General features: G+C 40.6%; 3 protein-coding genes across 4 annotated transcripts; 1 reads left to right on the top strand and 2 right to left on the bottom strand.

Moving 5' to 3' along the window:
- The first annotated feature begins 6,991 nt into the window (after positions 1-6,991).
- Positions 6,992-11,298, top strand: ca15b (carbonic anhydrase XVb). 2 transcript variants are annotated; one of them, XM_050060725.1, is made up of 9 exons: positions 6,992-7,049; positions 7,800-7,872; positions 7,972-7,998; positions 8,096-8,266; positions 8,528-8,673; positions 8,760-8,855; positions 8,975-9,053; positions 9,153-9,316; positions 9,852-11,298. In XM_050060725.1, the coding sequence occupies exons 2-9, from the start codon at positions 7,800-7,802 to the stop codon at positions 10,029-10,031; spliced, it is 936 nt and encodes a 311-aa protein (XP_049916682.1). In that variant the 5' UTR covers positions 6,992-7,049; the 3' UTR covers positions 10,032-11,298. The 2 variants fall into 2 exon arrangements, with proteins under 2 accessions (XP_049916682.1, XP_049916681.1); XM_050060724.1 differs by lacking the exon at positions 6,992-7,049 and adding an exon at positions 7,129-7,166.
- Positions 11,299-15,966: 4,668 nt separating this feature from the next.
- mmp25b (matrix metallopeptidase 25b) lies at positions 15,967-33,511 on the bottom strand. The gene is made up of 11 exons (XM_050060556.1): positions 33,411-33,511; positions 33,182-33,273; positions 27,848-27,980; positions 27,551-27,698; positions 23,516-23,820; positions 23,146-23,325; positions 22,422-22,506; positions 22,079-22,161; positions 18,833-18,985; positions 17,679-17,972; positions 15,967-16,641 (listed from the first exon to the last, which is right to left on the bottom strand). Exons 2-11 carry the CDS (start codon positions 33,263-33,265, stop codon positions 16,394-16,396), a joined length of 1,713 nt encoding a protein of 570 aa, XP_049916513.1. The 5' UTR covers positions 33,266-33,273; positions 33,411-33,511; the 3' UTR covers positions 15,967-16,393.
- Positions 33,512-38,535: 5,024 nt separating this feature from the next.
- Positions 38,536-49,004, bottom strand: pax10 (paired box 10). Its single transcript, XM_050060890.1, has 8 exons — positions 48,791-49,004; positions 47,780-48,006; positions 47,427-47,621; positions 45,567-45,649; positions 45,306-45,462; positions 44,897-44,970; positions 42,294-42,426; positions 38,536-42,145 (listed from the first exon to the last, which is right to left on the bottom strand). Exons 2-8 carry the CDS (start codon positions 47,883-47,885, stop codon positions 42,045-42,047), a joined length of 849 nt encoding a protein of 282 aa, XP_049916847.1. The 5' UTR covers positions 47,886-48,006; positions 48,791-49,004; the 3' UTR covers positions 38,536-42,044.
- Between the last annotated feature and the right edge of the window lie 10,035 nt (positions 49,005-59,039).

Below are 59,039 nucleotides of genomic sequence, written 5' to 3'. Positions count from 1 at the left end.
GATGCCAACAGGAGGAACAAGCTAAGCTAATGGACCTTGGGCTTCTGAATCACTCAAAAGAGCATTTTGCTTCCAGAAATACATTCTTGAATTCATCACATGGGTTTTAACAGAATCAGATCTTTGTTCTCACACACCCTGCGTATGGCCTCATATTAATGTAACAGTACTTGGGTGACTCACTGGAATAGATTTTGATCTAGTTTCACTGGGTCATACATTTGTAATTAAACTGTCACAGGTTTGGTTTGCTGTTTGTATGCTACCAGGGGCATAGCCATCACTTCAGAAGTGAGGTAGACAAATTGTTCAGAGGTCTATTTCATCCTCTCACATTCAATTGCACCTCACCTTAGTGGCTAGAGAACCATTATATCGTATTATTTATTTGTTATGGCACAAACACAATGACATCCAGAAACAGCCTATAAACAGCCAATTAATCAAATAATTATCTAAAAACTGTGCCTGTACACTAAAAAGTTTCTCAGTTACTAACCCATTAATCACAATAATTAGTCGTAATTAGTTCAAAACAATAAGGTAAACAGATGTTTACAGTGTTTTCTACTTTGGAGACAAGCTGACGTCAGCTCATAACAGATTTCTTATATGATCATGTACCCCAGACACTATGTGCACTATGTACTTATTGGCGTAGTGTGCGAATTTCGACAGGGTAGTGTTGTCTCAAACCAAACACGGCCGTTCGACCTCTTCTTCTTCTTTTAATGCCTAATTTTAACTGGCCAGTGGAGCTTTACCGCCACCATTTGCCCACAATGTCAAAATGTGCAGCTGTTAGCTAGTTAGCAAACTAGCATTAGCATTCGCGTTATCGTTCGCAGCACCAAATCATTACAGACTGCTAAATTAACTCAATAAGCACTGCTGGCTTATACCCGACAACAGTATAGTGGTGCTTAGTGCAAAAAACACATGTATTTGTACAATGTAGCGACGTTCACGGTCGAGAAGTGTCCATAGTTCCACACTCAACTTCTTGACCGTTTTGAGTGCACCATCCGGGTACTCATAGTGCACTGCATTTTTCCATACTTCTCAGTGTGAACACACTTATGCACTCAAAATATTAAGTGTAAGTACAGGGGATTGGGATACTGGGATTGTTTTCCCTATGTGGTAGATTTGCATCTGCATAAATAAATAAATATTTATTACAACTAAAACATTTATTACAAGCTAAGGGTCGCCAAGTTTCCTCACACCGCTTCTCCGTTTTCTCTGCCTTCTGTTATTTCAAGAGCTTGTCGTTAGCTCTGCATCTCACACGACAGGTTTAGCAGAACGGTTCACAGATGATGATTACTGCTCTCTGACTGCATGTTATGCACATCTCTCCCACTGCTGGAGAAGCAGAGGCATACACTGCTAACCAAGTTGCAGCCCCTCTTTCTATCTCTCTCTCATTTTCCCTCCAATCCAAACCAACTCTTGCCATCTACGCACGTGAGCTGCCAGTTTCATGTGTCCCCCTAACCCTAGGGTTTGTCAGTTTCAGTGTAATTTAAATCTCATTTAGCACCACAGATGGAGCCAAGAACAATCTTTAAACTATTTTTCCTGAGATCAGAGTATCCTGTTTGGTAGGGGTGGACAGGTATGGCATTCATAATTGGCCAACTTAGGCGTGGTCCAATCTGGCTTCATCTTCACCTGCCTGTCTGGTCTGTCTGTCTGTCATTCTCTTAAACCCACTCTCCCTGCTTGACTGTATCACATGAAATACACATGAGAAAACATGCTTAGAGGAATATGTCATCTTAAATTAACGTCAGGATTTATGTCATTATTCGGTCTTAACCATCAACATGTGCTCCTTCTCTCACCCACCTTCATGTCACCTGCTCTCCCCGCCCCCCTCTACCTTTCGCTGTGCCACAATGTCCAGGAATGGATTACGAACCATTTCTGATCTGAAAGGCAATGATTACTTTCCAGAGAAACATTGACTCATTTCTCATCTTGTCACTGCCACATCTACTTTTGTTTCCGGTGACACCAACTGTGAACAGCTATAGTACAGTCTATGAATACACGAGGAATAAAAGCTGCTACTGTCTACATTAATTACATACACTGAACAAAAATATAAACGTAACACTTTTGTTTTTGCTCCCATTTTTCATGAGCTGAACTCAGAGGTCTAAAACATTTTCTATATACACAAAAGACCATTTCTCACAAATATTGTTCACAAATCTGTCTAAAATCTGTGTTAGTGAGCACTTCTCCTTTGCCGAGATAATCCATCCCACCTCACAGGTGTGGCATATGAAGATGCTGATTAGACAGCATGATTATTGCACAGGTGTGCCTTAGGCTGGCCACAATAAAAGGCCACTCTGAAGAATTTGTGAGAAATGGTCTTTTGTGTATATAGAAAATGTTTTAGATCTTTGAGTTCAGCTCATGAAAAATGGGAGCAAAAACAAAAGTGTTACGTTTATATTTTTGTTCAGTGTATGCAATTAATGTAGATAGTAGCAGCTTTTATTCCTCGTTTATTCATAGACTGTACTATAGCTGTTCACAGTTGGTGTCACCGGAAACAAAAGTAGGTGTGGCAGTGACAAGATGAGAAATGAGTCAATGTTTCTCTGGAAAGTAATCATTGCCTTTCAGATCAGAAATGGTTTGTAATCCATTCCTGGACATTGTGGCACAGCGAGAGGTAGAGGGGGGCGGGGAGAGCAGGTGACATGAAGGTGGGTGAGAGAAGGAGCACATGTTGATGGTTAAGACCGAATAATGACATAAATCCTGACGTTAATTTAAGATGACATATTCCTCTAAGCATGTTTTCTCATGTGTATTTCATGTGATACAGTCAAGCAGGGAGAGTGGGTTTAAGAGAATGACAGATTTTAGAAAGTCTGGGCAGCAGACAACACATGAAATGTGATGGAATGGGATCCAAACTACATTAGAAGGTGGTTTGAAATGCCATTCCGATCACATTTCTACAATCACATTTCTACAGCTAAGAGTCCTATGTTGGACTTGGTATGCTGTTACCACAGCAACCAATGCAGATAGGTTGGTAATGTCTTGTCACTGGCAAGTAACAGTGCAGAAGGTCTTGTTGTAAAGATCTGATTTGAGAAACAAATCTGGTCTGCCCAAGTTACATGGAAAGTCAACTGCTTGTTACTGCCTCAGGGCACCTCTTTTGGCATCGAGTGTGGCAAAGGTGTGCCAGCACCAGCACCAGCACCACCAGTTTGCCAACGGTGCATTCAGCATGTCTTTGGGAGGGCGCACCGGATTCCGATCTAGCTGCACCGGTGTCCCCTTGTGTGCACAGAGCAGCAACAAACCATCGACTTGTGGAGATAAAGACATTAAAAGAGACAAAAACAATATTATATATTATATTCTAATGTTTTTTTTTTACACAGAAATCCAATCCCCAAGGTAAAAAGCTGAAGTTATAAACTACATCACGGTCTCATGATTACAACGTCACCACCACAACAAGCCTGTAAGGCTGTGTTGGGCGCCTTTTGAAGACATGGAAAATCTTCAATGTTCAAGAGTGGTGTATTTACTTAAGTATTTTATGTCACACCACAGACCTTATTTCAGGCATCTAACCAAGAACCTACTCAAAAACCCACTGATGCTGGTTGGGTTTGTGGTGGGTGTGGCAGATCCATGTCCATTTTCTCACGTTTTCTCAAGCTGCTCTACCACATGTCGATGTCATTCACATGTTTCTCTGCCAGAGATCATTGTGGCTGTGCAATCTGGCAGGTGAATGCCCAAGATCTGCAACAGGTAGCTGTTGATTATTGTTTTTACCTGCGTCATTGTAGTCAGACTACAGATGGCTTATTGTTCTTCTTATCTTATTTATGCTAATCCATTAAATCCCTTATTTATCTTTGCTGCCTGCATTAGCAAAACTGTAATTATTATGCAGAATCAGGACATTTTCATCTTTTATTTTTACTAAAATTATCCCGTGCAAAGCTGTGATTTCAACTGAAGGTCGTCTGTGTTTACTGTAAAATATGATAATTATGGAGAGTCACACTGAAAATACTTCCTTTAAAATTTATGCAAACCAGCTTAGCTGATGATGTGAACAAAAATGAATATAACCAAATTAGCCTACTTGTGTTTCTGGTTACAGACTCACAAAACCTGAATGCTCGTCTTTTGGCTTCTCACGGTTGAACTGTCAAGTGAATAGGTTTCATAAATGAATAGTTGCCGCAGGATACCTTAACAAAAATACATAGAGGTGGAGGTCCTAGCCTGAGGCAGCATAGGGAAAAAAAGGTATGACATCTTGACATACAATTATGCAACAGTGAAACTCTTGGGAAAAAAAAAAAAAGAAGAAGAAGAAGAAGAATGCCATTCGAATGACATCAAAGATTCTCTATCTGGTCAAGAGGTGTCTCTCTGGTTTCTGCCAGCCTGACTATCCGCAGATCCATCAGCCTGTTTGTTCTTGTGTACATTTATGTAATCATTTGAAATAACTGCGTCACATGCTTTGAACACCGCAATCTCCTCCTTAAGAAATCCTTTGCTACTGAGAGAAAACAGTCATTATGCAAACATCCTCGAGAGGTTGCTTGTTGAATGAAGCATATTGAAGCATTCGCGTAAATGACAGATGCTGGTTTTTGGTGAGGACAGTCTCCTGATAGAGTCTTTGTATGGATTTTTTTCCCAATTTGGTCTTTGCAGTTTGACCCATGTTCCCAGATTACAATTTTTTTTTTTTTTATTAAATGCAAAGCTATCAGGGAACTTGTAAGTAATGTACAATATCAATGATGGTGGGTCCTGCTATATTAGTTCTCTGTGGCCCTGTCTTACAGCGGGACTCTGTCAAAATCTATTTTGAACAGCTTTATTATTTCAATTTACAAGCTCACATTCTTAACACAGTTGTGTTAAATGATGAAATAACCACAGACAAATTAAGCATTTATTCCGGAGTACTGCATGGTTGCAGTTATTAGAAACTTAAAGGTGAAAAGGTATGTACGCATTGCACAGATAGGGATAAGTGGCGTGGCAGTAGGGGCCCAACAGCAAATTTGTGTCTGGCAGTGACGCAGTAAGGGATTAGGAGGAAGACAATGTACAAACTGAAATGTATTTAGACAGCCAGAGCGACAGAGCCACGTGTAACAGTTTATGCAAGTGATGGTATTTCCTACCTTGTATAGTTGAGAACAGAGCTTTGGTAAAAGAGCACACATGGCATTCAGTAAAATCAATTTGCAACTGTTTCTGTAAGTTGAACATCTTGGTTTGACTGAACATGTGACTGAAACACATCACATATAAATAACTTCAGGTACTATGAAACTACGGGACAATACTCAGGAATTAAAGGTCCTTTTATGCCAACTCACGATCAGGCAGGGATCTTTTTTTGGTACCGGGAAGAGAGGCAGTAAACAATAGCATCACATCACCTGACTACCCTGTTTCCTAGATATTACATTTCTGTTACCAAACTGCTGTCTTATTTGATGGATGTGGCAACATGAACACTGCCTGGGTTATGTTCAAGGACGTTTCTTTCAGGAAACAAAACGTGGGAAAGATGGTGGGTGTACAAAGTGCAGGACCATGACACCATAACCCTGGGTTTGTGTCCAGACTCCTGTCTTAGGTTTATGCAACAGCAGCTTTTTGTTTAAGGTCAGGGAGATGTCATGCAGTAGCTACAGCTAAGCCTATGCTCTGTAATCTGGGGCCATGGTTACGTTACCTGACCAACACTGTCGTTGTGGTGGCGACTTATTAATGGGCAGCACCCAGATGTCAGTCAAAGCAGCCATGCCCTTTGCTAAGCTCGCCCCTTTGTGATGATCTGTTAAGCTGTTGGAGTGAGCATGGAGCCCACACGGTCACACTCCCTGAGGAACCACCACATCACTGGTGATCGAGACATAAGACAATGAATGTAAATGTAAACTTCCCTGATTTTCTGCCAGCTACGTGTCATGGTCGTGTGTGCAGGTTAACAGTGTTTGGCTTTCCCCCTGTGCTGCAAATATTAGGTTATAAGGATATTAAGGCTATACCTTCAGTAGCTAGCTTCTTAGCGAACCCTACACTTTTCAGGGTTTGATTTTGGGGTTTGGAATAGAGAAGAAACTTATATCTCCGCCCAACCTCCTGGGATAATGGGTATCATTATTACATGATCAAAAATACACAAAACCACCCTTAAAAATGAAGAAAATCTAAAGAAATTGCATGAAAGTCTACGAAGCTGTGTAGTCGTTGGACCCTTGACGGAGCTGGTCGATGCTACGCTATTGATTGGCCAGTCTACTTTCGAGGGGCAGGACTCAGCAAAGTGTCAATTCTGTATACCTTTAAGCTTTGATGACATTTAAAGTGAATTACATTGAAATTCACCCCCCTACAGTTGTCATGAACGTGGATATTAGCTACAGAGACTGAAACTATTTTTGTGCCAGGCTATAAACATGTTTATTTCAGCTTATAAATTGGATATTTTAACATGGGGGTCTGTTGGGATTGATTTAGGAGCCAATCCCTTCATTTTTCAGCCCTGGAGGCATCTTCAAAGCCTTTTATGGCTAATATCATTTCCTCCTGGTACATAAAGCAACAGTATATTTTTATCCGGGAGAAATACTTTTTTTATTGTACTACACACTTAACTGAGATGCTTATGCTTCTGAAAATGCTTGAGCTTTATTTCAGGTGTTCCTATTTTTAAATTGGCTGCAATTTCATTTTCCAATATGCATTTACCAGCAATACTTAGAGTTCCTGTTCATGAATCCAACCGGTTTCCTACATAACTCTTTGGAAAAAAAAACTCCCTCTGAACGCACAGTCCTCTGCTTATCTATCAGCCCCTATGCATTCTTCGAGGGAGGTAAAGCCCTAAGGCCCACTGAGATGTCACATAGAGGCGGTGTCAGTGCTGCAGCCTGATGGGCTGAGCTAATAAAAAGAGGGAGCATGAAACTTCACAGCTGTTTTCACACACAGAGGAGGTCCAGGTGCGTCTAAAGGTAAGACACTCCCCTGTTCTGGTCAACTGGATTCAGCTGCGGCCGGACTTGATTGTCTGAGACGGGCTCCGTGCTTTTTGGCGCAGTTTAAGGGTCCCTGTCGTCTTCTTTATGGGGGTTGGCATTTTTAAATTCTGCATTAAATTGTGATTATTTTAATGATTTATTATTACTATTATTTAAAAAAAAAAAAAGCTGATCTGATATATAAGATTTGTGCGTAATTGTAGAATTGGTTTTGCCAAATTGCCAATTTGAAACCCAACACAATAAGGCAATTATTCAGATATGTGCATGGTCATGGGTGCATTTTCTTGTCGAGGATTTAATGTTGGTGCACATTTGTTTTGGTGAGGAAAAAACTTGAGGGGTTTTATTTTGGTATCTTACATGAAGTGATGCTCTCTCTCTGTGCGCCCTCGCGTAATTGGCGAATTGATTGCATTGCGCATGTTGAGCCAATTTGAAACCCAGGTTATGTGATGCTATTTGAAACCCACAAATTGTGCATTAAATTGTTTTTATTTTAATGATTTTAAAAAAGCGGATGAGATGTTTAAAATGTGTGCGTAATTGTGGAATTGGCGGCATTTGACAATTTGAAACCCATAATCACTTACATTAGAGAATTTATTCTCTTATGAAGAAATATGCATGGTTATAGGTGCATTTTGTTGTCGATGATTTAATGTGGGTGCTCGATTGTTTTGCTGAGAAGCTTTTTTTTTTTCTTTTTTTTTGTCAATTTAGATGAACTGGTTTGTGACTGCTCTCACTCTGTGCGCCCTCGTGGTCAGCACCCACGGTGCTACAGGCACCATCGGTAGGTACCCACCCCTCATTTTTAAATCGAGTCTTTGAGTAAACGTTGCATCTCTTCGACTGTCATAAGTGACTAAATGCATTTTCCCCTCTCCTCCAGCCTGGTGTTATCACGAGCCAGCCTGCAGTGAGTAATTTCCATCCATCACTAAACGGTCACAGTACCACCTCAAAACAACTGCTCCTCTTCGGCTACTAAAAGTCTTTCTCCTTTTTTTTTCTAGATGACACTCAGTGGCCAACCATCGCTCCTCAATTTTGCAACGGCAGTCGCCAGTCTCCCATTGACATCGTCACAGCATCTGCCACAGCTAACGCCAACCTGACTGCGTTCACCTTTCACAACTACAGTAGCACGTCAGCTATGCAAAAGATCACAAACACTGGCAAGACAGGTAAGCAGAGGGTGGGGACAGACAACCTCTTTTAAGTGGTGTCAGATGCTTTGTCTGTATTTGGTTATGTGAGGAGGAAGTGTTGAGATTTGAAAGGATTTATGATTTTCTCCAGGCTTTAAAAATGCAGTCAGATTTCTTCCTGTCACAAGCCAGGATTGCAGGCTACACACAAAAAATGGATCATTTTCCCATTTCCAACCAATTGATTTAAAAAAAAAAAAAAAAAAAAATCCATTCTGTTCTTTCACCCTCTTCCAGTCAAAGTCACCCTCAGCAATGTTGGGGTGTCAGGAGGAAACCTGCCTGAGGCCTATGACAGCCTGCAGTTCCACTTGCACTGGGGTAATGGCAGCGCCGTCCCCGGCTCTGAGCACACAGTGAATGGCAAGCGCTACCCCATGGAGGTAGCATACAGTCTTCATTTCATATTCAGCTACAAGTTTTGCCATTAAATTCATATTGTAATATTTTCTTTACTTCACTTCCCCAGCTACACATTGTGAACAGCAGGTCGTCCTTTAATGGGAACACAACTCTAGCTATTGCAAATTCAACAGGACTTGCTGCTCTTGGTTTCCTAATTGAGGTGAGAACATTTTAATTACAAGTTTTCACATCCAGTTTCTGTTCTGTGCCGAAATTGTTTCGTAAGTGTTGGAAAATAAAACAACTGAGCCTAGTTAAACCAGTGTTTTCACTTTATAGGAAATGTCAGGTGACGCAACTGGCCAGCCTGCAAGCTGGCACAACTTGACCTCCTACCTGACCAGCATCAGGAACGCCGGTAGGGAGATATTGTGCTCTTTATTGTGGAGAATTTAATCTAATATTTTTGAATAAAAATGCACCGGCTACAGTTAAGAGATTGTGTTTCTGCACTCAGGTGACAGTGCTACATTGGCACCGGGATTTTCACTGAATGATCTTCTGGTCGGAGTGGACACCACCAAGTTCTACCGCTACCATGGCTCTTTGACCACCCCCACTTGCAACGAGGCTGTGATTTGGACTGTGTTCAAAGACACGATCAAAGTCAGCAGGGATATAGTGAGTGTTATTTCCTCCTGATGCGTCTTTTGTACAATGGCCAGGGCCCTATTTCAGGAAGCAGGCTCAACAAACTCTGAGCCTAATCCCGATCTCTCCGAGTTGACTGAGCCTGAGCTGGGAAGCTATGAGTTTTCGGTTCCAGAACAGCTGATCAGAATCAGCTCAATCAACTCTGGGTATCTTTTTTTTAATGATTATTTTTTGGGCTTTTGTTGCCTTTAATGGCAGGAGAGAGAGGGAACGACATGCAATAAAGGACTGCGGGCTGAACTTGAATAGAGAACATGACACGCCATGTTTCAGCGGGCGATTAGCCTCAAGCTTAGATGAATCAAACCCACCTACCTTCATGGAGTATGTTGTCATAGTAAGTGACTCAGGGTTACGCTTAACTGGCTTTATGAAACGGAAAACTCAGTTTCCTCATCTCAGGCTGAACATACTCAGAGTTTTCACTAATTCTACTTTCTGAAATAGCGCCCAGGATGGTCAACACAAATGCTCTAACAGCCTTTTAACATTCTATTTCCAGATTAACCTCTTCAACTCCACCGTACGCGTTGGCAACGCCTCATCACCTTACCAGGTCAATGTCTACAGGAACATCCAGCCAGCCCTGCCTGTGCAGACGCAGCCCTCGACCTCCGGCGCTTCCAAAACCTGCTACTCTCTGGGGCTGATGGCGCTGAGCCTTATTTTTGGCAAGAGTTAGAGCCGTGAAAGTTTGTGGTGCTGTCGTGGCGTCTCAGCCAGTGAAAGCTGTTTGCAATAAGAATACACCCTTTTTTCTTTTTTTTTTTTACCATCATTTGTCACCTTTCCTTGTATGGAGCTAGAACAGGAAGTTTTGGCATCAAGAATAAGATTTGGCATTGGTTCAAGGAAACATGGGCAATTAAGAAAATCCACTGAAAAATAGAACAAGCATTAAAGAATATTTATGTTGATGGGGGAAAAAAAATGAAATGGGGGAAAAAAACAGTGCATCAGAATATCATTTTAATGCCTGCTTTATTTTTCAGTGTCAGTTTTCAATGCTAGATTTTATTTTCACTCCCAAAACTCAGTCACTGTTCTATCTCCACACCCTTCCCCTTTTCCTATGGTTTGTCTGACTTTACCATCGTCCATACTGTTAATACATAAAGTACACCCTTATAAATGCCTCAAATTCAGCGTGTAGGGCGCAGTATGCACTTGAGATCACATTCAAGCAAAACTCAGCCTTGGCACCACAAGAACCTTGTTGCTTTCCAACGTAGCTCTATGCATTATTAATACTGTTATCAGGAAAATAATAATATATGTGATGACTGCCTTCCTCTTAGTGGTAGTTCATATCGTTTCCAGCTGTAAGCAATTATTTATCTGTAGTCAGATTTTAATCTGTTGTGTATGTTTGCACCTCTTGGTTAATACATGTTAAATGTGATGAAGAATTCAGCATGTTCTGCTGAGATGTCAGGCATAGCTCAGTCTGTTTCTAAGCTGCCAAAGCTACATTCAGGCACCTGACAAAGGGATGCACTATCTATACAAGTTTACCGGGAAGATGTAGTAATGGTACTTTACAAATCCTGCAGTGTAATCAGTGTGTGTCAGTATTTAGTTACTCTAAAATCTGCTAGCCTTTATCTGCCTAGGGTTAAAACTCAAGTCTGTGTTAATTAGATTTTAATTTGAGATTTTTCTTTTTATTTATTCCCTTTTTTTTTGTTACCTTGATTTTATTTTGTCCTCACCGGTGCAGATACTGACAGCAGATGAGATGTAGCCACATTGCCGAGCTGAACACTAAACGAGACCATGCTGCTTCCATAGTGGGTGTAATGAAGGATTGAGGAGTCGCTCAGTCGACTGAACACCGTTATTTATCACAATGATTTGTCTATGTTCCATTTTTCCCTTCAGCCTCGCACTATTTGCACATGTGACAGAACTGTGAGCTCTTGATCTTATGCATCTCTAAATTAAAATGATTTGATGTCAATCTGTTGTCATTTTGTTTTTATTTTAATAATGTGGAACATTTCCAGTGAGTATTCTTTTCAATGGCATTGTGTAACGGCATCAGATTTAATTCTTATTGTTGTTCTTGGCCTGAACTTGGTTCAGACACTTGAGACGTGGCCTTTTGGGAGAGTTCAACTTAAATTTCCCAAAACAGATGACATAAAAGGCTGCTGCTCTTATCAAAGAGGGTGTACTTTTACTTCAACGATCACACTTTGATATTAAGTCACTTTGCTTCCTCATAACTGACGTCTGTGAGGAAGCAAGTGTGGCGCTTTTGCCTTTATCAAATGACCCAAGCCACTACACAGCTTACCTAAACATTTTGTAGAACAGAGTAAATATGTCTGTCCAAACTTCCTTGAATAACTTGAATGTTGACTAGACTTTTATGTCAGCGTGAAGTCATATTTATCATTTGAAAAATCAAGGACAGAGACAGGGCAGTTGGAGGTTCTTATCCCTGCGCTCTTCCTCAGAGGTTATTTGTGACCTGATGCACTCTCAGATTCCATGAGAGATAAGTATGTCACCCCACAGACATAGGGGCATTCCTAGTGAGGCTGTACATCACTGATCTAGGATGACCCGTACTGGACTGTCACTGGAGAATGATCAGCATGCCATCTATTGTAACAAAAAAAAAAAAAAAGATCATATCATGCAGGTCTTACGGCTGCACCATGACATATGCGGGTGACAAGAATGCAGCTTCTGAGATCCAGAGATAAAGTGCAAAGACACAACACAACAAGGCAACTAATATTCAGAACTTCAACATTTTAATGATATCTTTTTAATAATCACATCAGAATGGTCCCATTTGTTGATTTCTTGCCACAGTCAAACAAAGCCAGTTCAGTGTAACCCTAAGTCAGTTACTATGGCAACACACTCCATGAAGTAAACCTGCTGGCTGGTAGGTTTGCTTCATCTAAGCTTGAGGCTAATCGCCCGCTGAGCGTGTAGCAAGGCTATTCAAGAGAAGGCTGAGACACGGGGTCAAACATGGGGGGATTGCACATGCGCAGTAAAATCTGGTCTGCACTTCCTCAAAGGCTCAGTAGATGGCGTGAGACCGCGGAATAAAGGGGATGTGCATGCATGTCATTTTCACAGCTTATTACTGGATTGTCACTGGTGGCCTGCCTTGTGGGTGAGAATGACAGAGATGCAATTCCGACAACTTCAGGCAGCCGCCGTCCAAAAGTCCAAGCAGACCACACCAAGCGCACTCCTTGATCGCCTGAGCGGATCCTGCGCTTTTTATCTAGCGCCCCTACTGTCACCCTCCAGCATTGCAGCTCAAGTTAAACTGCGCATGTGCAATCCCCCCATGTTTGACCCCGTGTCTCAGCCTTCTCTTGAATAGCCTTGGCGTGTAGCAGGAAGGAGAAACACCATGTGTCCTTTTGTGAATAGAGTCTTGGACACTGGGGTACAAATGATTCAGAGACTGTTGTGTAAAGAGATGGTGATTAGACCCGGTTTGGACATGTTATCATTCCTGGATGAGTGTGTATATGAAAGATGACGATCTGTTCCATACACATATATCAAATATAACACATTGTAGCCCATGCAGAGCAGTGCCTCACTGCAATAACTGGTCAGTAGTGGCCCGAAGAATGTGACAGAGAACTCAACGCATCAACCTGGCCTCCAATTTCCCCTGATCCCAATCTGATCGAGTATTCATGTGACGTGCTGGTACCCTAGAGGTACCCCAGATCCACTATGGGGCCTCCCTGTATCGGACCTGTCTCTGACATGTCAAGGCATGGACACAGGACCTCTGGAAGGTGTCCTGTGGTGTCTGGCACCGAGCGTTGGCTGCAGATCATTTGAGACCCGTGGGTTGTGAGGTGGGTTACCAGCATGTCCCAAGATGCTCAGTTATATTGGTGTGTGGAAGATTTGGAGGCCAGGTTGACGCCTTGAGCTCTTTGTCATGTTCCTCTGGCCGTTCCTGAGCAGTTTTTGTGGTGTGGCATTATTTGCATGTGTATTTATTGATACTCTGATTGTGAGTTCATCATTGAATAACCCAGAGAATGATCACGGTGTTATTGAACACTGGAAATAATTTAATAGGTCAAAGTGACTGAATGAAAACGACGGTCAGTGATGTTGAAGTGTTTCTTGCTGACAGACCGGCTCTCTGACTTTCATTGTACTCATAATTAAAGTTGATGAGGGAAATAACAGGTCGTGAAGAGAAACATCTTTCTAAGAAACGTGGCAGTGATACATTTGAGTTTCTCTTATCTGTCTTCACTCTGTATAAAACTCCAGTGATGTTGGGATGTATCAGATCAGTCCGATCAGCTGTGTAATCAATAACTGATATCCAATTAGGGGTGTGTGTCGGTTTTTTAAAGACTTCTGCGAAGACTTGTGCATCCCCGCTTCCCTCCCTGCTGAAAGCCTCCTCTCTCCTCGACTCCTCTGAGTGCATTTAACATATTGAGACATCCTACAAGATGGCGAGTCTCAATCGATTTCCGGGTCAAGTGATCGAGGATATAGGAGTCGAGGAGGGATATTGGGATGAACCCAGAGTGTCCCAGCTCAGGCTCAGTCAACTCAGAGATCGGGATTAGGCTCAGAGTTTACTGCATTACATCTGCAGAGTTCAGCTCCACCTCAATGGATCACAGTGACAGCGAATTTAAATAATCAAATACAAGAATAAAATCATTTTTCAAGACAAGATATTTAATGTTCAAACTGATAAACTTTATTGTTTTTCTGTAAATAAACAATCATTCTGAATTTGATGCCTGCAACACATTTAAAAAAAAAAGTTGTGACAGCAGCGTGTGTGACATCACCTTTCATTTTAACAACACTCAGTAAGCGTTTGGGACCTGAGGACGATAAATGTTGAAGTTTTTAAAGTGAAATTCTTTCCCGTTTGTGCTTGATATACGGCTTCACTTGCTCAACAGTCCACAGTCTCTGCTGTCGTATTTGTGCTTCATATTGCACCACACATTTTCAGTGGGAGACAGGTGTGCACTGCAGGCAGGCCAGTCTGGTACCCACATTCTTTACTGCGAAGCCACGCTGTCGTAATACGTGCAGAATGTCCTGTCTTGCTGGAATAAACAGGGACGTCGCTGAAAAAGACGTCATCTGGATGCTCTAAAACCTGTATGTACTTTCAGTATGCATGATGCCTTCACAGATATGCAGGTGACCCATGATGCCATAGGCACGAGCATACCTCCATACCATCACGGATGCTGACTGTGAACTTTGAGCTGGTTACAACATAGATATCTCTTTTCCCCTTTAGCCCAGAGAACATGATGTCCATGGTTTCCAAAAAACTATTTGAAATGTGACATCAAACTCAGAATAAGTGTATATTTTACAAAAAGTTTGAACATGAAATATCTCGTTTTTGTACTTTATTCAATTTGATATACGTTGAAAAGGATTTGCAAAGCATTGCCTTCTGTTTCTATGTACATTTTACACAGCATCCCAACGTTTTTGGGATTGCATGATAGTTAAATCATTGTAAAATAACTACAATATGAAAAAGCAGTCCCATTCCCATCCCAGAAACCTGTTCGCCCCTTGCCAGTGGTGCCCCAAGAAATCTGTCATAGGGGTGGCCAGATAGGACAATTAAAAACGATGGGGTGGTGCACGAAAACCAAAAGCCATAACTAAAATTTGGGAATTATTAATGCTGTTGAAGTATATAGTCAAAACTATGTTAATAAGGAGCAATAAGGAATCCCATACTGATAACTGTGTGATGTGCATAGACTAATACAGTTAACACTCTGAATTCCTCAACAATCCTGTTTTGATTTGTTATGTAATTGTGTACACATGTTAGGTGATTAATTGCTTTTCAAATAGGCTGGTTGTCCCTTTGTCCTCAAATATAAAGCTTTTGTTTGAAGGAGTACACTGATTGCAAGGAACAAAACATTTCCTGGGAACAAGCCTCCTCAAGTTTAAGGGAGACTCTTGGGTAGCCACAGAACCAATCTTCATTCAGATATCCTGAAATGAGAATTCAAGGGAGCCTTTTGAAAATGGCCATGTCCGTTGTGCCCTCGCCAAAATGTTGCCTGTTTTGAGAGCATAATTTAGCCCCGTCCCCTAAAAGCTATGTCAACATGGCTGGTACCAGTGTTTCACACGATGCCACCTTTGTGCTAGCTTAAAAAATGAGCACGCCACAGCCTCTTAAATACAGTTATTATCAGCCTCCAGTTATTTTCAATAGGTGGGGCCACTTTGTTTGCCCCAACTGCTTGAGTACCAGTTGGTAAACTCTGCTGTGAACTTTTGCCAAGTAAACAATTGGTTGCTTTCAACCTCCCTGAGTCCACATCTCTGTTTGCAGAACTGTTGCGTTAATACTGTCAGTGAGCATAATAATATAAGCGTAATGTCAACAAAAAGGTAATTTCTCCTCTTGATCATTCCAAAGTCTGTGAGCAAAAATCATTCACATGTACAAAATCAAACTCGAAAACACAAAAATGGGGCGACGACAAACCGCATTGCAATCTGCACATTCAATTTGCCCGATTTCTGTTTGCACTGTGTAAATGCATGTGCACAAATCTGCTCTGAATTTCAAAAAATGTTGCACTTCAGTATGGTTGAGTTGACTGTTTACTGTCCAAACAAAAGGTGGTTGCGTAAGACCTCATTATGAGGGAGTAGCCCGTGTGCTGCATTTCAGTGTCAGATTTCCAGGCATTCTCTAATACAGGCTCCACATGATCCATTACTCTCTAAACAGGAAGGGGTTGAAATTATATGGCAGGATGACAGACACAAAATAAACTGTTTTCACAGGTCAGCAATATGCTCTGATAAGGCAAGGTATTTACAGTAACATGGGCCTTATGCTAAAGTAAAAGGCAGATATTAACATTTTTATGACAGTAGTATGTAATTTGAAACCAGCTTGTGGGTTGTAATGTACTGTGAGTGTGTGGTGATTTGAGGAGCCTCTTTAACCCTCCATTAGAATAAGGGAAGTGGTAAAAAGCAGCCTGCAGCCACTGCTGGATACTCAGGTGTCTATTTTCTAATAAATTCCTGAATGACCAATAAAACAGAGATCAGGAGGAGCCAGTTGCTCCTTACAAACGAAGCTGATCCCTTCAAGTCACAGTTGCACCTCCCTGGGTGTTGAGGAGCGGAGGTTGCAGGCGGAGCTGGACATCTGAGCCAGTCTACGGCGATGGATTTCGGAGTGACGACTTCTTGGTTCAGGCCTCCGTTCTTCAGCACCCAGTAATGGTTGTCCTTGAAGAAGTAGGCATCTCCTAAAGAGAAGCAGCAGCAGTGTGACTCTCATTCATTTTCCCCTTATCACACAATGTATAAAACAGCCTGGTAACCCGAAGAGCTCACTGCCTTTGTTGCAACATTTGTTGATATATTTCTGCCACCCAGAGATGTGTGAAGCTAAAAGTCACGCTGTCTGTGTATACAAACAGGAAGCCACATGTAAAAACACATTGCTACATACCGCTGCCAGTGAAACAAAAAATCTACAGGGTCACTTATTTATCTTGGCGTCTCATACCATCCATACCAAAATGTCATCACCCTTAAACAACCATCTCTATGGTTTTGTTTATATAGCCAGCATGTATGTCAGAAACGCATCACATATTTATGCCTCTGAACTCAGGCTGTGTACAGGTACTTTTGAAGTGCTGGGAAGTATTGAACCCTGTCAAGTCAAACAATACCTTTATGTAGTCCTTTTTGTATCCAGATCTAGAAAACAAAAGACTACTGGTGCTGTTTCGCTTCAGGCCAATTATTGGGTTCTTCAATTTAATGCCACATATGATTGGCCCAGTACCCCAGCAGCTACAACCCATATGCTCTGTAGCGTGGTGAAGTCAAGCATGGTGTGCAGTTCAGCTGTGGCATCTAGTGGCATCTTAAGCAACTGACTGCTTCCATTCACACGATGGGTAACTACGGAAGCCAAGAACTTTTTTAATGTCTTACTCCGACAGCTTGTCGGGTCATCGGCTTAGCGAAAGGTCAATTGTAGCAACCGGTTTAAGCTGAAAATGTCAGATCAAGGAGTATCCATATCATTGATCACATCAAATGGTGATGGTTATGGAAGTCATGACTCAGTGGTTCCTTTTCTTGAGATAAACAAATAAATCAACTTATTGTCTTGAAACAGCATAGAAAATTTAAGTGGTAGGACGGCCACTCTCGGCTTCCATAGACAAGGTATGAAAAGAAGTATTCTATTGGTATCGGTATCACAGTAAGGGTGCTGGTATCATTTTTTCTAAAACAATAGCCAACCCTACTCTGAACACAAGGGTACCTTCTCCCCAGCTGATGATGTCATCCATGTCGGAGGGCACTCCTCCCCAGAGGCTGTTGTCTCGCGGGTAGCCCTGATCCGGCTGTCTGATCACCTGTTCACCCTTACGGCTTTCGTCAAACCTCCAAAACTCCCCGCCGCTGAACAGGTAGGTCTTGCCGTTGTGGGCCCAGACGAAGGCTGCGTCCACCCTGTCCACCAGCGCCCCGCTCTTTGTCCTCATGCCCCATTCAGAGAGGGGCCGAGGGTAGCCGCTCATGGCCACCGTGTCCTTGAAGACCCAGTACTGAGGTCCTGGACAGATGGGGGGGAAGTGAGAGAATTAAGAATTCATTCGTCCAAACTGGAGCCAAAAAGAAGTTTGCAATGTTTAGAAATGTCTGTAAAAGGATCATGTACAGTGGATGGGTCACTGGATCAACATGATTAATGAATACCAGGTTTTTATTTGTTCGATTTGTTAATCAGGCAACCTAACTTTAGAAAAAACCTCTGACTACATACATAACTTTATTTCCTGCCCTAAGCTGACTTCCTCAAAACCACCTGTCATGATCCTGGGTTTTGGCTTCACATTCTGTTATCTTGTGGACTTTGTCTCTGAGTTTTTCTGTTTGTGTTCCTTGTTCCGTGTTGTTTTACTTCCTGTCTTCGTGTGTTTTCCCGCCTGTTTTCTGCCACACCTGTCTCATTAATCCTTGCCTGTTCTCCAGCTGTGTCTCGTCCTTGTGATTAGTCTTCTGTGTATATATACCTGTGTGTTTCCCTTTGTCCTTGGTCAGTCCGTCTGCATACCTTCTGAGATCGTCATCCTGCTTTCGGCCTACATCCATCCCTGGTCATTGTGTCTTTTCCTGGTTGTTTTTTTAGTTTGGATTTTTGTTTCTGCTCCCTGTTGGATTTTGAGTCACCTGCCTTTTTGGAAATCCTTGAACAGCTACATTAAAGCTCGCCTTTGGTTGCATACCTGCCTGTTGAACCTGCATTTGTGTCCTCCTCTGAACTGAAAACCTTAACACCACCACCTTAAAAATAACATCTAAGATGTGTGGGAAAAACAAACCACATTCACACCTTCAACCCTGACTCAAATGTGACATTTCCAAAATTAGATTCAGCAAAGCCACACGTGGGTGAAAGAATATGTTTCTCACCAATAAAGAAGATGATGCTGCTGTCGCTCTTCCTCTCGTACACGGCGTCGATCTTGTTTGTTCCTGGTGGGAGGCCGATCCAGAAGTTTTTAATCTGAGCCGGATTGAGTGAAATCAACTCCCCGTCTCTCTTAGTTCTCCAGAAGTGTGCACCTGTACGAGAAAAAAGAGATGATGTGTCACTGTATATTCTGACATATGGATTCTGATATCTTTTTGTTACATGAACAATGTAGATGTGGTGATTTGGCCCTCTTTTTTATTTATTGGTGCAGTCATTTTGTGTCTCTTCAAAGTCATCATGTGTCTTTTTGTGTTTGTTTTGCCCCTTTTTGTACTTATTTTGTGTCTTGTGGCTGTTTTGTGTCTCTTTGGGGTGATTTTTGTGTCTTTTCTGGTTGTTTTGTGTCTCTTTGTAGTCATTTTGTGTTTCCCTTTGGTTGTTTTGCCCCTTTTTGTAGTTATCTTGTGTCCTTTGTAGTTTTGCTTGTGTCTCTTTGGGGTCATTTTGTGTCCTCTCTGGTCGTTTGGTTTCCTTTTGGAGTCATTATGCATCTCTTTGTATTTGTTTTGCCTCCTTTTGTAGTTGCTTGTGTCATTCCAATTGTTTTGTATGTCTTTGGGGTAACTTTGTGTCTTTTTGAGGTTGTTTTGTGTCTTTTCTGGTTGTTTCGTGTATCTTTGTTTGTTTTGCCCCTTTTGTAGTGTTGTTTGTGTCTCTTTGACATAGGCTGTGTCTCTGAGGTCATTTTGTGTCTTCTCTGGTTGTTTTGATGTCTCTTTGCAGTCATTGTCTCTTTGTGTTTATTTTGCCTATTTTTTGTGGTTATTTTGTGTCTCATTGAGATAATTTGGTATTTTTTAAGGGTAATTTTGTGTCTTCTCAGGTGGCTTTATGTCTCTTTGTAGTCAATTTGTGTTTCTCTTTGATTGATTTACCCTTTTTTGTAGTTATTTTGTGTCCTCTCTGGTCCTTCTGTGTCTCTGTAATCATTATGTGTCCCGTTGTGTTTGTTTTGCCCCTTAAGTGGTTATTTTGTGTCTCTTTATAGTCAATGGCCATCTCTTTGAGGTGATTTTGTGTCTTTTCTAGTCATGTTATGTCTCTTTGTGTTGCCCCTTTTGTAGTTTTGTTTGTGTCTCTTTGTAGTAATTTTGTTTCTCTTTTAGGTAAATTTGTGTCTTCTCTGGTTGTTTGGTGTCTCTTTGGAGTCATTATGCATCTCTTTGTGTTTGTTTTGCCTCTTTTGTAGTTTTTGTTTGTGTCACTCTAATTGTTTTGAGTCACTGAGGTCATTTTGTGTCCCTTTGGGATAATTCTGTTTCTTTTTGAGGTAATTTGTGTGTCTTTTCTGGTTGCTTTGTGTCTCTTAGTGGTCATTTTGTGTTTCTCTTTGGTTATTTTGCCCCTGTTAGTTATTTGGTGTCCTTAGTCAGTTTGTCTCTTTGAGGTAATTTTATGTCTCTTAAGCCCTATTCGGACGGGATTAGTTTTATATAGGGACGTGGGGTAAAGTAATAATTACCAGAGATTTTAGTCCCGTCCGAATGTACCATGTCAGTAATCATTACCGCACGATGTCAGTAAAGATTACCGCGACTTTCACCTTCTGTAAAAGGGTCCCGGACAATTACCTCAGGTAATACTAATCCTGTGCGAATAGACCAGCAGTAAATATGTGTGTTAGGGCTGTCAAAAAAAAAATCGAAGTTAGAAATATATACGAATATATATATATATTTTTTTATAAGTTCGAACCTAAATTTGATAATTCGAATATCATTAATAATTAATTAATACTATCAGTAATGTTGTATATCACGGCGAATCCCATTCGGGACGCAGCGGGAGGGAGAGGCGCCGACGGAGGAGCCCGCTGCGCCAACACCACCCACTGCGCTGTCCGCAATGTGTGACATACAGGGAGAGTGTTGCACCTGCTGCCCCCCTGCTAACCCTTTTTGAAGAAGAGATGAAACGTTACCAGAATGAGACACCACTACGAGCCGGCCAGGATCCACTCTTGTGATGGAAAACTACGAACTGAAGTATCCAAACATTGCTCAGACAGCGAGGCAGAAGTCGGTCATACCTGGCACTATAGTGAGGTCAGAACGGGTGTTTTCATCAGAGTGTCACGTTCATATTGCGCCAGCAATAAGCATCTTATTTTTTGTGTTTTTGTTTTGTAAAATAAATAAATAATAATAATAAATTCTAATATTATTCGAACTCTACTAAATTAATTCGAAAATATTCGAACTCAATTTCATGGTGCTTTTGACAGTCCTATCATACACACATGACGGCAGGAGGGGACGGCGGTGCGTGAATGGATTTACCCCTCCCACTTGTGGTAGTTTTACTGATATTTCTTATCCCGTGTGAATCGGCCATTAATATTACTGACGTCCTGTGGTAAAGTGACATTACCCCACGTGCCCATGTAAAACTAATCCCGTCCGAATAGTGCTTTAGAAATAATTGTGTCTTTTAAGGTCATTTTGTGTCACTTTGTGTTTGTTTTGCCTGTTTTTGTATTTTTTTTGTAAAAATTGTAAGCGTTTTATGTCACTTTGAGGTCATTTTGTTTCTTTTCTGGTAGTTTTGTGTTTCTTTGTGCTTGATTTTTCCCCTTTTTATAGTTGTATTGTGTCTCTTTGAGGTCAGTTTTGTCTTTTCTAGTTGTTTTGTGTCTCTTTCTAGGCATTATGTGTCTCTTTGATGTAATTTTGTGTCTCTTTGGGGTAATTTTGTGTCTTCTGGCCATTTTTATGTCTCTTTGCAGACATTAGGTATCTCTTTGTGTTTGTTTTGACCATTATGTGGTTATTTTGTGTCTCCTTATAATCATTTTGTGTCACTTTGGAGTAATTTTGTAAGTCTTTGAGATCACTTTGTGTCTTTTGGAGGTAATGTTGTATCTCTTCGAGGTAATGTAACTCTTTGAGGTTGTTTTGTGTGTTTTTTCTGGTCATTTTGTGTCTCTTTGTGTTTGTTTTGCCACTTTTGTAGTTTTGTTTGTGTCTCTTTGCAGTTGCTTTGCATCTTTTTGTGGTCTTTGTGTATCTTTTCATGATTGGTATGTGTTCATTTAAATTACATTTTACAGATGAGGGTTTGGGGGGGCCCTGGCCCTGTGCCCGGTAGGCCTGTTCAGTAATCCATATATATAAATGTAGACATACTTTTGGGAGATTTTGTGATATTGTTTGTGTTGTGCATTTGTGATGTTTTCTTCTTACCTTTGAAAAAGAAGACCTCTCCCCTGATGTTTGCCACTGCGTCAAAGCCCCCTTTGCAGCGCTCGTGGGATGAGGGGTCAGAGCTGGGACAGAACAAGTCACATTATATTTTACAGGATGCAGTTTGACAAAAAATTCACTAGAGGGTGCAACAAGACCAAACACTGTCACAGTGAGGATCGATCAGAAGGCTTTTATCTGCATCCACTGATCTAAAATTACTCATCATCACTCATGAGTAAACTGACTGCATGGAGAGGATATTCATAGTTTGTAAATGTTAAGTGCTTATTGTCTGGATGGATGTACAGTGGTTTTCATTGTCTAATCTGGCTCTACTCACGGCTGTGTTGGTCTAGGTGGAGGTGGGCTGGGCAGGCGTGGGACGTCAGGATCAACACCTCCTGGTGGTCCGCCGTCCTTCACACCTATAACAGAATGGTGACAGCAGCCAATGTTAAAGCGGTGAAAGCTGATGACAGCATTGAAAAAAATGTGCATGCAACCCACGTTCTTCTCAGTAGCCAGGGGAGTTTTACACACAGGACGCGAATGCTTTTTGTGAAACACAAGGAAGGAAATGGTTGAAATCCCCTCTGTGTACGTGCACCTTTACATGCACCATTACCTCGCTAATAAATGATTTCATCAGAGGTAACGCCAAAGTATAGTATCATCGCCGCAGCATGATTATAAACAACTAGGTAAATTTAGGTCAATCATGGTACCAAGAGCTGGGTCAATCTAGCACCCAGTCACCTGTGTATGGGTTCAACAAGGTCAGCTATAACTTTTGCCTCCTTCCTCTTTCATGTGTTCCTTGTGGGTTTACTTCTGTGTCAGTTTCATTAGCTGAAATAAAACCCTGACCTAAAGCAGTTAGAGGACTGCAACATCTTGTACAACTGGGAAAATATACTGTAAGCCTTTCCAAGCAATACACAGGGACTTACTGATCCCTCAGGGTTCATCTTTAAACTGTGATGATGATTTCATATCAGAAAAACACCACACATGCTGTAAGTGTGATTCAGTGAATATCATAGACTGATACTCTGGTTACTGACCATAAAGCTGCTGGATGGCCAGCTTGTCGTCCAGATCCAGCTGATAGTTGGCAATGTCTCCCACAGGACCCTGGTAATACGGTCTCATGATGGACGGATCAGTGGAGGAATGGGACAGACCCAGCGCGTGGCCAAACTCGTGCACTGCGACTGTGAACAAGTCTGTGCTGCTGCTGTGACCTGAGGAGGTGTGAGGAAAGTGTTACTGGAGCACATAAACAACTGTGATTTGATGTTACCGTCTAAGTAGTCTTTTGCTCCTTTTTTCAATTACTGAGGATCATTTTTTCATTACGGTTTGTGTGTCAGTAGACAGACACATCCTCCAGCCATCACAAATCTATCCATCATCAATCAGTAAGTAGCCTACCTCCGTAGCTCCAGATCTCGTGATCATCAAAGTGTGTGTCACCCGCCACTTCTTCCCTGCCGGGGAAGAAGGCGTGGGCCAGGGTGCCACCCTGCCCGTCAAAAGGGTACCCATCGTCATGAAGCAAGCGGGCAAAAGTCACTCTGATGTCCCCTCCAGCTTCCGCCCCCCTGCTGTCAATCCTTTGCCGACGGAAAGTCAAGGGGGCCGCGTCACTCCAGGCTTTGAAGGCGTGAGTCAGGATGTTGTCCACCAGATCGTTCGACATGCCGGGTGAGGTGGAGGGCGATGGGTAGCTGTGGACACTGCAGACAAGGAGAGATTCTGTATTAACTGTTATGTTTAAATCCTCTAAATCTGTTCACTGTGTATTGTGTGTACTCTTTGATACCCTTTTAGTGTTTTGTTTTAAATTCTATATATCATTTTAATAAAAACTACATTTTCCACAGTTCATGAGTTAAAATTTTCAGGGCCAGAATCTGGGGTTGGCTTTTACTGTCCCTTTCACTGGTGAACGTGCTTATATACAGTAACCTACAATCCTACATATTATACTTTTAAAAAGATGTTTTGTTTTTCAAGAATCTCACTATTCTGTCTGCTTAATTCAAAGTTTATGTCTGGCAATGATCTGCATTTTTCTTATTGTCAGCTAATGATCAACAAGCATGGTTGGTTAGCAATGGATTACATGTTTATTATTTATAGATTCCTTTATTCCACTGAACTCCTTGGCATGTTTTCTGATTTTTATTTATTACTCATCTACATGTTACTGTATGTTACGTTACTGTATGCGTGCAAGGCGAGCTATTCAAACAAATTACCCCTGGTGGGATTAATATAGTTGTCTGAATCTGAATCTGACTCTGAAAATCGGGATTACATGATAAGATTACAAAAAATTAAGTTACTATAATCAACCCAGATACATTTTTAAAAAAAAAAGTGTAATTAGATTCAATTTAAAATGGCAAGGGTTACTTGATAATCTTAAAAACTAGTCCATACCCACTGAGTACAGCATACCATACCATGACTTAGTCATACCAAAAATAAGAAAAAACAAACAAACATTGGGCCACAGGGGGAGCCATAGCGATCGGTCGCATTTTAGCCATTTTTAAGCATTTTTCTGTTGTTATAGCGCCACCCAGTTGCCAATTAGAGTTAAATTTCTCCAGTCACTTTGAGGCGTCCTGTTCTACATATCTACTAAGTTTAGTAAAAATCGACATGGCGGTTAGGCCTAGATAAGAAATTAGCTCTCTAGCGCCTCCATTTTGTTTGATGGGGTCAATAATGGAGGGGTCCCCTCAGATTATGTGTGGTCATATGCCTACAAAGTTGCGTGGTGATGGGTGAAACCCTTGAGATGTTATACACCTTTATGTGATGAGCCACGCCCTCCGCAATATTCATTGCCTTATAGAAGCTCAGTTTTAGTAAGTTTTCCAACTTTTGCCAAGAGGGAACTTTAGATATTGGTCCCTAGATTATGTTCACCCAGTTTCATGCAGATCGCTCAAACTTCCTAGGAAGAGATCCATTTGAAGTGTTTTTCAAAAAATTCAAAATGGCGGAAAATCTATATAAGCGGAAGTTATGGGTTCTTGAGGCAAATGTGTTCCTCATGAGGAGAGGCATCTCTGTGCAAAGTTTCATGTCTCTACGACATACGGGGCATGAGATATGCCCATTCAAAGTTTGACATTTCAATCGGTTGCTATAGCGCCCCCCTTTGGCCAATTGATGTAATATTGCTTCATTGGCATCCTCCCATGACCCTCTACCACTGTGCCAAATTTCACATGGATTGACCAAGTCAGTGAGGAGAAAAACGTGGAACAAACACACAGACAGACAGACAGTTTTCATTATTATATAGTAAGAAGATATGACAATGTTTAAAATATGGAACATAACTCAGTTTATCTCAATCTCAGTTTACTCATGAAAATTGTGTCTGACATACGGGGTTTCTTTGACAAGTGCTCCAGTTTGTGGCAGACCAGCCCGTTCTCATTACCAGTGCATCAAATACTAACACTTTGTCACTCCCCTCGGCGTGTGATATTGACACCTACAGCAGCCCTTAGCGTCTTTTTAAGACGCACCACTGTAAACCCAATGCTTGACACTGACAGCAGGTGACAATGTGTAGAGAGCAAGAAAGTCCACATGGGGTCAGCAGGAGGGGAGGTGGGTGAGTCCAAGGAAACCAAACTTTCCCGTCCGCAGATGGCTGTCCAGTGTGTTTTTAATTATCATTAATATTTTTTAACAATTATTTTTTTGGCTTTTACTGGAAAGGAAAGGACAGATTAAGTGTAAAAGGGGAAGTGACATGCAACAAAAGGCCATGGCCTGGAAACAAGCCTGCGGCCGCTGCAGCAATGACATTGCCTCTGTACATGGGACGCCCACTCTACCCACTGAGCTACTGGGTGCCCCAAGTCAGTGGGTTTTGTTTTTTTCCTAATGTAATGTTAAGCAATTTATGAATGGTCATCACCACATTAACATTACTCATGTAATCTATTTATGTCATGTGACGCATGTGTTTTAACCCCAAACATCTTTTTTTTGGAAACTTAACAAGAAGTTTTGCTGTCTAAACCTAACCAGGACTTTTTCGCAGCATTGATCACATGTTACATTCTGTTGGTGTTGGACAACCGGAGATGAGAGCACGTTGAGCAGCGGTGTTTAGTCAAGATGGGAGGTTCAAGCAGCAGCAGCAGCAGTCTTTGTATTTGAATTTGTGTTTGCTTTTGTGGAACTCAAATTTTTGGGGCTGCATCCATTTTCTTTTAATTTTGTAAAAGGTGCAATATTTATGTGTTTTTATTTCTGAGAAATCAAAGTATTCAGATAATGTTTTTTGTTTTGTTTTTTGTAATCCAATAGATTACATTACCAATTACAATAAAGGGGTAAAGTCCATTCACTTGTTATGTCAGCAATTTATTGTCCATGTAGTGAAAACCTGATACTGTAGCTCATTCGTCTGTGCTGCAGAGCTGCATTGTTTAAATTAAATCTATTAAAAGCACATCAGTGACTGAACTGCACAGTGTGACAGGCACTTTTCATCACATTGTAGTTTATTTGGAATCAATCCCACAATCACTGCCGCTTTGCTTTTGTGCATAATTTCTGTATCATTCCGCAGCTGAAAATAGCCCCTCCCCAAAAATACACTATTTACTCTAGTTTGAGTGACATTTGGTAAAAACCAAAGTGCCCAGCTGCTTTGGAAACGAAGCAAGCCTTTCTTAAAAATGAAACTATACTTTCATGACCAAAATTTTTTAGGTCTTTAGTTGGAACTAAGCGACATAAACAGGATGGGGAAGTTAGACAGCACTGAGAGATGGACTAATACATCTGGTCATTTGATGGATCTTTTTAACCACAAGAATATTGAAATATGTCATTTGATATTACCTCATGCTTCTCTCCTAATGCCTTTTATGGGCCTCTGTGGAGCACTTTGAATTGCCTCGTTCTTGAAAGGTGCCATACAAATAAACTTGCCTTGGTTTGCATTGTCCTATAACATGTATGCGATCAGCAGGTAATCTTTCTAATTTTTCGTAGTGGTAATTTAAAGAAATCTCAAATGTTCAGCGGACATATAGCTTTCTCACAGCCACAATGGTGGAAGCAATAGCTCCAAACAGTTTTTATGGGCTTGTGTGAAAGATGGTTGGACTAACGCACAGATTTACAGGTTTTGATCTGATCTTCAGACTGTAATCAGAGACACAAAACAAGCTGAAACGCTACTGATAAGCTTGTGTGGAAAAACTGTACACTTCCTCAAAACCCTTTCTTCTTCTATTATGGTATCTTTAATCCCGACATAGATGACTTTAAAACTAAACATACTATTGGTATAATTCAAATCTTGTTTGGCATCCAAACCTTAAATGAAACCTAAAGCAGCTGAGGGCGACACACACGTCTCTATGATTCATACAGGGATGAGATAAAGCCACAGTGTGACAGGAATGACAGGAAACACACCTCCATGTGAGGTCTGTCTTATGCCACTTAAGGCCTGACAGGGCGTATCTCTTCCTCCTCCTCCTCCTCCTCTTCAGCATGTCCTCACTCCCAACAATATCAGGGAGGGAGCATCGCGGCGTAGCCATGAGCTTGAGGGTTTCGCTGTCTGGAAGAGAAGTTGATCACACAAGTGTATGGTGAAACTACAGGTTACAGGAAGTTCAAGACCTCATGTGAATCCGGACATGTGAAACCTCACATGTAGAAATATCTATAATATATCGTCCCAGTGAATCAGAGTGGAGAGGTTGTTACCGAGTTCCCCAGTTTCCGGGACCCCGCCGAATCTCTGCATGACACGGATGGCTTTCTCAATCCCCTCTTTGGTCTGCAGTTTACTTGTGCGGGGGTCAGGGGGAGGAAGGTAGCCATACCTGCTCAACCAATCCTGCACGGAGAAAAGGGAAACCAGAGGACATTTGGTAATCTGTTGTTTCTCAAAAAACAATTACCACAGCACAGGATGGAGGGCCAGAAAAACACACATTAATTTCCTCTTGTGGTGAATTACTTCTCTGTTAAAGCTACTGTTGGTAACTTTTAAGAAATTAACTTTTTGTCACATTTGCTGAAAGAAGTACATGAGACAAAAAAATCATGTCCCTCCTCCTCATAGTGCGTCTAATGACATTTGCTAGAATCAAATCATCAGTTTGACAGTTTGACTGCAGTTCACAAGCAGTGATTGACAGCTCTGCCCTACAAATCCTAAGTGCAGTAACTATGCAGAGGGTAAAACTGAGAAAAATGGCTTTAAAGTTTTTTAACCAGCCAGCCAAATGGGTTATAGCTATAGGAGTGATATTACACTAATTATACATGTATTCATAGGATAATTTTTATGCCCAAAAACCATGATTGCTGATTCAACCTTTGACCTCAAAAATGTAGTTACTGCACTCTGCCTTTGCATTTCCTTAAATGATTCTAATAGCAATACAAAAGCCAAGTGCAGTAACTACAATGTTGTTGTTTTCTTTCAGTTTTTATATTGTGTTTTCAATGAACAAAACCTATTTTGACATTGATTTTGCTATAATTGTATTTAACAACTCTTACGGATCATGTTTAATTAAGTCTGGACAATATTATAAAGTAATGTCATATTTTACTCTTAATTTCATCGTTTAATTTCACTTTTTTACTTGTTTACCCCTATCTAGATAATAATTTTCCTATCAATTAAACTTTGCATCACCATTTTCATTTTCATCATCGTTTTCACCATCACCACTGTTTGTTGCCTTTATGACAATCACATTAATAATTTCCATTATCCTTGTTTTTACATAAGTATGATACTCTGGGTATTTTCTTTTCAACGCCAGTTCCACCATCTTCTTTCCCCTGGATAGTGCCATCTCAGATTTCTTGTCTGAAGTTAGATGCTTAGAGGATGAAACTGGCTGTCAGAATTCCAAAGCAGTCGCGTGAGGATAGATAGCCCACGAAAATTGGCCGTAGAATCCCAAGGCAGACCGCAGTAACTTCACTTACTGCGGTCTGCCTTGGTTTTGAGACAGATTTTGTAGTTACTGCAAATTTTATACCATTTTTTCTCTAAAACTAAGCAAAATTGAACTCTGAAACTTTGTCACAAGATAAAACAGATACCAAGGAGTTCATTTTTACTTATAACTCAATTTTGACCAAAAATGTAGTTACTGCACTTAGGCTTTGTAGGGCAGAGCTGCTTTAGAGACTCCTCAGCTCTGATTGGTTGTTTTCATTCACACATAGTAGGCCATTAGAAGCACTCCAAGGCAGTAGAGTAGGCAGAGGAGTATGATTTTTTTGTCTCATATAGTGCTGTTATTGGGATTCAGTGGACTACAGATGATTTGTCATTTGTGCAGATCTAAACTGGATATGTGAAGGCTTTTCCTCTGGGTCTGGCCATCTGACATGTTGACCGAGACTGCATGTTCTTTGTTCATCAAACAAAGGACGGCCATTTGGCACTCATCTCCACAGGATCATTGTCACACCTCAGTGATAGTCCATCCCATGGACCCAGTTTTCAAACTTGCTTGGGCACTACTTCCACAGTCAGTACTTTTACATGCACAGAGTAGTCGAGCTAAGCTCATAGCTTGGCTAATCAGTCAAGTCGGACTTCTCGTCTTGTCTGAGTATACATGGAGAAGAGAAAATTGAATTTCTGAACAAGTACGTCTGACAGTCCTTTTTAATATGGTGCGTATTGAACTAGTTCCGGTGGACCCGTAGAGGAAGCTAACAAGGAATGAAGATGTTTAGCTCCTTTAGCTGTCGGAGCATGAATGTAGTTTGCCCGTCCGTCCAGAAGTGCGTCTTCTGCTTCTCTGTCGCCATGGTTTTTGTTTGTTTGTTTTTCCGGGAGTTACTGCACTGCTATGTACTGAACTGCTACTACGTCATCTCCTTCTTCTTCGTGGATACATACAGCAATAGTTCCATTTTCAATCAAATTATCTAGGTGTGTAGTCGAGCTACAGATAGTCAAATTTCAGTCAGACTAAGCTGTTTACATGCATCTAAAAGTCTAGTTTCAGTCGGACTAAGCCAATAATTTGATTTTCTCAAGTGGCATGTAAACGTACTGAGTGACATGTGACCCCCTGATGTCACCAAGCCATCTTAGGGAGATGCTTATACTCTTCATTGCTTTTATTCTCCTGAACCTCGACAGAGATAGGACGTAGGCAGGAGGACCTGATACGCCCTTCCCCCAATCTCTCACCTCTGCATGATCACAACAGAAGCTGCAGCTTTACTCTGAATAATTTTATTCAATAATTATTAATTATTTCTAGTAGCCATTTTGATACTTTGAACCACATCTCCAATAACTGGAGACCATTTACGAGGTCGGGTCCAATTTTATTTTTTCTTACAAAAGTAACCAATCGTAGCTTTAAATGTTATACTTCACCCACAACATGACCTATTTGTATATTAGTTAGTCATGTTGTGTTGCCTTAAATTCGTGAAGGAAACATTTTTCTCACATGCCTCCATGGAAAACGGAGAACATATCGATATATTGACTGATTGGAGACTACGTTTAATGCCAGCAAAACTAAATCAAACATCTGTTCACAAGCTCTCACACAACAAGTTCAGTATAATCCAAGTCTCATTTATCCAGTCATATGCTCAGTACTTCCCAAATACGTGCATTTTCACTAAAACCTTTAGTTGAAACTGAAATGAAAATGAAACATGCTATATTTAGATTTTTCAGGAACATGCATGTGTTCGGGAAATACTGAGCATACGAATGGATAAATGAAACTTAGAGTATACTGCATGAGTTGTGTGAGTGATTATCTTTTGATATAGTTTTGCTGTTGTTAAACGTGACACCAAATCAATGAGTAAATCAATAGCCACTTTTACACTGCCTGTTAAAGGCTTGGACGTCACGCTGTTATTCTCCCTCGCTGCTGTTTTTTTAAAGGCATGATTGTGAACGGGAGGACAGAGTTGTCTCGCCTTTAAGCTGGCTGCAGAGGTAGAACAATGCAAAAGGGACAGGACCACAGACGGGATGTTTTGACGACATGTTATGTGTGCGACCCATAGGAGATTAGAAAAGCAGTTAGCAGCTAACTCAAAGAGAAGAACAGCAGTCAAAATGCTTAGAAATTGGGAAAACAATGAGGTCCAGGAGCTCTTTACCATTTGAGCAGAGGACAAGATCAGCTGCCATATAGCAGAGGCAGTAAATGATTGTTACTGCCATGTTATTGCTTCCCATATGCCACAGTTATTGTTTGGTTTGTGTAAAAAAAGCAAAGGTGGTGTAATGAAGGGACTTCCTAGCGGTCTTCTTACAGGATCTCTGTGTAAAAAAGGTTAATATCTTTGCGACAAAAACAAACTTTTTTCATGAATAGAGGTAACACTGCATGACTAATTGATTCACAAAATAATTTGCTGGGTGAAGTGTCCCTTTAATGCTCCATTGACATGCTCCCAACCTCAGTGACCCAACAATATCACTGAAATCCATCTCTGCCATGGCTCAACTTCAAGATTAGGGGCAAACGCTGATGTCACAGAGGATATTTGTTACTACAGATCTGGCCGAGCACGTTCCTCGCAACGCAGTGTCTCAGCCTTTTTTACTCATTAATATTATATCATCCTGTCTGTGTTGACTGAGCTGCTTGACGGGATAACGCAGAGTGCTATTGACAGTTTGCAAACCGCAAGTCCTATTCAGAGCAAGAAGAGTAAGAATAGAGGATGCAGGTGAAATGAGCTGGTAAATCTGGTGTGGCATTTTACTGTTGAGCGTGTATCTCTGTCAAAGCAAGCGAAATCTGTTTCTTAAAGCTGATTGTGAAACCAGCACTTCCTCCTGCTTCGCCTCCACCCTTCCACTGTAGTTGCAGTTCAAAGGAAAAGGTGTTGCCTCACTCGCCAACAGTTGTCTCTCTGTGGGTTTTACACTGCAAAAAATACCCACCTCAAGTACTCAATCCTTACATTGTATTTGATCATTTCCAGCTAATTGTGGTATTTTAATTTTTCTTTTTTTCTTTTTTTGTCTGACACTATTTCATAACAGTCAAACCACCTTATTTCAAACAAGATGTTTGACTCCATGCACCCTTGCTGGAGCCCCAGACGTCGGCAGCATCGTGCAGGATGCAGACCAAACATGATGACTTTATGGTGAAGAGAAGTGAAACTTATTTCTCGTACATAGGACACACTGACGTTCATTCATGCGAAATTGTGCAAAAATAAGCAGTATTTATGTTTTTGAGGAAGTGTTTAAGTGAACTGGATATAGGAAGCTCACAGATTTCCACATTATGTTGCCTTTCATGATTTAAAACACTCAATAATCACTGAATTTGGATATTGTAATATTTGAATACAGTATTTAGTACACTGGAAAACAACAACAACAACAAAACAATAAAAACCAAACCATGTAGGGTTGTATTTTTTCTTCCAAACCTACTTTTTCCGAAGAAAATAAGTTGAAAAATGATCTAGTAGCACAACAGAATATTAACAGTGTCTTTTCTTTTGTCTTTTATAACCCTCATGAGTCATATAGACACTTCCTGTGCACCTCCTTGTCATTTGTTCTATATGACACCCAGCTCATATCGACCACAGAGAAGACTGTGTAAGCCTGATGCAAAGATAAGCCCCACAGATACTAACAGTTGAACAAAATAACTAATGCAGGCAAGTATGCAAAGTGATTTCCCCCCCTTTAAAACCTGCTAATTGTTGGGAGAAATTCTCCTCATTGTGTGTATAAATATATGTTATTAAACTGACATGAGAAGAGTTTAAATGTGTCTTTGCTTCATAAGTCAAAATCTAATCAATAAAGTTTTACATATTCTCGACTAACACATCATCACTGACAAAAAAAGCCTGTTATATAGAAAAACATGTTTTACCCATAGAAAATTAGACAGTTATGATGTCAGGCAACACTCAATCACACAACAGGCTTACATAATTAATCAGTAATCGAAGGGCAACCACACACACACACACACACACACACACACACATATTTAAGAGTTTTAGATGGCAACAAATAATGTTCTTTCTCTCTGTAATACTACTCACCACTGCTCTGCTGTACTGCTCAGGCGCCGCTGATGTCTTTCCCACTAAGGTGAGAAGCATCCACAGCAGAAGACCCCACTCCATTCCGGTCACTGCAAAAAAAAAAAAAAAAAAAACACCCCATAATTTTCACGACATTTGGAGGAAATCAGAGACATTTCTCGTTTCTAACTGCATCAGCTTCTCTCAAAGCATCCCATCACACAAGAGCAAGTGAAACAAAGCTCACCGTTGTTTCTCCTCTGAAGCTTCAGACTCTCTTGGGACTAGGCTGGGCTGATCGATCAGTGACTCTCTCCGGCTCTGCCCTCCTCCCTCCTTCCCTCACTCACTCATACACTCACTCACAGCACAGAGAGTCGCTGCATGTGGCTTTTTTTTTTTTTTAATCCGCGCGCATCATGCAGATGTTGGATCCAATTGGGAGCAGTGGCGCGTGTCGCTACAGGTACATGTGGATGATCAGTTACTCTTTCAGTCTTTAAACTGTATCACATTAAAACTGAATTTGATTACACTTCACATACACTAATATGCTGCCATATCCTCCTCAGACCCTGCGTCCTCATATGTGGACATCACATTTTGGGTTTCCTGCCAGTGCCATAGTTGTATGACGCACATTGTTGACACGATGTTAACTTCAGTACATGTGTTTATGCTTTAGATTTTCTTTGCATTACTTTGCAGAGTCAGATAAATAAAACAAAATATAATCAACAAATAAATAACGATGTATGGATAAAGATAAAACTTTATTGATGCCTTGGATAAAATTCAATGGAATAAAAAGCTCCATCTTTACCAGCTGCAATGCTGAAGTAATACACACATTAATAATAATAATAATTATTCTGAAATGGGCCAACCCGCATAATGAGTATGTTTACTTACAGGCTTCTCATAGTAACCTACAAAGACTTCATTTGTAGATATTAATCAGTTGTAAATTAATAAATGACAAATGGGTTTTGGTCCAGATGCTCTGCAGCCCTTTTCCAGAAGGTATGGATGTTTCTGATTACATAAAGAGCTAGAATACAACCTCATGCTGGATTTAGCTAGATCAGTTAATTGGTCTGGTATGGTTGAATTTATCTGTTTAGAGACCTGGGGCAAAAATGTGTTGCCTCCAAGATGACACCTTCACTATATTTGAGACCCAGAAACAGAACAGTATACTCCCATACTGGATTTCTGTGTGTAAGTTGGTTTGTGATCATTTAAAGAAACACAAAACCACTATGTGTGTCACATTCTGCCTCTCTGTGCTTTCCTCCAGTCAAATTCCCCCTTCCCAAACCTGTTCATTGCCATTCTCTACCTCTCCACCAGATGCCCTCAGCATTTCCATCTGCTCCAATCACCTGACTCCCTCATCCACCTGCTCAGCTGTTCCCACTCTCCATCAGCCCTAAGCGGCTCATTTCAGCTCATTCCCAGATTTGTTTGCAGTTTCGATTACCTTCCTGGTTTCAACCCTTCCCTGCCTCATGATTCCTGTACCTGCCTGCCTGTGAGCCTAAAGATACATTTACTGTGGTATGAAATCACTGAACTGATCCTCCATGTCTGCACTGTCTGTGTTTGGGTCTAATCCTCCCTTTTCCTGAGTTGTGACAATGTAAGTTCAGTAAAAACTAAAATGTTGAAATTGTTTTTGCCACAGGGGCCCCTCTACAGGAAACGGAACCACGTCATGTGACACTGCAGGACCCAGTTGATACCATAGACATATATACATAGACGCCGCATTGAGTGCCTGAGCGCGTCCTCGCCGGCCGCCATCTTGGATGGGTCTCGCTTCGCCTCCACAGTGCATTCACTTCTATTGAGGAAGGATCTGTATGCACAAGTAAAATAGAATAACTCACTGAATAAAAGAACTGTGTTGTGACCTAAATAACATGCTGTTGCTATCTGCAGAAAGTATTAAAGCATGAAATCCCGCATTTTAATGTACGAAAGCATCCTGTATCATAACTACATGTGTGCCGTTTGTAACAAACCAAATCGCGTGAAAATCAGTTGAAAATTCAGTGAGTTATTCTATTTTACTTGTGCATACAGCTCCTTCCTCAATAGAAGTGAATGCACTGTGGAGGCGAAGCGAGACCCATCCAAGATGGCAGCCGGCGAGGACGTAGGCTCTGATAGGCAGCGGCAGTCAATGCGGCGTCTATGTATATATGTCTATGATTGACACTGTGTTAACGTTAATGGTGCAAATTACCAAACAGCAACTGGCAGGTAAGCTGATAAGTAACTAGGAATGTTTGATGTCCTACTCATCAGCTATCTAGTTCGTAATTCTTAACAAAATAACTAATGTTTTAATAGAACAATTTTAATAGAACAATAGACCATACATTTCCATTAAAATGAGTTTCCCCATATCTGTTGCCGTCCTTCCCCCAGATCACATGGCTTCATGTCTGGTGAATCACCTGCATCAGATACATTTGAGCCATCATGCACTGCAACCACAATATCCTGCCTTCCACTTGTGACTCTTGAGACCTGTTTGTCTCACACTGTCTCTCAGATCCTCTCCCACATTGGGGTTTTTTGGCTTCTGCTATCACCGCAGTTGTGTGCTTTGTTTTATTCCTTATTTTTGGCCTGCTGATGCCTCCATGAGTCAAAAGTCACCATATGTCAGATGGGCTCACCCACCTCTGGTGCAACAGATAGTTAAGTTGCCATTTAAAGCGTTCAGCGACACACAGTAATGTAATCTTACTGACATTTTGAGCGTAAAGCCCTTTAAACAGGGCTCTAAATGAATGTAAATGGGCTTTCTTAGAATAAGACATGGTTCTACTTCTGCAATGTCTTGTCAGATAATTACCTAGCTTGTAAAAATAATGGCATTGCATTTGGTGTTTTTGTCCTGCTAAACGACATACTATCATGCAACTGTCATCAGTGTTTTGCTAATATGGAAGTTTGTCGGTGTGAACGCACATGTTTTTTATACTGTGCGTTCCAATACCCATACTACCATACTAAAAATACCTGCATATACAATACCTTGCACTTTGCAAGCCAGCCTGCTTTTCTTTTTATTGTAAACCACCATCCTCTGCGCAGCGAAAGATACATCACGTTGACTGAGACGTAAATGGATGAAAGCTTGTTGACAGCTGTTGGAGGCTGCAAAGATGGATGACAGCACATTCAAGTGACTGTGTAGCTCAGGTCTGACCAAATTATGTATTAAAATTTAAAACTGTAAACATTCACTCACCTTTATTTTCAAACAACTTCCTGGAAAAAAGGCTCAAATTTGCCTGTACCATACCAAACAGACATGGCAACCCTGAACCAGAGCAGTAAAATGTGTTGTCCAATTGGTGCGTTTCAGTCAATAGGACGTTGTATCCACTGCAGAGGGTTTAATGGATGACTTTTACAATTTCACAAAAGAAGATTGTGAAAATCCAGTCCAGTTTTTAAGGACATTTTCAAGATAAGGTTGCACATCGTCTGCCAATTGGAAGTCGAAAATTAAGTTTCACCCAGGAGTTAATATTCACTTATATAATCATGATAGTATACTGTTGTGCTTTTGGAATAAACAGAAAAATTGTAATTGTGCATTTTCAGGCATGACAACCAACATGAACATATGACTTTGAATTGACTTTTTTAATTGAATAAAGTTGAAAATGAGATTCAATTTGATTAAATAAAGTCGCGGCACGGCACAGTGGTGCCGCGATTAGCATTGTCAACTCACAGCAAGAGGGTTCCTAGTTCGAACTCAGGGTGAGGAAGCCCTTCTGTGTGGAGTTTGTATGTTCTCCCCTTGTCAGTGTGGGTGTTTTCCAGGTACTCCAGCTTCCTCCCACAGTCCAAAGACATGTAGGTTAATTGGTGACTCTAAATTGCCCGTAGGTGTGAATGTGAGTGTGAATGGTTGTCTGTCTCTATGTGTCAGCCCTACAATAGTCTGGTGACCTGTCCAGGGTGTACCCCGCCTCTTGCCCAATGTCAGCTGGGATAGGCTCCACCCCCCACATGACTACTAACAGGATAAGTGGTTACGGAAAATGAATGAATAAATAAAGTCATTTTAATATTGGCATCTTTGACTTTCATACTTATCATCGTGGGGGGGGAATACAGAGTGAGTCTATGACATCTGTCCTCTTTTTCCTTTTTCTTTCTAATGAAGTGTGACATGTAGTTATCATTTTCAACAAGAACTACTTTGCCATTGTTATTCAACACAAAGTACTCATAATACATTCGGGGGAAAGTGATGACACAGCATTAAGCCGGAGTGCACTGGCATCTTACATCTCATCTTAGAGTCCCATTATCTTCATGGGTCTGCGTGTTCCTTCTCTCTGCAGAGCGTATTGTCTTTCACCCTTCCTCCTCTCCCGTCTTTAATTTCTATCCATCCTCCAGGGCCCCAAGTGAGTCATGCCATTAGCACAAAATGCTGCCCTGCTAATGGTTGGCCAGTTTCCGCCATGTCCACTTCATGACAGACGCCCCATTTGTGCTGTTGCCCCTTTGAAGCCATGTGGATAACTTACTCCTCCACACTGACCCTCAGTTCCAACCCAGAAAGACTGCCATTGTAAGCCTACATTATATTGACCGAATTTTTCCCTCTGCATCCTACACAAATAAAATATCTTAAACCTGCATGAACTGATTTTTAGCCACTTGGCGGCAGCAGACAGAGGCTGTAGAAACATCACTGACGTCCCTTTTTAAAGCTGATATAGAAGAGCTGTTAGCAAATACTTACCCATTCACACATCTGGCCGACAAGGAGCAAAGTAAACATGAATTTGGAGTTGTGTTTCTGGCCACCTGATTAAGGAACGCCTTATATGTTTTGCCCTTTAGCAATGCTTAAGATTAATATCTGACTCTTTAGCTGCTAAATGCTTCACTATGTTCAACAGCTAGTCGCTAACTTTATCTATTGTTTGGTGTTGGACAGGTGGTGTACAGTGTGTTCTTAGAGCTTGAGAGCACAGATAAGAAAAAATATCAACATCTTTGTTAAATGTTGCTGTTGTCCCTGGCTTTATATGAGTAGAGGAAAAGTCCGCTAGCTGCTAGGCTAATTTATACAATGTAAAATGCCATAGGCTTGTGCTAAAAACATTAGCATGTTGTATTTGTGGGGAAAATGTGTCCAGATAAAGATAAGTGCATTGTCTTTGAATGCTATGAGTAGTGAAGCTAATTTGTGTACTCGTGTTTTAAATTTTCGCTATTAAGCCATGTTTAAAGTGTGTTTTGCCATGTTAAATCATCAACCTATTTTTTATATTATCTGAAACCACACATGAGAAATAAAGACCTTTGAATATATATTCATTACACACAGTTTTATTTTCATTAAAGGGATCCAAGGCCTTCACAAAAGGGTTGACTCTTGGTAGCTATACAGTACTAACACAACACACAACGACAACAGAAACAACACAGAGGACTTGTGTGAACGAGTGAAAAGACAAATAAATAAGAGTTTAAGTAGACATTTCATATGAGATCAAACCGAGATGCATCAACAAAACCAATAGCCAGAGGGAAGTGAGCAGAGGCTTAAAACCCTGCAAAGTACAGTAACGCTTTTGTACAATACTCGATTCATTTCTGCAAGTAGCTGATTGTCTATAGGCTTTATTTTTGGTCATGCACAGTTGATGATGTCATTGCTATTGTATTGACAGTGTTGCAATAATTTCACAGTTCTTCCATGTTTATCTCCTCTGCCTCCAGCTTTGATTGTCAGTCTCTTAAGTGTTTGCATTTGATTGTTTGAAGGCTTTTTGTTTGCTGTGTAATGATGCTTGATTGTCACTGGCTGATGGTTCTTTACAAAAAGGTCCCTGCCAATCCAACGTATGTATCGCTGCTAAATCTGTAACTGAATTGCTAATGTTTTTCTTTTGATAGATCCGATAAAATATATATATGTATATAAAACAAACAGAAAAACTAATTGATTTACTGTAGTTTTTTGGCAAAACTCATCTGTAATTATGTATATTTTTATGTTCAGCTTTGTATCAGATGTACCTAATACAAAGCTGAGACAGGGTGCATCCCTAATGATATTGTTTTTGTGCTTTGAGGATGATTTGAGTCCACAACGTGCTACATTCTTCCCTCCAATAACATCTGACAATATTCCATCTTCATCATACACGGATGTCTGTACAAAAATATGCAATATCAGTCTTAGTGTAATGTTGCTGGCAGGGGAGGCAGGATGTACTTTGTTTCTGTTTTTTATGGTATGTTTTTTTTAAGTTTTAGTAAAAGTGATTGCCATAAGCAAGTCTAAAATCTTCACAGTAGCCTCACACAGCTTAGGGAACAAGCTTGCTATCACAATATCATTGAGCTGCTCAAGTAACAAGAACCTGTGGTTACACTTCACAATACAGACATCTGCTGGCATTTACTTAGTAATACTCAATCACTTACTGAAGCAGTTGTGTGTGGTAGAATTCTAGTGATAACCGTGCCATTTGTTCTGCATGTATGAGCAAAAAAATCCTACATTTAAAGGAGCAGTGTGCAGGATTTAGTGCCATCTAGTGGTGCGGCCAGCTGAAACTTTTCCTGTGTTCCAAGTGTGAACTCCAACTTAGGATTCCTTCAGTGTTCATTGCGCGGGAGGTTTTTACTGAGAGCCGATGTATCCGCAGAGGTCTCTTCCCCTCTAAAACAAACTGAACCAGTGATTTAAACTGGTAAACACTGAATAAAGCAGTTTCATGTTAAAAATCAGTGTTTCTCCAATGCTATCCGGCACATGGTGGACTTCTTTCTCTGATAACGTAAGATTTGAAGCTGGAAAATCCGCAGAGGTCTCTTCCTCTCAAAAACAAAAGTGAATTAAAACCGGTAAAGACACTGAATAAATCAGTGTTCCCAGCAAGCAATCATCATTTAAATGTACTGGCTATATTTAGCTCCAATTTAGTCTAGCTACATGTAACCCAAATCTAGCCGATTTAATTTTTAAATTGATTAAATGTAATTTTCGCCATTGCAGATGGCGTGCGGTATGATATTCAATCACGTATGGAGAGTCAACAGTAATTAAAATATGTTTATCTCCATTTTTTGGACATGGTCTCTACATAGCCGTATAATTGATGACGTCTACACTTTGGCTATGGTTAGACGTCTACCAAATTTTCACTGACAGTCCAAATTCAGCCGTGATTTAGCCTAGACGTCAGGTCTTCATGTAGACGGCTATTAGACGTTTTTTAAACCAAAAAATGCTTGCTGGGTTGTGTTGCAAATCAGTGTTTCTCCAACGCAGATGGGCTGCTAGACCAACACCTGCTAATGTGTGCTCACATTTATTCTCTGGTAACTTATAATCTAAACGTTCAGGAGGTTTTTACTGGGAGCTGAATTATCCACAGAGGTCTCTTCCTCTCCCAAACAAACAGACCCAGTGACTTAGACTGGTTAAAACACTAAATAAAGCAGTTTCATATTACAAATCTGTGTTTCTCGGATGCTATTCGGCACGTCGCAGACCCAGCTGAATGTTTAGGTTTTTACTAGAAGCTGAAATATCCGCAGAGGTCTCTTCCTCTGCAAAACAAAGGTGATCAAAAACCAGTAAAAACTCTGAAAGAGGCAGTTTCACGTTACAAATCAGTGTTTTTCCAACGCTACTCGACACATTGCAGACGGGCTGCTAGACCAACACCTGCTAATGCCTCTAATAATTTATAATCCAAACCTTCAGGAGGTTTTTACCGGGAGCTGAATTATCCGCAGAGGTCTCTTCCTCTCCAAAACAAACACACCCAGTGATTTAAACGAATAAAAACACTGAAAAAAGCCGTTTCATGTTAAAAATCAGTGTTTTTCCAATGCTGTTCGGCTTGTCACAGAGGGGCTGCTAAGTATGGTGGCCAACGCAAAAACACAAATGGCCCTCTGTAGAGTCAGTGTTTGGTTTGTCCCTTCTGGGCTGCTGTAGAAACATGGCCGTGCAACATGGCGTGGATGACGACCTGCTCCCTATGTAGATACAAATGGCTCATTCTAAGGTAACGAAACCATGACGATTATTATTTTCAGGTCATTATTCACTAAAGAAAACATACTTATTATATTATATTCCATTTCTACAAATAAATCCCCCTGAATCTTACACACTGGACCTTTAAATTTATGGGCTGAGAGCTTGTAGTAACATCAGGCCGACTTTCTGAACTCTTTATAATTCAAACCTCAAAGCAGTCCTCTGCCACCTCTATCGATAAAAGTTGTTAAAACATACGTAACAAGCACTCAAAAGTCTGCTTACTGGCTCTCCAGAGCTTTCAACCACATCTCACGGTGTGTTTAAAGGTTTAGGCAGACACGTTTTTAGTCTAAATGAAAGCCAAAATGTTTAAAACAATAACATATCGTAAAACTTTTGAAGGCTCCAGTGCTTATTCTCAACTACCAAGTGATAAAAAGCACCGTTAAATGTTGCAACTCTGCACAGTGTGACCTAACTCTAATTTAATCCTGAACACACCTCAGACTAATCCTATTTCTAATCCTGACCTCAGCCCTATGATTTAACACACTATCCAAACAAAAAGCTCAACCCTATAATACTAAGCAAATACCAGTATGACCCGAGTACTGTCAAGTGCAACCAAAGCTGCTCTTGGCTGAATTTGTAAACATTTAATGCATTTCGGGGTCTGCAACTCATTGAGGCCCCCCTCTATAGCTCAGTCCTGTGCTTCTTTAAAACCCGTGAGTCCCCATATTGTTTTCTCGACACTTTTTTGTTACATGCCCTTTTTTTTCCTCCTCCTTTAGCTTTCGCCGGTCTGCAGCGATTGTCTGTTGTTCACTGTAATCTGGCCCAGTACTGACCCAGGTTATGACTCATGCTCTGCTGCTCAGTTCCTGGAACCTGGACCGGCACTGAAACGCCGGGCGATATGAGCCCTGGGTGGAAGAGAGGCAGAAGACAAACAAAGACAGTTAGCAGAGTTTCATTTACTGTGCATTGCAGCAAGCAAACATAACAGACACACACAGAGTAAATGTCTCCACCCCTGTTGAATAAACCTATATCTACCTCAGATACACTCACCGGTGTTGGAGTTGGCTGAAGACGGAGTCTGCAGATGAGGGGAGGAGTACGCCGATGAGTCAAAGCTGCGCGGAGCAGAGGGGGATGGAGGTAACATGCAGGAGTAGGAGGAGGCCGACTGGGGAGGAATAGACTGAAAGAGTGGAGGAGAGAAGTGGGAAGATTTAAGTTAGATTTATATTGAAATAACAAACTATATTATCTAAGAAAACCTCTTTCAAAAGTTGTACATAACCATTGCTGTCCACTGCACCATGTACTGTAAAGGCAGTTTAAAGTAATGACAGCAGTTTAACCACATGGAGGCGATAAAGTAGTGTTGTATGGTAGGAGTAAAGCAGAGCAGTAGCCCAAAGTACACATGCAGATTTATTTCACTTCCTTTCTGATCTTTATGTTCGGCTGTTCTTTCTTCCTCCATTGAAACTTTTAATTATAATCAATAAATCAATATTTCTATGTTATTGTTACTATTTTGTGCAGACCACTGGAAGACTAATAACTGTCTGGGTAGTCAAATAAGGAAGAAAGGATAACTAAACAAGAATCAAGAGACAAACTGAAAAGTCCGCACATGGTGATTTATGCAGAAAACAATATTTTTTTTTTTTTAAAGATATTTTTGGGGGCATTTTTTAGCCTGAAAGCGTGAAAGGGGGAGTGACATGCAGCAAAGGGCCACAGGCTGGAGTCGAACCCGGGCCGTTGCGGTAACAGCCTTGTACATGGGGCGCCTGCTCTACCACTAAGCCACCGACGCCCCAGAAAACAATATTTAATGCATAGATGTTGAATTATATTTTTAATTTAATGGATCAGTTTTGAACTCCTGCACCCGTGCACAGGGGCTGCCCATTAGGGAGAAAACCTGGTGGCCAGGCACTATAGGGGGCAGGGCCCATGGAGCAGTGATCATGTTCATCCTAAATATAAGCCATGATTCATGTATTGTTTCATTCATGATTCAATATTCACCATTACCTCATTAAAACAACAAATTTATTGCTGCCTCAGTTAAAACGTAGCCTCTTTCATAATGACCCCCCCCCCCTTTCCTGAAAATAATATATGAGTCATTTTTGGTGTGCAACGTGGGAGGCCCGCCACATGACCTGAGAAATTTACTGATCTAAGCTAAAAGAGAACGAGCATGTGCATGCCTAGTTTATATGTAACAGATTTGTAGCAGGCCAATTTACTGGAGCTTGTCAAGGGCCGAGCCATTTCAGTGGGCAGACCTGCCCGTGCATGAACATGTGAAATAAAGAAATAAAACACTGCGTATTTCATACTGCTGTTGGGACCGGGCTGATAAATTTGATGCATTCAAAGCAATGTAGATGATAAATAATGTGATTTGTCCTCCCTAGTGTCTGAAGCTTTAATAAATCTGTCTGGATAAGGCAGTTTTGTAACTTTGGTCAAAAAACATATCTGATTTAATTCCTGATGATCTTCAAACAATGGCTAGAGCTTTATATTCTTTGTGCTCCTCACACAGTGAAGCTTCAACACCAAAATGTTGCTTAGACAGTTGAAAATCTGCTTTAAAAACTTTTCCAGATCAAGGAACAGTTGCAAGGGTGTACAAATTTTTTTCAACAATGGAGGGGCCACATGAAACTGCCAGAAAATTCTGAGCATCAAACACTTAATTCCCTGCATTTTCACATTTCTTTATCCAAAAATGTGTGTATTTTCTGCATCAATTTATGATGTATTGTATATGTCTTTAACAATGATAAAATAAAAGTCCTCTACTATTTTCACGTTTTTATTGGGGGGACAAATGCACGTTCTAAAAACTGAGGGGGACGTGGCCCCTGTGTCCCCCTGAAATCCATGGCATTGAACTATTCTAGGTAGTTGGCGAGTTGTTTCATTTCCATTACCACCAGGAAGCCCTCGTATTAGAGTAATGGCTGAGGCTATTTTTGTTATACAAATGTCACACTTACACCTAATCAGAATCTAGATTTTAGAGGTTGTTTTTGACATATCGCCATTTTTTAAATCATATCACTAAATTCACATACTCCCAAATTTGCTTCCCTCAGCCTATTTTTTAGGATTGAATGTCACATTTAGATTACCTACTGCTCTTATTAATATAATTATAACTAAGGGGAGACATCCCAGGGTGAAATTTTTAACCAATAGATATCACCATGAAACTTCCCCAGTTTATTACTTACAGACAAGACACTTATTTTTTACATTACAAGTTTTCTGAAATTGTATGTTTAAATATGCAAATACTGCATAATCTAATTAAATATGCATTGATTTGCATAGATTTCCTGTTGGTGTCTCACCTCAAATAATATTATAAATGTAAGTTATTTTGCTTGCATAACAATAGTACGATATATTAAGAGTTTTGATAGGAGGAAGAATAAATTATGTTCATAATACTAGAAGTAGTAGCTGTGGGAGTGGTATTTATATCTGCAGTAATCTTCATTTATGTATTTATTTTGGCTATTGTGTGTTTTATAATCCTGATATAAAGGAGTTAAGGAACGCTCTCTGCTCTGGGGTGATGACCTGCTTTGCTAAAGTTTGGAAGGTGCTGATGAATGATGAATGATGAATAGTCCAACCTGGACTCCCGATGAGAAAACTGACAGGGAGCTGTAGCTGGGCAGGGACGACTCAGCCTGACTCAACATGGACCCTGGAGAGAGATACACACACACACAGAGCGAGATGGTGAGCGCACACACACACATTTATACACAAGTGACGGGAACATCTCGCAGTGGAAACGTTGTAATATAGATGCGCTCTAATGGAGAAACTCTAATGGTTTGCCTGCCTGCAAATGTCACTCTGAGGTTTGTAATTATAAACTGGTTATATATGTCTGTCGGCACATGTATAAATCATACACAGCAGATGTAAACTCTTACTTAAGGCATTGCTGATGTGCTACATGAATGAATCTATGAAGACGTATATAATGAGAGAGATTATAATGGACGTGTTGCAGTGTGGTGACCTGGTGTTTACCTGAACTGCTGCCGTGCTGCTGATGATAGACGGATGTGTTGAAGGAAGTGGTCAACGGGGCTTGGCTCTGTGAACAGGAAGTCACCCCCCCTGACCTCCTTTGATTGCGCAGCTTCTCCTCCCTCCTCCACTTGGCTCTTCGGTTTGAGAACCACACCTGTCAATCAGAGAGTCAGAGAGTCAGACTTCCTTATCACGACAAGCTGCATGCTGCTACAGGGTGAGCGTCAAGACGTATAAAAACGACAAGAGTTCCTTTACCTGTATCCTCGCCTCTGGTAAATCAATCTTGTTTGCCAATCTCTCCCTCGCAAAGACATCTGGGTAATGTGTCCTTTCAAACTCTGTGGATGATATTAACTAATGTCAAACACACAGTGAGAGTCTTAATCGAGGGTGACAGGACTATTGGGGAGCAGCTCGGCTAAGAAACCCTTGCTGTGTGGTGTTAACATGTTTTAATTTATCGGTTTATGTGAAAACAAAGCACAAGCTTCACATCCATTCAAAAGCAAATTAATTTAGTATAACAGTCATTTATTGCAGTCCTTGTTAGCAATTTTCCAAAAGGGCTGCACATAATGAAGAATAAATGGCATTAAATTAAACCCAGAATGTGAATCTGAAGCCTTTTACACCTTCCCCTTTTTACTTAAATTAAATCACCTATTAATTATCACATTATTTGGACAGATATTAACCCGCATGTCAGATAATTACAGCTTAAAATCGTCATCACTAATTATCTTGTCATGGAATACACACAAGTCCAGGACGCTGAGATGTATCCTTACAACCAGATTTGAAATATTTATCTGTTGCACTTTGTATAAATTATTTAACATTATGGAACACGCAGAAAGTTCAAATGAAAGGATTCATGTCGAGAAGCTGCCTAAGCACTTTATTTCAAAGTAGGCTGACTAAAATTAAGCTGAAGAGAAACCCTTATAGGCCTTCATTTGTCATCGTTTATTCTATAGATCTAAATTTGGCGTCATGTCTCTCATACAGAGTTGTGAGTACGTATCAATAAAACTTTTCTCTATAAAAGAATCATTCCTCATTGTGGGAGTTAATTAAAAAGTTGACAAACGGCTGACATTTTTGTTGTTGACAAGTCAGAACGAGAATATGCCTCACCCTCTAACTGACAGCCTGAGTCATCCTAATGAACTCTGAATTCTCAGGTCTGGTAATGGAGCGATCTTTATGGATTTTGCTGCCTGCACTTATGATGCTTAACATTAGTTTAGCATGTCGATAAAATGGCAGCAGAGGAAACAAATCAGTTGAGTTGATTACATCTGAAATGCTCATTATGTTGTCATTTTAACACATATATTGTTGTGCCTATAATATTAACTGGTTACCAGTGTTGTAAATAACTGCAGATTAAAGTTCCCACTGGTAACACATGGTTAATAAACCCATATTGCCCAGAGATTACAACACTGGCTCTATAAATTAAGTCTGTCTCACAAATTGTTCTAATTGGCTGGGTTATAATTGGCGTCTGTGTCAACACATGATTGTTATTGTGCCTTGGCCGCGCACTGAGGTCAGTGTACCTCATTAATGTCATTTGCACAGAGTGACCACAGTGATACATTTCCACTCGGCTGCACAGTGGACATTGCGTCCTTATTTAGCTCAAGGGCCCCGCTGCAGCCATATCCAGTCAAGGGTGGCTTTCTGATCCCTCTCAGTGGATATCGGGCCACGAAGGCCGGATCTCGCTGCATAACACAACCACAGTAATGATGCATTATCAAAACTCTGCTGTGCACGCTGCCCGAGGCTTTTTTGGAGCAGATAAGGAATATTTGTGGAGTTAAGATTCTGGATGATTTGCATCTTTCAGGGATCATGGGTGGCTCTCTCATCATAAAAATCCTGTCCTGCCCCAAAAAAATTTCTCATATTTACGCCCCTTGCCATTTACCAAGAAGCTGTAAACAAGGTGTAAAGGCTATAATCCAGTAACAAAGGTGTTGGCAGGGGAAAAAAGCAGCAGGGCAAGCTGCGTCATGACACACTCCAGTGTGGCTCGTGCTCATGGAGGGCGGCGATTGGCTGCGAGAGAAGGGAGAGAGCTGTGCGTGCTTGCATTGGCCTGACCTTTCTCCAGAGCCTCGATCTGCTCCTGCGTGAAGCTGGTCCGGTTCCTCTGCAGCTTCCTCTTGAGCTGCAGCCTCAGCTGAGACTCCTCGCCCTCGTCCCTCTCCACGGGGACTCCTCCCCCTCTGCCCGTCCCTCCTCCCCCTGCCTCCCCACCCAGGCTGCCCTCCGTGTCCAGCAGACAACCCTCAGACACTGGTCAAAGAGGAAGGCGACAAAAGAGTGTTAAGAAAATGGAGCAACGGCACATTTTTTTTTAGAATAACAGGATGTGTAGAAGTTGGTGAGTGAAGCCACAAGTGACCCTTTAATGTGGTTTAAATCTGACGATCTGTGAGAAGCTGCTCCCTCACCTGTGCTGTGTTGCGTCTGAACGCCGGTGGGGTCATGGTACCAGTTGTTAGGCCCGCTCCAATTTGAGCCGCTCTGCAGGTTCAGCATGGTTAACTTCTCATACATACTACGAGTGTCCAAACCACCATGAAGAGAAATAAAGGAGTCCTGTCCTGTGCGTGTCCACCCCTGTTTACTGTCACCTTTTGGCTCCTCTTTCCCCCCTTCAGTCCTCCAGTCCTTCCTCCTGGAGGGGTGGTGGTGGGGGTTAGAGGAAGAGGAGAAGAAGGAGGGGTTGAGATCGCATGAGTTCACACATGGTCGGCATTGTGGCGAATTAGCCTCATGATGACAGACAGAAATGGAGTTAGTTACAAGCCCGCTGTCGTAACGTGTGTGTGTTATACATTGGTACGCTGGTATACCATGGGGAGCGAAGGTACATTAGAACCCACTCTGAAAGCCATGACATTTATTATGCTACTTGCTTTTAGCTCTATCTTTTTGCATGCACACACACACACACACACGTATGCATGGAAAGACACTGCATTTACATGTAGCCACGAACTGGCATTGCGCGGCAGCTTTATGAGCAAGATCCCATTTAAACCAAGTCCATGTTTAACTTTCACTGCAAGACATTGTGTGCACAAGTGTGTCCACAAACATCATTATCTGCCTGGTCTGAGATAAATAAAAGCTTTCTTTTCTCCTCTTGTCTTATTTACATTCCCCCTTTTTTTTTTTTAAATGTCCTCTTTGCAGAGTGAAAAAGGAATGCAAAGGTATGTCAATACTGAGCCAAATCTGCAGCGGCACAATGTCAAAGGTCAAATTTCATTCATTCGGACGAGGCAGCTCCGTAACAACAGTGCATTCATCTGACTTTCAATTACAATCTAGAGGTTATTCTGTGATGGTGAAGTAACTTGATCCCGAAGCCTCCACCTCAGCCCGCATTAAAAAAGTGACCTTACACACATAAAAGCACTAGAAAGACTAGATTTTTTTGTGTTTTGCAAACTTACCAAGTGTCCAGGTGAAATGATGCGCCGCGTCCTGTGCGTTACTTTCCTCCTCCGTAGACCTTTATTCCCCTGTTCCCCCTGCGTCCCTAGTTCTCCAGCTTTGTTGACAATAACTGTGTGTGTGTGTGTGTAAAGCCGAGAGTGTAGCAGAGAGAGATGGAGAGAGTTAGACAGAGTGAGAGAGAGTGAAAGAGGGAGAGGGGGGGCTCTGGAGAGAAATGCGTCTGCGGGCACTCTTGTCCTCCAAGCGATGGAGAGAGAGAGGGAGAGAGAAAGAGAGGGAGGGAAAGAGAGGGAGAGAGAGAGAGGGAGCCACCGAGGGGTGACAAAGTGAGTCAACATCAGTGTCAAGTTTGAACTTAATGCCAGCGAGAGGAGGAGGGGAGGCCGAGAGAGTGGAGCATAAAGCACAGATAATGGAGAGATAGTGGATGATAAATAGATGATGGAGCTCAATTTTAACCATAAATTTCACATTAATACGAAGAATAATCAGCAGATGAGTGTGTTACTTTTTTTTTTTAACACAAACACATCTGCAACCAGACGACTGATACTGTTAGATGAATATATGAATGAATAAATAATTCTTATTTCGATTACATACATCTGGAAAAACAAAGATTATTTACACAAATTTTCTCACAGTCAGTAACCGAAAAAAGGAACAGGCTGAAACCCCAGGCTAATTATTGCCTATCCTATATCAACCAAAGAATAACCCAGAATATCAACTATACCAAAAACAGGAAATAAATAAATTAATAAATAAATTATACTCTAAATTATAATCCACACATTTTAAGGCTTTTTAAAAACTCAGCAGAGAGCTACACAGTTTCAAATCAGCACTGAGTCCATTCCATTACTTGACTCCCAAAAAAACACATCTGTATTTTACATTCTCACTTTACATGTTTCATGAATAAACAATCCTTTTAAATTATAATTTCCTTCTCTTAATCTAAAAAAAAAACTGCATACAGACAGGAAGGTTTCCGTTCACACAAGCATGGACTCATTTTTATTGATCCTCATTTAGATGCTTTAAAACTTTGATAAAGCTCTGACGTGTCCATGTGCACCTGCTATCATAAAATACTGCATTCAGCAACTGCACACAGAAGCAGATATTTTAGGCAAGAATTAAGAGATAGATGATTAGTAGGGAATGAATATTAGGCTTAACAACATGTTGATATGTTGATTTTTCTTATCTTGTCAACATACATTTTATTTATTTTTTATTTATTTCTGTGTCGTGTCATTTGGCCCATCCCTCATGGGATTACAAGACACCACTTTTTTACAAAACGTACATCTTCTGGTCTTGCATACAAAACATGTGGAAAAAGAAAAAGAAACACAGACAATACATAGGTTTATATATATAACATAACTATCACGTATCTATACATTATCTTGATAAAGAGCTTTTTTCCTCTTCTCCCAGGCTTTCACAAAATGAAACTCATTTTCTATATCATTTACACAACACATTGGACAAATCCGCCTTTCTTCTTCTAAATTAACATACCATCCAGTTTCCACAGTCAAAGGTAAAATACCAGATCTCAGCTGGGCACATAAAGATCTCTGCTTTTTAGACAAATTATATTCAACATAATTCTCTTTTCCATATTCAGTTCTTATCCTCGTAAAAGTGCGCAATTTTGGTTTAGTCCATATAACCTCAGCCCACTGTCCTTTTTCCTTAGCAAACACAGAGTCTTTAAACAAATTAGTGTTAAAGTTTTCGTAATTTAAAAGGCATTGACAAACCCAGAGCTACAAAATAATGTACGCACATGTTTAGACCAGGAACCAATAGTTTGTTTATCCCAAATAAATATTTGCTTCGTCAGCCTGCTTTCCTCCATATCAAGTAACCGATTCCGTAACTGAACTATACATATCTTACAGCGCTGGAACATATTTGTGCACAGCCAGGAAATATCTTACAGCACTATTTTGTACTGATTCACACACAGAAATATTTCTGAGGCCCCTAACCCCAGCAGTATAATCGAGCACTGGACATACACAAACAGCTTTGAATATGTTTGGAAACTCATATCTTTCAAATTTTTTACTCTTACCAATGATTCCTCCCAGAGAGAATTTTAACAACTTCTATAAAATTCATGTGTTCATCAACATAGAAACTGAGATATTTATGAGAATCTGCGTAATTCATTTATGTGATCCAACTTTAAACTGGTAAGTACTGCGGATAATTGAAGGTTTTCTAAAATGAATTATTTCAGTCTTCTTTTGGTTAATAGACAGTCTCCATTTTTTACACCACTCATTAGTGTAAGAAAGCATTTGCTGCATTTTTTCTCCAGATGGAGACAGTAAAACTATGTCATCTGCATACAGAAGAATACTTAACATCTCCCTTCCTCACATTATACCACTATTTAAAGTTTTGATTTCTTTAGCCAAATCATTTATGTTTATGTTATCAACATATAATTAACAAATAAATGTAGTGAGAGATATTTCTCCAATTATACATAGCAATATTAAGTATAAAATACCTTATTTGGTTGATTTTTTTTTTAATTATAATGATTATAATGATAGCTTAATAACAGATCATATTATTGTCTGTTAGAGACACTGATAAAGATAAAAAAGATCATGTTTCAGTCTGTATCATTCATCATTAAAACATATAACAACTTCTCTGTGACCACATATAGTTAAAGAGGAGTATGTTCAGATTATTGACAACTTATTTCATTGAATTATTTAATGTTATTGGATATACTAATGTGATAAAGATGTTAATGTCTAGCAAGATAATATTTAACCATAATGGATGAAGATATTTGTTCAATAAATTTAAGTAATATCTGTTTGATTTTTAGCTAATTTTGAAACATTAAAAAACTAAATCATTTCATAATATAAATTATTATTGATAAAAAAACTCACAAAATTGTTCATTTATTTTATTTGTTCATTTCATTTATTTGACTCACAACCATATCACATGGTATGGAGTGCAAATATTAAATATAATAAAAAAAACAATGGCACATGGCATGGCAAACCAATGCTACTTAAACAAAATTAATTTAAACATAGATGGACGGTTTGATAATACTTTGGTGAAAACCTTTCTCTGTAAGTTATCAAGCTTCCATTCTGACATTTAAACAAAATATAATACTCATCTCCCACACGGTTATCATCACAAAGGTTGCAGATCCTCTGGTTTTTGTTGTTATGGACAGTATTAAGTTTTACGAAAGCATGCTCTGTGTTTGTTTGTCTCCGAGTGAGGGCTACAATTAAGTGTTTTCATTATCTGCAGATTTATTTCTTGATTAACTTGTTAATTGTTTGTTCCATAAAATGTCAAAAAATACAGAAAAATGTCAACAATTTTCTTAAAAATTTTCATTTTCAGCGATCAGTCCTAGACCCAAATATAGCCAAAATTTATTTCATAAATAAGTAAGAAAAAGCAGCAAATGATCAAATTTGTCAAGCTGAAAATGTTTGGTGTTTCTGTTTGAAAAATTACTCCACTTTAAATTGTAGCTTTTTTTCTTAATCAGCTATTGTTCTACCCCTGCTATGTTAATCCTTTAACACCAGTGTTTGAGGCCTACAGTGCTGTAAAGGAGTTGGAGGTATGCAGCTAAAGTTCCCACCAGTTATTCTTTAACACAAGGCCTAAAAAATGCAGACATTGAGTAACAGCTGTTCCCAGAGCACCTGTGTTTTGTTCCCTGACTACAGAGGTATTGTTCTCCTGCTATAACACTGTGCTTAAAGCCACGGGACAATAAACAAAGGCATTGTCTGGCCCCAGAGCAGGTTAAAGGAGCACCATACAGAAACCCTTGACGGCAGACACACAAGGTCTGATGTGAGGCGTAAGTAATGACGCAGGTATGACGGTATGTATGGTGGAGTCAAAGAGCCGGAGCAGAGTAGAACTGGGGGTTTAAATATATCCCTTTGCAGCGGAGAGGGAGAGAAGAAGAGAGAGATGGAAGATGGGAGCAGGGAGGCAGAGGGGAGAGATAGAGAGAGTGAAGAGGAAGTATGTGACTTTGGGGTGGGTGTTGGGGCTCGGGGATGGGGAGGGTGCCAGCTTGTTTTATTTCCGGTTGACAAGACTTTGCGCTCCCTTTCTCTCTGTCGCTCCCTCTCTCTTTCATACTATGCTATTCTTTCTCCGCTGCCCCCATTGCTCTGCCCCCCCCCCCCTCCTCCGCCTCCTCTCTTTCTCTGTTACTTTCCTCCGAGACGTGCCTCGGAGAAAGGAAAGGACTTGACAAGTTCAAAGGTAAAAAGGAGTAAGAACAGTGGTGGAAGAAGCATTAAGATCTTTTAGTTAAGTACTAATAACACGCTATAACATCTCTCCACTACAAGTTAAAGCCCTAAATTCAACATTTTACTAAAGCTGAAGTGCAAACATCTCATCATCAAGTATAAAATTTGTGCTCACTTTGCAGAATGACTACATATCATTACATATATTACATTATTGCGTTGCTATACTGATTCACAAACACAGGCAGCATTTTAATGTTCGTAGCTGGTGGAGGTGGAGCTCATTTAAGCTACTTTACCTTATGTTGGGTAGCTTCATCTACTATAATTAGGGCTGCATGATAAAAAAAATAAATAAATAAAATTAAAAAAAATTCAGATTGTGATAATTTTGACAGCTGTTGTGATATAACCTGCGATTTTAGTGAGAACAATTTTTTAAAATTCATTTTCACTGAAAAAAAAACTTATGTATATATAGCTGGGATTTGTACCAACCAAGCATGTTCCCTGCGGCATCTCTGTAGCACCACAATACTTCATTAATTTTATCAAAAATTGCAGCTCCTGTGATTTGGATATTCACCTGACCATACTGCAATTTTTAATTTCAATATTTTTTATTGAGCAGATGGATTCCACATATAATCAACATCTACATTTGAGGCTCATTTTTCTGAATTTAACAATTGTGCGCAACATACTGAGATCCAAAAGGGATCAGATGTTAAAGTGGGCACAGAGGTAGGATCAAATAAGGTCGTAAAATAAAGTGCAAATACATCAACATAAAATAATATGATAGAAAAAAAAAGAAAAATAACAGTAACAAGAACAAGCTGACCATTATCTCCAGAGTCGCAGGGCTGACCATACTGCAATTTTGATAATGTTTTGATTTAATGGTGCTGCCTGAATTATAATGCTTCATATTTTACAAAATCATCATATGTTTTGTGTGAAATAATAATGTGCATATGCTATAATCTGTCAAATCAATGTAGTGGAGTAAAAAAATGCAATATCTGCCTCTAATATTTCGTTTAGTAGAAGAGTAAAGTAGCAAAGAAAGTGGAAATACTCATGTGCAAGTTCTTTTTTATGGTATTTGAGCGAATATACTTTGAAGTAACTGAGGGAAAGCTGAGGAACAAAACAGTTCGGTTCATTTAAAACTTTTTTGTGTAATAAAGTGATTAAGTGAAGACAAGTACAGGGACATAAACAGCTGGAAGACATTATATAAAGTGAGACATAGGATCAAAATGAAAGGGGACACAGTAAAAATGTGGTATTAACACCCCTCCACACACACACACACACACACACACACACACACACACACCTCTGTGTTTTTTAGCTGGTCTGTTTTTCCTTTATTGTGAAATCATTGTTACATCTTATTGTGTTCCAGTTGTTGGAATGTGGCTTAACCTATGTGATCCCTATGTGCTGAGTGCAATAACGTGTGTGTGTGTGTGTGTGTGTGTGAGTGTCTGTGTGGTTTTTGCGTGTGTGTGTGAGTGAGGCGGCGCGTGCTTCACTGCAAAGATTCATGTAGCTCCAGGACATGCATTTTTTTTAGTGCATCTTGTTAGTTCATTCCTGTCACCTCTCTCTCTCTCTCTCCCTCTCTCTCGCCATCCCTTGCTTTTTCAGCGCTGAAGGGGGGATGGGGAAGGGGTGGTGGACGGGCCTGCAAGGGGAGGGGAGGGGGAGGCGGCGGCGGTGGAGGCAGTCGCCATGGTTACAATGCCATGACAAATATTCATCAAGTCGTTAAAATAAAAACAAACTGGAGTGCATTATAATTGCTCTTACTGACTGGATCCTGTAATGCGTTCATATATTATGAGTGAGAGGAGCGGAGTGGAAGGGGCGCGCACACAAAAACACACTGTTGGTGATTAAAATAAAAAAGTGAATATCGGCTGACCCGAGGGCATATGTGACACACACACACTCACACACACACACACACACACACAGAGCAACTCTTTGTGTATAACTTTATATTTCCATTACCTGTTTATGGAATTCCCTATGAGTACTTTCGTGAGTCTCTCCTCTCTTTTCTCTTTGTCCCTCCATCTCTCGCTCTTCCTCTACTGTTGTGTAGCCCGAGGCGATACTGTGATGTGTCCTCCCTCTGTCCCTCCCTCCCTCTCCCTCTCTCTCTGTCCCTGTCACCTTCAATTGCTCTGTGAAACTAGACACACTGCCTGGGGCGGGGAGGCAGGGAGGGAGGGAAGAGAGGAAAAGAGAGAAGGAAAAAGAGAGACAGACAGACAGCTTTATAGACAGACAGACAGACAGACAGACAGAAGGAATAAACATTTGGTGTCATGTAAAAAAACAAAAAAACATGGTAACCACAGCCATCATGTGTGGCACACAAGTTATCTTAATCTTTACAATCCAGCCAAAACACTCAAATAATTTAGTGTCAGAAACACACAATGAAATACATACACACATCTACCCAATTTAGGACAGCGTTTGACCTTTGACCTGGGTGAATTATGCTACCGCCTAATCCAACATGGATGCTCCAGGATGCTGTTTATTTTGTGTGTGGTTATAACCCAGTTGCTTCTACTTGAACTGATACCTGTTAAACTGGTTTCTACTTCCCACTGAGAGCAAGGAACATGAGTACTCCTTACAAACACTCCTGTTTGTACTCCTAGAGTCCCTACAAATACAAACAGTGAAGCTTCAGCACAACCTGAAAACAGTTCAAGAGTTTAATACCTGGAATCAATGTAAGGCCTATTATAGTAGGTATAATATCAAATAATAACTTTTAAGGAGGACGTAAAACACATGACCTACAGTAACTGCAGGGTTTTACACTGGGGGTTGTTTTTCAGCCATAACTAATAATCATACCGCAACTGGCAGTCAAGTGTCTTTACACACAGAGAAATTTCATTGGGCCTATGAGATTAAACTGAATGTTCACATTTGAAGAGGCTGATCATCTTTGATCCTCATTGACATTACTAAAACATAAGATATGATACGATACGATACGATACGATACGATACGATACGATACAATGTGCTACCATACCATTCCAATGCGCATGTGATACGATCCGATACGGCGTGATACGATACAATACAATGCGATATTATACCATGTGATACGATACGATGCAATACAATGACATAAGGGAAATACAGTTGTTACCACAGCACAAGGATAGCAATAGAACAGATCAATAAAGAAAATAGAAGAACAAATAAGAGGTGTATGAAAAACTAAATGTAAATAAGTATATAATGAAAAAAAGGGGTGTCGGTGGCTTGGTGGTGGAGCGGGCGCCCCATGTACAAGGCTGTTGCCGCAGCGGCCCGGGTTCGGGTCCGGCCTGTGGCCCTTTGCTGCGTGTCATCCCCTCTCTCTCTCCCCCTTTCACACTTGGCTGTCCTGTCCATTAAAGGCAAAAAATGCCCAAAAAAATATCTTAACACCCTGGACAGGTCACCAGACTATCACAGGGCTGACACATAGAGACAGACAACCATTCACGCTCACATTCACACCTACGGGCAATTTAGAGTCACCAATTAACCTGCATGTCTTTATTCTCCATTCGAGAATAAATAAAGGTGAGAATGTCTTTGGCCCTGTTTAGACGACAACGGTTTCTCTAAAAACGGAAAAGTCTGTCCTTTGCGTTTTAAAAAACTTCTGCGTTTATATGACGACGTTATTGAAACGATTCCCGTTCACACAGAGCCACAAAATCTACTGGAAACGCTGTAGTATGCATGCCAGGCCAATGGGTGGCAGCGTAAATTTGCAAAGCAACACCGCTGAAGCGCCTTCCTCTACAACGCGGTGATTACAAACCAAAACAAAGAAGACACAATGGCGAAAGCATGCACAGATAACTTTGTCTGGATGGACGACGGGGTGGAGTTGCTACAGTAACAGATCTACACTTCACTTCAAATCAACAGGGTGAGCAGCACAAACAGAGCTCTGCATTGTTGTTGTGACGGTCGGCATGCCTAGTGACTGGAACTGTAATGCGCATGTGCGAAAAGTCTCCGTTTTCAGAGGAACTGCATATTGCAAGTTTACATGACAATGGAGACGCTGCCGTTTCCAAAAAGTTGCACTCTGGAACCCGTCTTCGAATCGCCGCTGTCGTGTAAACGATTGGCCAAAACGCAACTAAAGTTTACCGTTTTCAGTTGAAATCGTTGTCGTATAAACGGGGCCTTTGGACTGTGGGAGGAAGCCGGAGTACCCGAAAACCCAGGCTGACACGGGGAGAACATGCAAACTCCGCACAGAAGGGCTCCCTATAGTAAAACATGTATACCTCAAATAAAACATCCCATGTAGCAGGGTCGTAATCACATATCTAACATTAGGCGGGACCATCGTCAATCTACAACCTCTGTGACCCAACTTTTGTGGGGAGTCTGGGGAGAATTAACCCCTGGAGACATTTTTAGAAACTTAACAGCTGAGATGACCATTTTTGAGACAAAAACCTTCGATCAGGAGCTCTTAAAGTTTGGATGACTGGGTGCTATTTTAGGAAACTAGGATATGATTATGGCTTGAGAGCTACGTGAGAAAAAGCACAGACACTATGACTTTTTATGATCTTTTTTTTATGCCATATATTATACACTATGACAATTTTAGTGACTTTTTTCATGACATACTAAACTATGACCCTTTATGACATTGTTTATGACACACTAACACTTTACATACTTTGCATGTAATCCCTTGTGTTTTCAATGACAGCATGACCACAGTATGAATTTCTGAGCAGGATGTCAGTCTGCGTGAATCTACAAATTTAGATGGCTACACTGGTATGTTGTGTACCCCCAACCATGCCCATGAGCTGTTCTGGGACTTCAGCATACACACTTGATGAGAGGCCATTGGTTGATCTTCATCTACCTGTAACTGTCCAGACACCATGATGAGGACACAACTATCTATCATGAGATGGAAGTCTTGTTCAATGATGATGTGCTTAATATGCTGGAAAAGCAAGCTTACTAATTTTCCAGTGATGGCTGCTTTCCCCTGAAAAGCGGATCCTTCCCATTGTCAAACAGGCCTCAGCAGAATAGAGGTTACCCAGTCCTGTCCTGTTGGTACTGTCAAACTGGTTGTAATATTCTTGGACAAGAATCTTTTGCCATATTTCTTTCTCACAAGCCATCTGTGAAGCTTTGGATTTTTTCTAAATAATGGGCGAGCCAGCATGGAGCTACAGAGATCCAATCAAGGATGATGGGGTTCCTGCTTCCTCCGAGTTATGACATTCCACTTGACAAAAACTCTAACAATCAACAGCTATATATACCCTACGTAACACTAAAATGTAACACACTAAATGTGCTGCCCTTTATAACTGTGTTTTGAAAGGTGCTATCTTACGATATAATGACGAAAACTCTGTCTGTCTGTCTGTGTGTCTGTTCCAAGTTTTTCTCATCACTGACTTCGTCAATCCATGTGAAATTTGGCACAGTGGTAGAGGGTCATGGGAGGATGCGAATGAAGCAATATTGCATCAATTGGCCAAAGGGGGGCGCTATAGCAACCGACTGAAATTGTAAACTTTGAATGGGCATATCTCGTAAGTCGTAGAGACATGAAACTTTGCACAGAGATGCCTCTCCTCATGAGGAACAAATTTGCCTCAAGAACCCATAACTTCCGGTTATATAGATTTTATGCCATTTTGAATTTTTTGAAAAACACTTACAAACGATCTCTTCGATTCGGTGAACATAATCTAGGGACCAATATCTAAAGTTCCCTCTTGGCAAAAGTTGGAAAACTTACTAAAACTGAGCTTCTATAAGGCAATGAATATTGCAGAGGGTGTGGCTCATCACATAAAGGTCTATAACATCTCAAGGGTTTCACCGATCACCACGCAACTTTGTAGGCATATGA

This window comes from Epinephelus moara, chromosome 13 (genome assembly GCF_006386435.1).
Source record: "Epinephelus moara isolate mb chromosome 13, YSFRI_EMoa_1.0, whole genome shotgun sequence".
In the NCBI taxonomy this organism is placed as follows: domain Eukaryota; kingdom Metazoa; phylum Chordata; class Actinopteri; order Perciformes; family Serranidae; genus Epinephelus; species Epinephelus moara.
The sequence above is the reverse complement of the archived record's forward strand: the minus strand, read 5'-3'. Positions and strand labels throughout refer to the sequence as shown.

Coding starts and splice junctions, on each gene's coding strand:
- ca15b (XM_050060724.1), top strand. Junction 7,873..7,971: donor CGGTGCTACAGGCACCATCG/GTAGGTACCCAC, acceptor CCTCTCCTCCAG/CCTGGTGTTATCACGAGCCA. Junction 9,317..9,851: donor TCAAAGTCAGCAGGGATATA/GTGAGTGTTATT, acceptor TTCTATTTCCAG/ATTAACCTCTTCAACTCCAC.
- pax10 (XM_050060890.1), bottom strand. CDS start 47,885: ATGTATGAGAAGTTAACCATGCTGAACCTGCAGAGCGGCTCAAATTGG. Junction 45,463..45,566: donor TACCAGAGGCGAGGATACAG/GTAAAGGAACTC, acceptor TCTGATTGACAG/GTGTGGTTCTCAAACCGAAG. Junction 44,971..45,305: donor GCAGCACGGCAGCAGTTCAG/GTAAACACCAGG, acceptor ATCTCTCTCCAG/GGTCCATGTTGAGTCAGGCT.
- mmp25b (XM_050060556.1), bottom strand. CDS start 33,265: ATGGAGTGGGGTCTTCTGCTGTGGATGCTTCTCACCTTAGTGGGAAAG. Junction 27,981..33,181: donor AGCAGTACAGCAGAGCAGTG/GTGAGTAGTATT, acceptor TTCTCCGTGCAG/GATTGGTTGAGCAGGTATGG. Junction 17,973..18,832: donor CAGCATCATCTTCTTTATTG/GTGAGAAACATA, acceptor CCATCTGTCCAG/GACCTCAGTACTGGGTCTTC.